Below are 72,089 nucleotides of genomic sequence, written 5' to 3'. Positions count from 1 at the left end.
CCCTGGCTGGCGTTTAAACGCCAGTCTGCCTTCTTCACTGGGCATTTTTGAATGCTCAGCTTTTTCTGTATAATTCCTCTGCAGTATGTTCTGAATCTTCAATTCTTTATATTATTGACTTGAAAAGACACAAATTAAAAATATTTTTGGATTTTTAATAATCAAAATGCAACAAGAATCAAATAACAATGCATGCAAGACACCAAACTTAGCAGTTTGTGTACTACTGACACTATATGAGACACATAAACACTCAAGCCAAAAGAATTCAAAGATCAGAGTAAGAAATCATCAAGAATTACTTGAAGACCCTTAAGACACATGAATGAATGCATGCTATTGACACCAAACTTAAAATGAGACACTAGACTTAAGCAAGAAACATCAAATATTTTTGGTTTTTATGATTTTGTAATTTTTTTTTTTGTGTTTTTCGAAAATTAAGTGGAAAAAGGTATCAAAATTCTTAATGAGAATTCCAGGAATCAGTGCAATGCTAGTCTAAGACTCCGGTCCAGGAATTAGACATGGCTTCACAGCCAGCCAAGCTTTCAAAGAAAGCTTCGGTCCAAAACACTAGACATGACCAAAGGTCAGCCAAGCCTTAGCAGATCACTGCTCCAAAAGCAAAATTGATGAAAATCAACAAGCTCTTGTGGTGATAAGTTGAAACCTCGGTCCAATCAGATTAGACATGGCTTCTCAGCCAGCCAGATTTCAACAAATCATCATGAAACTCTAGAATTCACCTTCAAGAATTTCGAAAAAAATAAATACCTAATCTAAGCAACAAGATGAACCGTCAGTTGTCCACACTAGAACAATCCCAGGCATTGTTACCAAAAGCTTGCTCAAAACTTGAACAATCCCCGGCAACGGCGCCAAAAACTTGGTGCGCGAAATTGTGATCACTACAACTTCACACAACTAACCAGCAAGTGCACTGGGTCGTCCAAGTAATACCTTACGTGAGTAAGGGTCGATCCCACGGAGATTGTTGGTATGAAGCAAGCTATGGTCACCTTGTAAATCTCAGTCAGGCAGACTCAAATGGGTATAGGTAATAAACGAAAATAACATAAAAGATAAGGATAGAGATACTTATGTATATCATTGGTGTAAGAGCTTCAGACAAGCATATGAAGATGCCTTCCCTTCCGTCTCTCTGCTTTCCTACTGTCTTCATCCAATCCTTCTTACTCCTTTCCATGGCAAGCTCGTGTAGGGTTTCACTGTTGTCAGCAGCTACCTCCCATCCTCGCAGTGAAAGCTAATGCACGCACTCTGTCACAGTACTGCCAATCACCGGTTTGGTTCCCTCCCCTACCGGAATAGAATCCCTCTTTTGCGTCTGTCACTAACGCCCAGTAGGTTACAGGTTTGAAGCACGTCACAGTCATTCAATCATTGAATCCTACTCAGAATACCACAGACAAGGTTTAGACCTTCTGGATTCTCTTGAATGCCGCCATCAGGTCCTGCCTATACCACGAAGATTCCGATTAAAGAATCCAAGAGATATTCACTAAGCCTCAGATGCGTGTAGAACAAGAGTGGTTGTCAGTCACTTTGTTCATAGTTGAGAATGGTGATGGGCGTCAATCATCACCTTCATCATGTTGAAGAACAAGTGATATCTTGGACAAAGAACAAGCAGAATTGAATAGAAGAACAATAGTAATTGCATTAATACTCGAGGTACAGCAGAGCTCCACACCTTAATCTATGGTGTGTAGAAACTCCACCGTTGAAAATACATAAGAACAAGAGTGATCATTGGTTTCGGCCCCAGAGAGGGAACCAGAAGAACCAAGATCTGATCTAAGAACTAGATGTCCAAAAGATGAAAATACAATAGTAAAAGGTTCTATATATAGAAAACTAGTAGCCTAAGGTGTACAAAGGTGAGTAAATGACATAAAAATCCACTTCCGGGCCCACTTGGTGTGTGCTTGGGCTGAGCAATGAAGCATTTTTCGTGTAGAGACTCTTCTTGGCGTTTAACTCCCATTTTGGTGCCAGTTTGGGCGTTTAACTCCCATTTAGGTGCCAGTTCCGGCGTTTAACGCTGGGATTTCTGTAGGTGACTTTGAACGCCGGTTTGGGCCATCAAATCTTGGGCAAAGTATGGACTATCATATATTGCTGGAAAGCCCAGGATGTCTACTTTCCAACGCCGTTGAGAGCGCGCCAATTGGGCTTCTGTAGCTCCAGAAAATCCACTTCGAGTGCAGGGAGGTCAGAATCCAACAGCATCTGCAGTCCTTTTGAGTCTCTGGATCAGATTTTTGCTCAGGTCCCTCAATTTCAGCCAGAAAATACCTGAAATCACAGAAAAACACACAAACTCATAGTAAAGTCCAGAAAAGTGAATTTTAACTAAAAACTAATAAAAATATACTAAAAACTCAACTCAAACTATTAAAAACATACTAAAAACAATGCCAAAAAGCGTATAAATTATCCGCTCATCACACCCCCTTATGGTCAAGACTTAGGTCATCCAAATATGAGTCAATCACACACACCCACAAACACACAACACTCCATACTTCCATAATTCTTTATATTTCAGTTTCAACCATTAGTATCGCTGCAAGATATCTCATAGGGTAAAGTATATTTGTATCTCTAACCTTTATAATTTTTTAAAAAAATATTTTAACGTTTAATTTTATTCAATTTTATGTCAAAAATTTTATTTATTTAATTTTGTTTTTAATATTTTTTATTTATGTCAAAATTATTTTTATTTTTAATTTTGGTACTAATATTTTAGATAAAGTTAATGTCTAGGAATAATTATAACACAAGTCAAAAATATTAGAAAAAAATTTAATAAAATTAAATATTATGAGTATTTTTGAAAAAAATTACAAATATTAGAGACAAAAATCATACTTTATCTTATCTCATATTAAGTTTTGATAATTAACATATTCAAATATAATTTAATAATTTTATTAAATTACAAACTAACATTTAGTTTGTTGGTATGGTTATTGTTACGATGGATAACCGGAGATTAGTGGGCTGGACTCGTTGGGTTGGCTCAATCGTCTAAAGGAGGGAGCCCTTTGACTAGGTTGGCGTCTGGGAGCCTCTGTCCGACTTGTGTGCGTGAGAGAGAATGAGGGGTGGTACCTGCAAAGACACTCCGATGCCTAAGTCAGCAGGGTCTAAGCAAGTTTGGAGAATATTGGAACTTAGGGATACCTAAGGGGTGTCAGTGTGTTTATAGTGGTAAACCAATAACCACCGTTGAAGTAGTTCCACCTTTTAAGGAGGATAACCGTCCCTTTATCATAGGGAAGTTGAGATATGGCTCCTGGAAGTGGGTTGAAAGATTTTAGGGGCAGTTACTTATTTGAATAAGTGTTATCTTGCCAGCTAGCCCTCGTTCCCGACTTCCTCAGGGGGAGCTTGTGTCGAATCCGACTTCTTGTGAGGAGGTAGATTACAGGGGGAGGCCAATCTATGGATTGGGTCTTTTTTTATCTTATTTGGTCCTGGGACTTAGTGTTGGGACAGGATATGAACAGTGCCCCTACTCGAGTCCAAGCTTTTTTATTGAGTTGGGCTCGAGTATTGAACTCGAGCTTGTAGCCGATTTGGTGAGGAATCGACGTGATTTTTTAAGAACCGACGTGATTCAAAATTCCTCAACCGTCGCGTTTAATCAAACGTCGCGACTCTTCAGAGTTTTAGCATTTACACGTGGGGAGCAGTTACACTGGTAACAGCGCATCTCTTAAATGATTACGTCGTTTTACTGTTATGCCTATAGCGTGTTTATAAATACTTTTCCTCTCTTCCTTTGTTTCGTTTCTGAAAACTTTCTCATTTTCACCCTCTATTCGAAAGAAGAACTCCTTCCCTCTTCGAGTGCTTTGACTGTTCATCGCATCTACCTTCTTCGCAAGCAAAAGGTCAGTTCCTTTTCCTTTTCCTCTTTTACAAATGCTTTTATTTGCATGTTTTTTGTTTAGAGGAGTGTTGACTGTAGGCCTAGTGACTCTGTTTGTTTTGAGGAACTTATTTTAGGCCCTTTAGAGACCCTATTTTTTATTCTTTTCTCTTTTTTTTTTCTTTTGTAGACTTCGTTCACCATTTTACTAGGAAAAGATGTCTTCTTTAGAGTTTCTTTCACTGTGGGTGGATGACACCGTTCTTAGGGAGAGCCCCTGGTAGATACCGACTACATTACCGACCTGCGTACCCATCATAGGATCTGTGCCTTTGATGAGGATGAGCCAAAATATGAACTGATTGTCCCAGGTCCAGAAGACCGAGTTTGTTTTAGGAAGGCTTTTGATACGGACCCCCATTTCTTCTTTATGTATGAGAGCCTTTTTACCCGCCTAGGTGCTTTTCTTCCTTTTTTTGAGTTTGAGATAGCTGTTTTATCTTATTGTCATGTTGCCCCTACCCAACTTCACCCCAACTCTTAGGGTTTTATGAAAATTTACCAATTTATTAGCCGCGCATTAAATTTCTCAACTTCTTTGAAGATTTTTTTCTTTCTTTTCCATATGACCAAGCCCTTTAGTGGGCAGAATAATACACAACAATGGGTATCCTTCTGGGCTATTCAAGGTCGGAGAGTTTTTACCCTTTTTGATGAATCCTTCCATGACTTCAAAAACTTCTTTTTTAAAGTTCAAGCTGTGGAGGGTCACCACCCTTTTTTCTAGATAAGAATTCTTCTCCCCGTTTTCCCCTTTACTGCTTCGAGGCCTCTCTCGTAGAGAAATATGGCCTGGATGATTTGGATGAGGTGGAAGAGGCTGTTGTGGGGTTCTTCCGAGAAGTTTGGAGAAGGGCCCCTTATCTTGATACCAAAAAGTTTCTTCAGGGGTCTCCGACTTTTGTACAAACTCAATCAGGTAGCTTTATTGTTGCTTTTCTATTATTTCCCGACTTGATTTTGCTACTTCCGACTTGATTTCTTTTCGAACTGTTATCTTCGACTTGTAGGCTGATTCTTTTGTTACTTTGTGGTTTTTGAAGAAATGGTGAAGAAGAATTCCAGCTCCTCCTATCAGAGGGTCCAATATGCCAAGATGAGATCTCGTGCCCGAGTGAGTGCTGTCAGGACTGCTGGCACTCTTCTTCCTCCCCATCTCCCTCCTTCTCCTCCTCACAACTTGGGGACCCCCTCCTGACTTATTGTGATATCCTCTTCTGCTTCTTCTCTTTCTTCTCCTCCGCCCCGATCTTCCCCTGAACCAGAAAAGAAGAAGCGCAAGACTTCAGAATCTGGCTCTTCTCTTGATGGTGAGGCTAAATTTAATGGGCCTCAATCGTTTGGAATCATGTCTATCCTCATACTCGAATAAGTATGGATGATGCTTCCGTTCGAAACCATCTTAACATTCTGGTCCAGGGAAGCGTTCGTGCGGCTGCAGTATTGATGAGCGGATAATTTATACGCTTTTTGGCATTGTTTTTAGTATGTTTTCAGTATGTTTTAATTAGTTTTTATTATATTTTTATTAGTTTTTAGTTAAAATTTACTTTTCTGGACTTTACTATGAGTTTGTGTGTTTTTCTGTGATTTCAGGTATTTTCTGGCTGAAATTGAGGGTTCTGAGCAAAAATCTGATACAGAGGCTGAAAAGGACTGCAGATGCTGTTGGATTCTGACCTCTCTGCATTCGAAGTGGATTTTCTGGAGCTACAGAAGTCCAATTGGTGCGCTCTCAACGGCGTTGAAAAGTAGACATCCTGGGCTTTCCAGCAATATATAATAGTCCATACTTTGCCCGACATTTGATGGCCCAAACTGGCGTTGCAAATCAGCTTCAGAATTCCCAGCGTTTAACGCCGGAACTGGCATAAAAATTGGAGTTAAATGCCCAAACTGGCATAAAAGCTGGCGTTTAACTCCAGAAAAAGTCTCTACACATGAAAGCTTCAATGCTCAGCCCAAGCACACACTAAGTGGACCCCGGAAGTGGATTTTTACGTCATTTACTCATTTATGTATACCCTAGGTTACTAGTTCACTATTAATAGGATCTTTGGACATTGTATCTGTACCTCATGACACATTACATGTTTCTCATTGTATCTTCTACGACATGAGTCTCTAAAGCCCATGGTTGGGGGTGAGGAGCTCTGCTGTGTCTTGATGGATTAATGAAATTACTACTGTTTTTCATTCAATCATGCTTGCTTCCATTCTAAGATATCACTTGTTCTTAAACCTGATGAATGTGATGATCCGTGACACTCATCATCATTCTCAACTATGAACGTGTGCCTGACAACCACCTCCGTTCTACCTTAGATTGAGTAGATATCTCTTGGATTCTTTAATCGGAATCTTCGTGGTATAAGCTAGAATTGATGGCGGCATTCAAGAGAATCCGGAAGGTCTAAACCTTGTCTGTGGTATTCTGAGTAGGATTCAAGGATTGAATGATTGTGACGAGCTTCAAACTCCTGAGGGCTGGGCGTTAGTGACAGACGCAAAAGAATCACTGGATTCTATTCCAACCTGATTGAGAATCGACAGATGATTAGCCGTGCTGTGACAGAGTGCGTTGAACATTTTCACTGAAAGGATGGGAGGTAGCCATTGATAATGGTGAAACCCTACATACATCTTGCCATGGAAGGAGCCTTGCGTGTTTGAAGAAGAAGACAGTAGGAAAGCAGAGGTTCAGAAGACAGAGCATCTCCAAAACTTCAACCTGTTCCCCATTACTGCAAAACAAGTACTTATTTCATGTTCTTTTGCTTTTTACAATCAACCCTGATAATTATTGATATCCTGACTAAGAGTTACAAGATAACCATGGCTTGCTTCAAGCCGACAATCTCCGTGAGATCGACCCTTACTCACGTAAGGTATTACTTGGACGACCCAGTGCACTTGCTGGTTAGTTGTGCGGGATTGCAAAAGTGTGATTGCAATTTTGTGCACCAAGTATGTACTAAATTGATTAATATTTTTGAAAAGACTCCCCTCAACTCTTTGGGTTCTTCCCAAAAGGTTGAGGAGCTGGAGGAGAGAATTTTCTTATATCAAGAAGAAGAGAAAAGGCTTAAGGAGGAGGACGCCGAGTTGAAAGAGGAGAAGGATCGTCTCCAGGAGAGGGAGAAGAGGCTGATGGGCCAGTGTGCCATGGTGGAGGGCCTCAAGGAGAAGGCAGAGCAAAACTATATTAGACTTTTTGGGGAGAACCTGGATTTAAAGAAGGAGTTGGCGGGATGTCGGGAGGCCTTCCAGGATCTGGAGGACTCGGTGGCGGAAGGCTCCGAGGAGGCGTGGCGGATCTTCAAGAAACAGGTCGCGGTTATTGCCCCAGACTTGGATCTTTCGCCACTGGACCCCGACAAGATCGTGGTTGACGGGACCACTGTTTCTCCTCCAAAACCTGAGACCGACTCCGAATTGAAGACAATGGGACAAAGGATTGTGGAGTCCCCTCCTCGCCAAGATAAAGGCATGTCGAGTTTGTCTGGGGTTCCTTCCCAGGGTCTTGAACAGTCTGCTCCATCCTCCCCTTGTGTTGCTCCGACCTCTCGTCCTGTAGATCCTCTTGGTGGTGGTGGTCTTTCTTCTGGTGGTGATCTTCCTCCCTCTAATAGATTATGGCTATATGGGGGCCCGGCCTGTGGGTCCCTGTTTTTAAACAATTTTATATTTTGTTTTATGTGATGGTTGGTACTTAACATTCTCTGGCCCTTTGTGGCCGTAAACAAAATATTTAAAAGTACCCTTTTTTGGATAAGGGTTTAAAATATCTTTCTTACGTGCATGCTTTCTGTTAAGGTTTTTGGAAAAAACCCTTTTGATCTTTTTTGATTCTTTGAAAAACCTTTTTATCTTGGCTAGTAGTGCACGAAATTGTGATCATCAACAATGGCGCCAGAAACTTGGTAGCGCTCTCAAACGTGAATCACACTTTGTCACAACTTCGCACAACTAACCAGCAAGTGCACTGGGTCGTCCAAGTAATAAACCTTACGTGAGTAAGGGTCGATCCCACGGAGATTGTTGATATGAAGCAAGCTATGGTCATCTTGTAAATCTCAATTAGATGAATTCAAATGATTATAATGGTTTTCGAAATTAATAATAAATAAAAAATAAAATAAGGATAGAAATACTTATGTAAATCATTGGTGAGAATTTCAGATAAGTGTATGGAGATGCTTGTCCCTATTGAATCTCTGCAACATACTGCTTTCTTACTTTCAATCATTTTTACTCCTTTCCATGGCAAGCTGTATGTAGGGCATCACCGTTGTCAATGGCTACTTCCCATCCTCTCAGTGAAAAAGGTCTAAATGCTCTTGTCACAGCATGGCTAATCATCTGTCCGTTCTTGATCATGTTGGAATAGAATCCATTGATTCTTTTGTGTTTGTCATCACGCCCAACAATCGCGAGTTTGAAACTCATCACAGTCATTCCATCCCTGAATCCTACTCGGAATACCACAGACAAGGTTTAGACTTTCCGGATTCTCAAGAATGCCGCCAACAATTCTAGCTTATACCACGAAGACTCTGATCTCACGGAATGGAAGGCTCAGTTGTCAGGCGAGGGCAACCATGCGTCGTGCATCAGGAATCCAAGAGATACTCGCTCTTTCTAAGGTAGAACGGAAGTGGTTGTCAGTCACGCGTTCATAGGTGAGAATGATGATGAGTGTCACGGATCATCACATTCATCATATTAAAGTGCAACGAATATCTTAGAACAGGAATAAACTGAATTGAATAGAAAATAGTAGAAATTGCATTAATACTCGAGGAACAGCAGAGCTCCACACCCTTAATCTATGGTGTGTAGAAACTCCACCGTTGAAAATACATAAGTGATGGTGGTCCAGGCATGGCCGAATAGCCAGCCCCCATAAACGTGATCAAAGGATCATAAGGTATTCCAAAAATAATCCAAAGATGTCTAATACAATAGTAAAAGGTCCTATTTATACTAGACTAACTACTAGGGTTTACAGAAATAAGTAATTGATGCAGAAATCCACTTCCGGGACCCACTTGGTGTATGCTTGGGCTGAGCTTGAGCTTTACATGTGCATAGGCTTCTTTTGGAGTTAAACGCCAAGTTGTAACGTGTTTTTGGCCTTTAACTCTGGTTCGTGACGTATTTCTGGCGTTCAACTCCAGAATGCAGCATGGAACTGGCGTTGAACGCCAGTTTGCGTCATCTAATCTCAAATAAAGTATGGACTATTATATATTGATGGAAAGCTATGGATGTCTACTTTCCAACTCCGTTGAGAGCGCGCCATTTGAAGTTCTGTAGCTCTAGAAAATCTATTTCGAATATAGGGAGGTCAGAATCCAACAGCATTAGCAGTCCTTTGTCAGCCTTCTATCAGAGTTTTGTTCAGGTCCCTCAATTTCAGTCAGAAAATACCTGAAATCACAGAAAAATACACAAACTCATAGTAAAGTCCAGAAATATAAATTTTACATAAAAACTAATAAAAACATCCTTAAAAGTAGCTAGATCCTACTAAAAACTATCTAAAAATAATGCCAAAAAGCGTATAAATTATTCACTCATAAGCTAGCTACCTTTTGTCTAAGTTATTTTGAATTTTTTTGAAGACTTGGGACAGCCTATGCCTTTGATTTCTAATATATTTTTTTTATCTCTTTTTGGTATTCCTCGTACTCAATTTCCGTTTTATTGAGTTTCTGTAACTTAGATTATTTTTGCGATGCATTTCCTTTCTTTCTTGGTTTTCTGATTTGTAGGTCGGCTAATTTTCCAAGTTATTTCACGATCTACTTTTATAACCTCTTTACACCGACTTGTACCTCGTCGTTTTATCCTAACGACCATCTAGGTCAGTTCATGGGATTTTCACGTTTTGTCGAGCTTAAGTTGGCGCGTTTCATAGAAAGAGTGATAATAACGTAAAAAGGAATTTTATAAAGAGATATGGAAAAAGATCTTTATTTACTCGCAAAGGTAATTTTCGCTACTAAGGGTTTTGATAATTTGTTGCCCCTTAGTCCCCACTTTGATGCCTCGTTAAAAACCCCCCTTCAGGAAAACCCTTTCTTTGGGAAAAAATCATGAAGTTGGGAAAAGAGTATATCAGGGAGTGGAGTTCACTTTTAACTATAGTACCTTTTCATATTACAAGCATGCCACGACCTAGGTAGCTCGGTGCCGTTTAAGTCGGTCTCCTTATAGTAGCCTTTTCCTAAGACCTCACTAATTTTGTATGGTCGTTTCCAATTGGCAGCAAGCTTCCCATCCCCAGATTTATTGACTCCAATGTCGTTTCTAATCAAAATCAGGTCTTCCAGGGTGAAACTTCTTCGAATGACCTTTTTATTATATCTGTTTGTCATCCTCTGTTTCAACGCTATTTCTCTTATCTAGGCTTGTTCTCGGATTTCAGGGAGTAGTTCAAGCTCTTCTTTGTGCCCCTGTATGTTTCCCACCTCGTCCTAGATGTTCACCCTTGGACTTTGCTCGTTGATTTCAACTGGTATCATGGCTTCTATGCCATAAGCAAGTCGGAAGGGTGTTTCCCCTGTGGCAGACTGAGGGGTAGTCTGATAAGCCCATAGTACTTGTGGGAGTTCTTCAGCCCAGACTCCTTTTGTATCTTGCAACCTTTTCTTCAACCCTGCTAGTATGACTTTGTTGGCTGCCTCGACTTGTCCATTTGCTTGTGGATGTTCTACCGAGGTGAACTGATGCTTGATCTTCATACTAGCTACTAGGTTTCTGAAGGTTGAGTCGGTGAACTAAGTGCCATTATCAGTGGTAATGGAGTGAAGTACTTCATACCTTGTGATTATGTTTTTGTAGAGAAACTTTCGGCTTCTCTGGGCGGTGATGGTGGCCAATGGTTCTGCCTCGATCCACTTCGTGAAGTAATCTACCCCTACTATTAGGTATTTTACTTGTCCAGGCGCCTGAGGAAAGGGTCCTAATAAGTCCAATCCCTATTTCACAAAAGGCCATGGAGAAGTTATACTAATGAGCTCCTCGGGGGGAGCGACGTGGAAGTTTGCATGCATTTGGCATGGCTGACACTTTTTCACGAATTTTGTGGTATCTTTCTGTAAGGTCGGCCAGTAGGACCCGGCTCGGATAACCTTCTTGGCTGATGACCTGGCTCCGAGATAGTTTTCGCAGATACCATTGTGGACCTCCTTTAAGACTTCTATTGTCTTTGAGGTTGGGACACACTTTAACAATGGTGTTGATACTCCCCTTTTATAGAGGATGCTTTTTTACCAAAGTGTAGTTTTGTGCTTCCCTCCGGATCTTCTTGGCCTCTTTTTCCTCCTTAGGTAGGATGTCGAACTTTAGGTATTCGACTAAAGGGTTCATCCATCCGAGGTCTAATCTAGAGATTTCAAGGACATCTTGCTTGGCCCCTGTTTTTACCACAAAGAGTTTTTGGAGAGTTTCTTGGATTAAACTTCTATTATTTTCCCTAGCTTGGTACTCGCTAACTTGGAAAGGGCATCTGCTCTGCTGTTGAGATCCCAAGTTATGTGTTTGACCTCGGTTTCTGTGAAGCGCCCAAGATACTCCAGTGTGTTGTCTAAGTACCTCTTCATATTGGGGTCTTTGGTCTGATACTCTCCATTTATTTGGGAGGTCACCACCTGAGAGTCGATGAATATCACTACTTTTGTTGCACCGACTTCTTCTGCCAGCTTTAATCCTGCAATTAAGGCTTCATATTCTGCCTGATTATTGAAAGCCAAAAATTCAAATTTGAGGGAGACTTCTATTTGTGTTCCCCATTTGTTGACTAGTATTATACCTGCGCCACTTCCTGTTTTGTTTGAAGATCCATCTACATATAGCTCCCATGTAGTGGATTCTTCCTCTTGGACTCCTGCATATTCTGCCACAGGTGAGGCATTGGACTTTTATTGCCGTCCGAGTTTTGTACCTTACGTCGAATTCAGAGAGCTCTATTGCCCATTGAACCATTCTTCCCGCAATATCGGTCTTCTGTAGAATTTGCTTCATGGGCTGGTTCATTCGTACCCTTATTGTGTGTGCTTGAAAATAAGACCGTAGCCTTTGTGAGGCTACTACTAAGGAGTATGCAAACTTCTCCAGTTTTTTATACCTTAGTTCAGGGCCTTGTAGGACTTTGCTGGTGAAGTATACAGGATGCTGCCCGACCTCGTCTTCCTGTATTAGAGCTGATGCTACAGCTTTGTCTGCTACGGACAAATACAAGATGAGTTCTTCCCCGACTATAGGTCGGGTAAAAACCTTTTGAACTCCTAGAATGCTTCTTCGCAATCAAGAGTCCATTCGAACTGGCATCCTTTCCTTAGTAGAGAGAAGAGTGGTAGGAATCTTAGTGCAGATCCTGCCAAGAACTTAGAGAGAGCAGCAAGTCGGCCATTCAACTGTTGGACCTCCCTTAAGCAAGTCGGACTTTTCATTTCTAGGATTGCTTTGCACTTGTCAGGATTTGCTTCAATCCCCCTTTGTGTCAGCATAAATCCCCAAAATTTTACAGCCTCTACCGCGAAGGTGCATTTTGCGGGATTCAACCTCATCCCATGCAACCTTATGGTGTTGAAGACTTGCGAGAGGTCTGTCAAGAGGTCAGTCTCCTCCTTGGTTTTTACCAGTATGTCGTCCACGTAGACTTCCATTAAATTCCCAAGGTGAGGAGCAAACACCTTATTCATCAGCCTTTAGTATGTGGCTTCAGCATTTTTTAATCCAAAAGGCATGACCACGTAGCAATAGTTTGCTCTGGACGTAATGAAGGATGTTTTTTCTTGATCCGGTTTGTACATCGGGATTTGATTATATCTCGAGTATGCATCCATAAACGACAAGTACTGGTACCCTGAGCTAGAGTCTACTAGGGTATCAATATTGGGAAGTGGGTATGGGTCTTTAGGACACGCCTTGTTCAGGTCAGTGTAGTCAACGCACATCCTCCACTTGCCGTTTTATTTCTTGACCAGCACTACATTTGCCAGCCATGCCGAATACTTGACCTCTTTGATGAAGCTGGCTTCTAAGAAGGCTTGTACTTGCTCTTCCACCACTTGAGCCCGTTCTTGTCCGAGCTTCCGTCTTCGTTGCTACACAAGTTGCGATCCGGGGTATACTGAAAGCTTGTGGGACATGGGTTCGGGATCTATTTCTGGCATGTCGGAGGCTTTCCAGGCGAAGAGGTCGGAATTTTCTTGAAGGAGCTTTATAAGATTTTTCTTCAAATCTTATTTCAGGTTGGCTCTTATGTTGGTATTTTTTCCTTCCTCTTCTCTGACCTGTACCTCCTCAGTTTTTCCCCTGGGTTATTGTCGCAACTCTTCTTTGGCTCGGACTCCTCCGAGCTCAATGGTGTGCACCTCCTTGCCTTTTTCCCTCAGGTTCAGACTTTTATTGTAGCATTTTTTTTCCAATTTCTGGTCTCTCCAGATGGTTGTTATTCCCTCTGGTGTTGAGAATTTCATGCAAAGATGAGGGGTGGACACCACTGCCCCGAGCCGATTTAGGGTAGTTCTTCCGATTAAGGCATTGTAGGCTGATCCTACATCGAAGACTATGAAATCGATGCTAAGAGTTTTGGATTTCCCCCATTTTCTAAAAGTTGTGTGGAGGGGTATGAATCCTAGTGGTTTTATTGGTGTATCCCCTAGTCCATACAAGGTGTTAGGGTAAGCTCTTAACTCCTTTTCTTCCAACCCCAGCTTATCGAACGCTGGCTTGAAAAGGATGTCGGCCTAGCTCCTCTAATCTACCAGGATTCTGTGAAGATGGGCGTTGGCAAGAACCATAGTTATCACTACTGGATCGTCGTGTCCAGGAATGATTCCTTGCCCATCCTCTTTGGTGAATGAGATGGTGGAAAGGTTGGGAGCCTCACCCCCGATTTGGTAGACTTTCTTTAAGTGCCTCTTGCAAGATGACTTTGTGAGGCCGCCTCTCCCGAATCCTCCCGAGATCATATGTATATGTCTTTCCGGGGTCTGGGATGGTGGGTCCCTTCGGTCGTTGTCATCTCGCTTTCTTTTTCCATGATTGTCCGACCTTTTCACGGGATATCTATCAAGCCGACCTTCCCTAGCCAGCTTTTCTATCACATTTTTAAGGTCGTAACAATCATTCGTTAAGTGACCATATATCTTATGATACTCACAATAGTCGCCATGACTCCCCTCCTTTTTTATTTTTGACGGGTCTAGGGGTGGTAACCTTTCGGTATAGCAAATTTCTCTGTATACATCAACTAGGGAAACACTTATGGGAGTATAGGAGTGATATCTCCTAGGCCTTTCAGGGCTGACTTTCTCTTTTTTCTTGGGCTCTCTTTCTTTCTCCTTCGATGAGTGAGAGTGCCCAGGTCGCCAGTTTGGCTCTCATAGTCTGGCATTTTTCTCCATGTTGATGTACTTCTCAACTCTTTCCTGTACATCACTCAAGGAGATCGGGTGCCTTTTCGGTATGGACTGGGAGAAGGGACCTTCCCTGAGTCCATTCACTAGGCCCATGATTACTGCCTCTGTGGGCAGGTCTTGAATCTCCAAGAACGCCTTGTTGAACCTTTCTATATAGTCCCTCAAAGGTTCTTCGACCTCTTGTTTTATTACCAGGAGGTTCGATGCGTGCTTTACCTTGTCCTTCTGGATTGAGAATCGCATCAAGAACTTTCGCAAGAGGTCGTCGAAGCTAGTGACCGACCTTGGTGGAAGACTGTCGAACCACTTCATCGCTACTTTCGTCAAGGTAGTCGGGAAAGCTTTACAGCAAGTAGCATCAGAAGTGTCGGCCAGGTACATCCGACTTTTAAAGTTGCTTAAATGATGCTTTGGATCTGTAGTCCCGTCATAGAGGTCCATATCAGGGCTTTTAAAGTTTCTCAAAACTTTTACCCTCATTATGTTCTCACTGAATGTGTCTTCTCCTCCCAAGGGAGAATCTTCTCGGTCGCTACGGGAGCTTCGAATTTTGAGAGCGGACTCCAGTCTTAAGAGCTTTTTTTCTAGCTCTTTTCGTCGCTCTATCTCATTTCTCAAGTTCCTCTCTGCTTCTCACTATCGTTCTAACTCCTGCGCCAGCTACTCCAGGCATCCTTGGTGGCCGTAGAACAATCCCATGAAGTCGGTTGCATGGGGCTGTCCTTCTTTTCCTGATTTGCGCCCTTCAGAAGAGTTTGCCTTTGGGTCCTTTAACCCAGAGGTACCTTCTCTATGCTGGTTGTTCACCCCTTGATGAGGGGCTATGTCCGAATCGTTGTTTCCAATGCCTAAATTCTCGTGCTCAGAATCGGACGCTGTGTGACCATCTTTGGATGAATTGTCCGCCATTACTGGTTGATCTCTTGGGTCCCCGGCAATGGCGCCAATGTTACGATGGGTAACCGGAGATTAGTGGGCTAGACTCGTTGGGTTGGCCCAATCGTCTAAAGGAGGGAGCCCTTTGACTAGGTTGGCGTCTGGGAGCCTCCGTCTGACTTGTGTGTGTGAGAGAGAATGGATGGTAGTACCTGCAAAGACACTCTGATGCCTAAGTCAGCAAGGGTCTAAGCAAGTTTGGAGAATATTGGAACTTAGGAATACCTGAGGGGCGTCAGTGTATTTATAGTGGTGAACCAATAACCACCGTTGGAGTAGTTCTACCTTTTAAGGAGGATAACCGTCTCTTTATCATAGGAAAGTTGAGATATGGCTCCTGGAAGTAGGTTGAGAGATTTTAGGGACAGTTACTTATTTGAATAAGTGTTATCTTGCCAGCTAGCTCTCGTTCCCGACTTCCTCAGGGGGAGCTTGTGTTGAATCCAACCTCTTGTGAGGAGGTCGATTACGGGGGAGACCAATCTATGGATTGGGCTTTTTTTTATCTTATTTGGTCCTGGGCCTTAGTGTTGGGTCATTGTATGAACATTTATTATATTTTTTCATATTATTTTGTGAGTTTAACATTTTGTTAGGGTTAAATTGTTAAATCAATTGTTAAATTTGTTTAATGAAGTATGTTATTAGGAGTTATTGTGTTAATTTAATGTAAATAAAAATTAAATTTGTCATGCCTCTCATTAGTTTGGTTGAATTAAGAATTAACTTTTAATTAATTGGAATAATGAGTTTTACCTATTCTTTTAAATTTGTTTTCGAATTAGTTTCAACTACTGAATTTAATAAGTAATCATTTTTATTAGGATAGTGTTATTTCCTTTGAGCTCAATTGTAGTTTTCTTCTCTTGTTGTCTGTACAATAATATTTCAGGTTGGTTTTCTATCTTTGAATATAATTAATTATTTAAATTTTATGTTGGACTTACATTTCCTATAATACAGTTTTAGGACGAAAGTGGGAGAAGGTTTCGTAGTGACGCTTTCTTAAAACTCTTATTTGCTAGAAAATTGTGGAGTTATTATAAAGGGTTGCGCACTAAAACGGTTAGGATTTGATGTTTTATTGAATGCCTTATGTTATTGATTTATGCTTGCAGTTGTTTCTTATGTGAAAATCGTTGTATTTATTTGATGTATGTTGTTGAATTAAGGAGAAGTTCTGCCGAATTATTGTTTAAATTGTTTAAAACATGTTTGGTTTATCAGAAAATTATAATTGTATTCGGTGGGAGATTCTAATTATAGGGGACACTCTACCGAATTTTCTAAAAAATTAATAATTTCTGTTGAGCCAATAACCCTTAGGTTTGCTGTTATGGATGATGACATCATTGACCTTGGACTAGATGCCGATGTACTTCCACCAGAGGACGACGATCTTCAAGAAGAAGTGGGGTCGATGGCGATGAAGAAGAGGAAGACGAGTTCGATGATAATCAGGAAACTACGTCGAAAGAGGAGGATGATGAACCACAGAAAGAAGATGATAAATATGATTAGGGTTAATGTAAACATAGTTTCTATGATATGTATTTCTTTAAGAAACTTTTTGTATTTGTACTACATATTTCAGTGAATGTAAACATAGTTCTGTGAATGTAATATAGTTAGCATTGCTTCAGATATTTCAGCTACCATCATTCTATATTTGTAATTTATATTTTTCGTACTTCACATCAGGTTTAAAGTACTATTTCAATTGTTAATTATCAGAGTACATTAGAGATAGACAAAAAAAGATAATTAAAAAAAATGCTACCGTCAGAATATTTCGACGATAACAACCAAGTCAAATCTTTCTTTAATAAAAAACTTAAAAACATTTCCGTCGGCTTAATCTGCCAATAATATGGCAGGGGAGACGAATGATGTGGCGCTGGTGCACGAAATTGCAATAACACTTTTGCAATCCCGCACAACTAACCAGCAAGTGCACTGGGTCGTCCAAGTAATACCTTGTGTGAGCAAGGGTCGATCCCACGGAGATTGTCGGCTTGAAGCAAGCTATGGTTATCTTGTAAATCTTAGTCAGGAGATCAGAAATTATCAGGATTGATTGTAAAAAGTAAAAGAACATGAAATGGTTACTTGTTTTGCAGTAATGGAGAATAGGTTGGGGTTTTGGAGATGCTCCATCTTCTGAATCTCTGCTTTCCTACTGTCTTCTTCATCAAACACGCAAGTCTCCTTCCATGGCAAGCTCATGTAGGGTTTCACCGTTGTCAATGGCTACCTCCCATCCTCGCAGTGAAAGCTAATGCACGCACTCTGTCACAGTACTGCCAATCACCGGTTTGGTTCCCTCCCCTACCGGAATAGAATCCCTCTTTTGCGTCTGTCACTAACGCCCAGTAGGTTACAGGTTTGAAGCACGTCACAGTCATTCAATCATTGAATCCTACTCAGAATACCACAGACAAGGTTTAGACCTTCCGGATTCTCTTGAATGCTGCCATCAGGTCCTGCCTATACCACGAAGATTCCGATTAAAGAACCCAAGAGATAACTACTCAATCTAAGATAGAACAGAGGTGGTTGTCAGGCACGTGTTCATAGTTGAGAATGATGATGATTGTCACGGATCATCACATTCATCCGGATTAAGAACAAGTGTTATCTTAGAATCGAAGCAAGCATGATTGAATAAGAAACAGTAGTAATTGCATTAATCCATCAAGACACAGCAGAGCTCCTCACCCCCAACCATGGGGTTTAGAGGCTCATACTGTGGAAAGAAACGTGTACAAAATGTTATGGGGTCATAAGGTACGGATACAATGTCAAAAGATCCTATATGTAGTAAACTAGTGTCCTAAGGTTTACAGAAATGAGTAAATGACAGAAAAATCCACTTCCGGGCCCACTTGGTGTGTGCTTGGGCTGAGCAATGAAGGAATTTCGTGTAGAGACCTTTTCTGGAGTTAAACGCCTGCTTTCATGCCAGTTTGGGCGTTTAACTCCAAATTTTATGCCAGTTCCGGCGTTTAACGCTGGAATTTCTGTAGGTGACTTTGAGCGCCGGTTTGGGCCATCAAATCTTGGGCAAAGAATGGACTATTATATATTGCTGGAAAGCCCAGGATGTCTACTTTCCAATGCCGTTGAGAGCGCGCCAATTGGGCTTCTGTAGCTCCAGAAAATCCACTTCGAGTGCAGGGAGGTCAGAATCCAACAGCATCTGCAGTCCTTTTCAGTCTCTGGATCAGATTTTTGCTCAGGACCCTCAATTTCAGTCAGAAAATACCTGAAATCACAGAAAAACACACAAACTCATAGTAAAGTCCAGAAAAGTAAATTTTAATTAAAATTTAATTATCTTAGAATCGAAGCAAGCATGATTGAATAAGAAACAGTAGTAATTGCATTAATCCATCAAGACACAGCAGAGCTCCTCACCCCCAACCATGGGGTTTAGAGGCTCATACTGTGGAAATATACTAAAAATATACTAAAAACTAACTAAAAGATACCAGAAACATATTAAAAACAATGCCAAAAAGCATACAAATTATCCGCTCATCACAACACCAAACTTAAATTGTTGCTTGTCCCCAAGCAACTGAAAATCAAAATAGGATAAAAAGAAGAGAATATACTATAGACTCCAAAATATCAAAGAAACATAGCTCCAATTAGATGAGCGGGACTAGTAACTTTTTGCCTCCGAACAGTTTTGGCATCTCACTCTATCCTTTGAAGTTCAGAATGATTAGCATCTATAAGAACTCAGAACTCAGATAGTGTTATTGATTCTCCTAGTTAAGTATATTGATTCTTGAACATAGCCTGTGTATGAGTCTTGGCTGTGGCCCAAAGCACTCTGTCTTCCAGTATTACCACCGGATACATACATGCCACAGACACATAATTGGGTGAACCTTTTTAGATTGTGACTCAGCTTTGCTAAAGTCCCCAATTAGAGGTGTCCAGGGTTCTTAAGCACACTCTTTTTGCTTTGGATCACCACTTTATTTCTTTCTTTTTCTTTCTTTTTCTTTTTCTTCTTCTTTCTCTTTTTTTTCGAATTTTTTTTTTTTTGAATTCACTGCTTTTTCTTGCTTCAAGAATCAATTTGATGATTTTTCAGATCCTCAATAACAGTTCTCTTTCCCCTCATTCTTTCAAGAGCCAACAATTTTAACATTCTTAAAACAACAAATTCAAAAGACATATGCACTGTTCAAGCATTCATTCAGAAAACAAAAAGTATTGTCACCACATCAAACTAATTCAACTAGTTTCAGAGATAAATTTCGAAACCCTGTACTTCTTGTTCTTTTGTGATTAAAGCATTTTTCTTTTAAGAGAGGTGATGGATTCATAGGACATTCATAGCTTTAAGGCATAAACTTAAATTTTATTAATTATGAACTAAGAACAAGACTCAAATATAGATATAAGATGAAACTAAAAAAGAAATAAATAGAAAATAAAACAAAAAAAAAACGCAAACATAGGCTCCTAATGATAGAGGTTTTCACAGAGTTAGGACTCAACAACCTTGATTTTGAGAAGTGGATGCTCCCTCAGCTTGAGAGGAGAACTTTTGGCGTTTCATCTCTTGAATTTCACGCCCCTGCTTCTCTTGTTCCTTCAGCAATTTGCAGAGCATGCAGTTCTGATTCTGCTGTTCTTCCTTCAGTTGCTCCATAGTCTCTTGCAACTTGTTAATAGATGCTTCTAGGCTGGACCAGTAGTCAATTCTTGGAAATTCAGGGAGGAATTCCTGCGCCCTCCTCTTGATGGAGTTGTCTTGCACTTGTCCTTCCATTGATTTCTTGGTGATTGGGAGTTCAATGGGTATGAACTCATCTACCCCCATCTTCACCCCAGCCTCTTTACAGAGCAAGGAAATCAAGCTTGGATAAGCCAATTTGGCTTCAGTGGAATTCTTATTTGCAATTGTGTAGATCTCACAAGCAATCACATGATGCACCTCCACTTCTTTTCCAAGCATGATGCAATGAATCATTACTGCTCTCTTGATGGTGACCTCAGAACGGTTGCTAGTGGGCAATATGGAGCGCCCAATAAAGTCTAGCCAACCTCTTGCAATTGGTTTGAGGTCTCCCCTCTTGAGTTGGTTTGGGACACCCTTAGAATTGGTTATCCACTTAGTTCCAGGGAGGCATATGTCCTCTAGAACTTGATCCAACCCCTTATCTACTCTCACCATCCTCCTATTAAAGGAATCAGGATCATCTTGTAGTTGAGGCAACTTGAAGATTTCTCTTATTTTGTCCAGATGAAAGTATATAACTTTCCCTCTGACCATGGTTCTGTAGGTATGGTAAGCGGTTCCAGTCATTCTCTGCTTATCTGTTAGCCACAGATTTGAGTAGAATTCCTGAACCATGTTCCTTCCAACCTTTGTTTCAGGATTGGTTAGAACTTCCCATCCTCTGTTTCGAATTTGCTCTTGGATCCCCGGATATTCATCTTCTTTTAAATCAAATTTAACTTCCGGGATCACTGACCCCAGACCCATTATTTTATGATAATGGTCTTCATGTTCTTTGGTTAAGAACTTCTCTTCATTCCAAAGATTCTTTGGATTATTCTCTTTCTTGCCTCTTAAATTGGTTTGTTTTCCCTTAGGAGCCATGATATTGATGAATCTTGGCTTAGTGATCACGGAAAAGCACACCAAACTTAGAGGTTTGCTTGTCCTCAAGCAAAAGAGAAGAGAGAAGAGAGGGGGAGGAAGAGAAAATTCGAATGGTGTGGTTGGAAGAGGGGAACAAACGTGTATTTATAAGGTGGGGAGGGGAGTATTTGAAAAAAAGAGGAATTTGAAAAGAGATTTGAGAAGATATGAGAAGAAATTGAGAAAAGGGTGAAATTTTTGAACAATGTTTGTAATTGATTTGAAATAAATTTGAAAAATGGTTTTGATTTTTGAAGATTTGAAAGTGAATGATGAATGATTGAAGTGTGATTTTGTAGAAAAGTATGGGTGAGAAAAGGAAAGTTTGAAAAAATTTGATTTGAAAACAAAATTGTGGTCCCCCCACCAAGCTGGCGTTAAACGCCCAGAATGGCACCCATTCTGGCGTTTAACGCCCATTTGTTGCCCCATTTGGGCGTTTAACGCCCAGCCAGGTACCCTGGCTGGCGTTAAACGCCAGAAATTCTTCCTCACTGGGCATTTTTTCAAAACGCCCAGGATGCTGCACACCTGGCGTTAAACGCCCAGAATGGTGCCCATTCTGGCGTTTAACGCCCAAAATGGCACCATTCCTGGCGTTAAACGCCCAGAATGGTACCCATTCTGGCGTTTAACGCCCAAAATGCCCCTTACTGGCGTTTTTTCGCCAGTAAGCTCATTTTCTCTGCTTTTTGAGCTGAATCCTTCTGTAACTCTGTGAATTCCTTCATTTTTGATACTTGCCTCTGTAAGAACAATTCATACAACTTCCTAATGACTGGGTTGCCTCCCAGCAAGCGCTTCTTTACTGTCTTTAGCTGGACTTTCACTGAGAATCACTCAAGTCTCAGTTTTGAGCATTCCTGCTCAAAATTTCCTTCAAGATAGTGCTTGATTCTCTGTCCATTAACAATGAACTTCTTGTCAGAATCAATATCCTGAAGCTCAACATATCCATATGGTGATACTCCTGTAATCACATACGGACCCCTCCACCGGGATTTGAGTTTTCCTGGAAACAATTTGAGCCTGGAGTTGAAGAGCAGAACTTTTTGTCCTGGCTCAAAGACTCTGGTTGACAATCTCTTGTCATGCCACTTCTTTGCCTTTTCCTTATAAATTTTTGCATTTTCAAAGGCATTGAGTCTGAACTCCTCTAGCTCATTTAGCTGGAGCAGTCTTTTCTCACCAGCTAACTGTGCATCCATGTTTAGGAATCTGGTTGCCCAGTAGGCTTTGTGTTCCAGTTCCACAGGCAAATGACAGGCCTTCCCATACACCAATTGGTATGGAGAGGTTCCTATAGGAGTCTTGAATGCTGTTCTGTATGCCCACAGAGCATCATCCAAGCTCTTTGCCCAATCCTTTCTTCGGGCTATCACAGTCCGTTCTAGGATTCTTTTTAGCTCTCTGTTAGAGACTTCAGCTTGCCCATTTGTCTGTGGATGATACGGAGTTGCCACTTTATGGCTGATTCCATATCTAACCATAGCAGAGTATAGCTGTTTATTGCAGAAATGAGTGCCCCCATCACTGATTAGTACTCTGGGAACACCAAATCTGCTGAAAATGTTCTTCTGGAGGAATTTCAGTACAGTCTTGGTATCATTAGTGGGTGTAGCAATTGCTTCTACCCACTTAGATACATAGTCTACTGCCACCAGAATGTAAGTGTTTGAGTATGATGGTGGGAATGGTCCCATGAAATCAATTCCCCATACATCAAACAATTCTATCTCTAATATTCCTTGTTGAGGCATGGCATATCCGTGAGGCAGGTTACTAGCTCTTTGGCAACTGTCACAGTTACGCACAAACTCTCGGGAATCTTTATAGAGAGTAGGCCAGTAGAAGCCGCACTGGAGAACTTTAGTGGCTGTTCGCTCACTTCCAAAATGCCCTCCATACTGTGATCCATGGCAGTGCCATAGGATCCTTCGTGCTTCCTCTCTGGGTACACACCTGCGGATCACTCCGTCAGCACATCTCTTAAAGAGATATGGTTCATCCCAAAGGTAGTACTTGGCATCTGAAATTAGTTTCTTTCTCTGCACATAACTGTACTCTTTGGGTATGAACCTCACAGCTTTATAGTTTGTAATATCTGCAAACCATGGAGCTTCCTGAATGGCAAAGAGTTGCTCATCTGGGAAAGTCTCAGAGATCTCAGTAGAAGGGAGGGACGTCCCAGCTACTGGTTCTATCCGGGACAGATGATCAGCCACTGGTTCTCTGTCCCTTTTCTGTCTCTTATTTCTATATCAAACTCTTGCAGAAGCAACACCCATCTTATAAGCCTGGGTTTTGAATCCTGCTTTGTGAGTAAGTATTTAAGAGCAGCATGGTCAGTGTACACAATCACCTTTGATCCCACTAAGTAGGATCTAAACTTGTCAATGGCATAGACCACTGCAAGTAATTCTTTTTCTGTGGTTGTGTAATTCTTCTGTGCATCATTTAGAACACGGCTAGCATAATAAATGACATGCAGAAGTTTGTTATGCCTCTGTCCCAACACTGCACCAATGGCATGATCACTGGCATCACACATTAATTCAAATGGTAATGCCCAATCTGGTGCAGAGATGACTGGTGCTGTGACCAGTTTAGCTTTCAGGGTCTCAAATGCCTGCAAACACTGTGTGTCAAACACAAATGGCGTGTCAGCAGCTAACAGGTTACTCAAAGGTTTAGCAATTTTCGAAAAATCCTTGATAAACCTTCTATAGAATCCTGCATGCCCCAGAAAGCTTCTGATTGCCTTAACATTGGCAGGTGGTGGTAATTTTTCAATTACCTCTACCTTTGCCTTATCCACCTCTATTCCCTTGCTTGAAATTTTGTGCCCAAGGACAATTCCTTCAGTCACCATAAAGTGACATTTCTCCCAGTTTAAAACCAGGTTAGTCTCTTGGCATCTTTTCAGGACAAGTGATAGGTGGTTAAGACAGGAGCTAAATGAGTCTCCATATACTGAAAAGTCATCCATGAAGACTTCCAGAAATTTCTCTACCATATCTGAGAAGATAGAGAGCATGCACCTTTGAAAGGTTGCAGGTGCATTGCACAGACCAAAAGGCATCCTTCTGTAGGCAAACACGCCAGAAGGGCAAGTAAATGCTGTTTTCTCTTGGTCTTGAGGATCTACTGCAATTTGGTTGTAACCTGAATAGCCATCCAAAAAGCAGTAGTAGTCGTGACCAGCTAGTCTTTCTAGCATTTGGTCTATGAATGGTAAAGGAAAATGATCCTTTCTGGTGGCTGTATTGAGTCTTCTGTAGTCAATACACATGCGCCATCCTGTGACTGTTCTTGTAGGAACCAGTTCATTTTTTTCATTATGAACCACTGTCATGCCTCCCTTTTTGGGAACAACTTGGACAGGGCTCACCCAGGGGCTATCAGAAATAGGATAAATAATCCCAGCCTCTAGTAATTTAGTGACCTCTTTCTGCACCACTTCCTTCATGGCAGGATTTAGCCTCCTCTGTGGTTGAACCACTGGTTTGGCATTATCCTCCAATAGGATCTTGTGCATGCATCTAGCTGGGCTAATGCCCTTGAGATCACTGATGGACCACCCAAGAGCTGTCTTGTGTGTCCTTAGCACTTTAATCAGTGCTTCCTCTTCCTGTGGATTTAAAGCTGAGCTTATAATCACTGGAAAGTGTCACCCTCTCCCAGAAATGCATATTTCAGGGATGATGGTAGTGGTTTGAGTTCAGGCTTAGGAGGCTTATCCTCCTCCTGAGGAATTTTCGAAAATTCCTTTGCCTCCTCTGGCTCTTCCTGATCAGTTTGAGCATCTTTGAAGATGTCCTCAAGCTCTGATTCTAGGCTTTCAGCCATATTGATCTCTTCTACCAGAGAGTCAATAATGTCAGCGTCCATACGGTCCTCTGGTGTGTCTGGATGCTGCATAGCTTTTACAGCATTCAACTTGAACTCATCCTCATTGACTCTCAGGGTTACTTCCCCTTTTTGTACATCAATGAGAGTTCGTCCAGTTGCTAGGAAGGGTCTTCCTAGAATGAGAGTTGCACTCTTGTGCTCCTCCATTTCCAGCACCACAAAGTCAGTTGGAAAGGCAAATGGCCCAACCTTTACAATCATGTCCTCTATTATGCCTGATGGGTGTTTAATGGAGCCATCAGCAAGTTGGAGGCATATCCTGGTTGGTTTGACTTCTCCAATCAACCCAAGCTTTCTGATAGTGGATGCAGGTATTAGATTGATGCTTGCTCCAAGATCACATAAAGCTGTCTTGGTGCAAGTGCCTTCTAATGTGCATGGTATCAGAAAGCTTCCAGGATCTTGAAGCTTTTCTGGTAAGCTTTTTAGAATGACTGCACTGCATTCTTCAGTGAGAAACACTTTTTCAGTTTCTCTCCAATCCTTCTTATGACTTAAGATTTCCTTCATGAACTTAGCATAAGAAGGTATTTGCTCAAGTGCCTCTGCAAAAGGAATCTTTATTTCAAGAGTCCTTAAATAATCTGCAAAGCGGGCAAATTGCTTATCCTGTTCCGCCTTGCGGAGTTTCTGAGGATAAGGCATCTTGGCTTGATATTCTTCAACCTTAGATGCTGCAGGTTTATTCCTTACAGAAGTGGTTGAAGAAGCCTTGTTAGGGGGATTACTGTCAGCACTCTCAGGTGTCTGATTCACCCTTGGCGTTTGGACGCCAGGAATGGGTGGAAATTGGGCGTTTAACGCCAACTTTTCCCCCTTTTCTGGCGTTTGAACGCCAGAACTGGGCAAGGAATGGGCGTTTAACGCCAGCTTTCCTTCCCTTTCTGGCGTTTGAACGCCAATATTCCTCTCTGGGCTCTTACTGTCCTCAGAGGGATTTTGAACAGTGGGTTGGTTGTCCTCTGTCAATTGTTCCTTGTTTAGCTTTTTGCTCTTTTGAGCAGTGTTATTCAAGGTCTTCCCACTCCTCAATTGAACTGCTTGACATTCCTCTGTTATCTGTTTAGATATTTGCTGTTTTGCTTGATTCAACTGTAGTTCTATGCTTTATTAGCAACTTTAGTTTCATGAGCATCTCTTTAAATTCTGCTAACTGTTCTGTCATCAGGAGTAGTTGTTGATTAAGCTCCATTATCTGTTCTTGAGGATTAGAGTCAGTGACTACTGTCATGACTTCCTCTTCTGGAGAGAACTCATTGCTAGAGTACAGATATGGTTTCTAGCAACAGTGTCTATAAGCTCTTGAGCTTCTTCAATTGTCTTCCTCATGTGTATAGATCCACCAGCTGAGTGGTCTAAAGACATCTGAGCTTTTTCTGTAAGCCCATAGTAGAAAATGTCTAACTGTACCCACTCTGAAAACATTTCAGAGGGACATTTTCTTAGCATACCTCTATACCTCTCCCAGGCATTATAAAGGGATTCATTATCCTCTTGTTTAAAGCCTTGGATGTCCAGCCTTAGCTGTGTCATCCTTTTTGGAGGGTAAAAATGATTCAGGAACTTGTCTGATAACTGTTTCCATGTTTTTATGCTTGCTGTAGGTTGATTATTTAACCACCTTTTAGCTTGATCTTTTACAGCAAATGGAAACAGTAATAATCTGTAGACATCCTGATCTACCTCTTTATCATGTACTGTGTCAGCAATTTGTAAGAACTGTGCCAGAAACTCAGTAGGTTCTTCCTGTGGAAGACCGGAATACTGGCAATTTTGCTGCACTATGATAATGAGTTGAGGATTTAGCTCAAAGCTGCTTGCTTTGATGGGAGGTATACAGATGCTACTCCCATATGCAGCTGTAATGGGGTTAGCATAAGACCCTAGAGTCCTCTTGGACTGATTAATTCCACTTAAGTCCATAATGGACAAAAGGGAAATGAGAATGATTGCAAAGAGATAAATTTTGTTTATTTTTATTTTTTTTTTGAAATAACCGAAAAAAAATAAAGTAAAAAGAAATTTAAATAAAAAAAATTCGAAAATCAAAAGGGAAAATGAGATCAAAGCAAATTGAGAACTGAATCAATTAAAAAAAAGATTTTGAAAACAGCAATTAAGAAGATATGATTGAAAAATTTTTATGAAAAAGATTTGATTCTTAAAAAGAGGAAAGAGAGAAACACAAAAAGACACCAAACTTAAAATTTTAGAAAATCAAACACTAATTTTTCGAAAATTTTAAGAGAAAAACACAAAGAGGACACCAAACTTAGAATTTTTATGAATCAAAAAGGGACTAAGATTATAAAAAAAACGAAAATTTTAAAAGAAAAACAAAAGCATGCAATTGACACCAAACTTAGAATATAAAACTAGACTCAACTAAAAGACTCTAAACCAACAAAAATAAAACAGTCCTAATCTAAGCAACAAGATAGGCCGTCAGTTGTCCAAACTCGAACAATCCCCGGCAACGGCGCCAAAAACTTGGTGCACGAAATTGCAATAACACTTTTGCAATCCCGCACAACTAACCAGCAAGTGCACTGGGTCGTCCAAGTAATACCTTGTGTGAGCAAGGGTCGATCCCACGGAGATTGTCGGCTTGAAGCAAGCTATGGTTATCTTGTAAATCTTAGTCAGGAGATCAGAAATTATCAGGATTGATTGTAAAAGTAAAAGAACATGAAATGGTTACTTGTTTTGCAGTAATGGAGAATAGGTTGGGGTTTTGGAGATGCTCCATCTTCTGAATCTCTGCTTTCCTACTGTCTTCTTCATCAACACGCAAGTCTCCTTCCATGGCAAGCTCATGTAGGGTTTCACCGTTGTCAATGGCTACCTCCCATCCTCGCAGTGAAAGCTAATGCACGCACTCTGTCACAGTACTGCCAATCACCGGTTTGGTTCCCTCCCCTACCGGAATAGAATCCCTCTTTTGCGTCTGTCACTAACGCCCAGTAGGTTACAGGTTTGAAGCACGTCACAGTCATTCAATCATTGAATCCTACTCAGAATACCACAGACAAGGTTTAGACCTTCCGGATTCTCTTGAATGCTGCCATCAGGTCCTGCCTATACCACGAAGATTCCGATTAAAGAACCCAAGAGATAACTACTCAATCTAAGATAGAACAGAGGTGGTTGTCAGGCACGTGTTCATAGTTGAGAATGATGATGATTGTCACGGATCATCACATTCATCCGGATTAAGAACAAGTGTTATCTTAGAATCGAAGCAAGCATGATTGAATAAGAAACAGTAGTAATTGCATTAATCCATCAAGACACAGCAGAGCTCCTCACCCCAACCATGGGGTTTAGAGGCTCATACTGTGGAAAGAAACGTGTACAAAATGTTATGGGGTCATAAGGTACGGATACAATGTCAAAAGATCCTATATGTAGTAAACTAGTGTCCTAAGGTTTACAGAAATGAGTAAATGACAGAAAAATCCACTTCCGGGCCCACTTGGTGTGTGCTTGGGCTGAGCAATGAAGGAATTTCGTGTAGAGACCTTTTCTGGAGTTAAACGCCTGCTTTCATGCCAGTTTGGGCGTTTAACTCCAAATTTTATGCCAGTTCCGGCGTTTAACGCTGGAATTTCTGTAGGTGACTTTGAGCGCCGGTTTGGGCCATCAAATCTTGGGCAAAGAATGGACTATTATATATTGCTGGAAAGCCCAGGATGTCTACTTTCCAATGCCGTTGAGAGCGCGCCAATTGGGCTTCTGTAGCTCCAGAAAATCCACTTCGAGTGCAGGGAGGTCAGAATCCAACAGCATCTGCAGTCCTTTTCAGTCTCTGGATCAGATTTTTGCTCAGGACCCTCAATTTCAGTCAGAAAATACCTGAAATCACAGAAAAACACACAAACTCATAGTAAAGTCCAGAAAAGTAAATTTTAATTAAAAACTAATAAAAATATACTAAAAACTAACTAAAAGATACCAGAAACATATTAAAAACAATGCCAAAAAGCATACAAATTATCCGCTAATCAGGCGCCAATATTACCATCGAAAAATTTTCGACGATACTACTCAACATATTCTATTTTCATACTAATTATATTTCGTCACTAAATTTGACAGTAATTATCGTCTGATTGCTTTCGATGGTAAATCCAGTGGTATTCACCATTTTTGTTGTAGTGAGTGGCGGTACTTATTACAAAGTGACTAACATCAAAGTCAAAAGAATCTAGAATGAGATAAGAAATTTCTTAATGTAAGGGTGTGAAAAATTATACATGGGGAGCTGACTGCTCCCCTTTATATGTTGGGCTACTTAATGGAAAAACTAGTGATGTTAGGTTCCATTTAAAAGAGAGACTTAAATTGAGAGACAGAGATTGAGAGATAGAGATTAAAAAACACATATTAAATAGATTGAGAGATAGAGATTAAAAAACACATATTAAATTAAATTTTTTGTATTATGTTTGATGTAAAGTGTATAAGATTAAATTATATCCCAATATCCTACTTGATTCAAGATAAATATAGAGACTAAAACAAATAAAATTACTAAAATATTCTTATTAATTAAAACAAAATCCTAATTTCAAACACAACCTAATTGATTTTAGTTACAAACCTAAGATATATTCTAGTGCTCTAGTAATCCATATACCAATTATAAACATAACATAAATCGATGTTTTTGGTGGTATAAAAAAATTATAAATGTGTTTATCCAAAAAGAGGAAAGAAGATCTCACCAATCTTTTTTATAACATCATAGCAAAAAAGATAGAGAAGAGAAAAAAAATGAAAGAAAGAAAGAAGAGAAGAAGGAAAAGACAACATCGGTAGAAGTCACTAATACCACCGCCACCATTGTTGGGTGAAGACAGAAAAGCAGGAGAGAGGACTCGAACAAAATCAAAGAGAGAGAGAGAGAGAAAGAAATGCTCGCCAAAAGAAGAGACAGGCACTGAGAATGCCGGAAATGGAAGTTGTTGTCCCCTCCTCTTTCTATTTTTTTCTCTTTCTTCTTCCTCTGTTTGTGCTGATGCTTTTTACTTTTTTTTTTCATTCTGACGAGAGAGATAAAAATGAAGGATATGTTAAGACTGATTATAGTAGAGGTGTGGCGGTGGATCGATAATAATAAAAATGTAGTGATAAGTAAGAATTGAGCTGAGAGACTGTAAATAAGAGATGTGATTGAAATATAAAATTTTGAATGAGTGCATTTAAAAAAAAAGATTAGTAATTTTAATTTTCATCTTTAAAAATTTTAGTCTCTTATATTTTTATTTTTTAAAAGTATTAGAAAGATTAAAATTTTGTATTTTAAATTTTAATCTCTAATTACTAAATATAATATTAAATTTTAATTTTTTAATATCAGTCTCAATACTTTAAAATAAATAGAAAAAATTATTCTAAAGAACTGTTAGGAGGATTTAATTATTAAAAAGAATTTTTAATACTAAAGTTATTAAGAAGGACCAAATTTCTTTTATAATATTTAAGAAGACGAACCAAATTTTTTTATAAGGAAATAAATATATCTTTAATTATTTATTTATTTATTTATTTATTTTTTATAATCTTTATATTGATAAATTTTATTTTTCTTAAAATTTTAGTGATTTTTATTAATTAATTATTTATTTTTATTTATTTTTGTGATCTTTACCTAACGAAAAAAAGATAAAAGATTATAAAGTAATAAATAAATAAATAATAAAAATTACTAAAATTTTAGAAAAAATAAATAAAAAATAGTTAAAAATTAATATTTTAATAATTAAATCTTCTTAACGATTTTTTAGAGTAATTTTTTTAAATTAATTAACTAATTAATCCCAAATAAATATTCATAGGTATCTATATATAGAGTTGAGAATCAAAATTATATATTAAAGATTATAAAAAATAAATAAAAAAATAGTTAAGAATATATTTATCTCCTTATAAAAAGATTTGATTCTTTTTCTTAAATATTATAAAAAAATTTAATTTTTTTTAATAATTTTGATATTAAAATTTTTTTTAATAATTAAATCTTTTTAATGAACCTTTAAAATAATTTTTCCAAATAAATACAACCTTTTAAATATAATCTCATCTTTTTCTCAAAATTTTAGGAGAGTTTGGATATGTGACAATTTTAATTGTTAAATAGCCTTTAAAATTTACTACTGAGTGACTTATTATAACCGATTTGGAGTTTAGTGTCTAGACCTAAGATGTACACTCTCTCGACTAGTTCTTTTTTTTTTTTTTGTTGAGTCTCCGAATTTTGACTTGGATTAAGTACAAAAAGTAACGTAATTGATTGAAAGGCAAAAGAACAATTAATTAATAAATTTATTTTCGATGAATTATTTTTGAAATATTTTTATACATGCAGTTAATGACATAATTTTATATTAATAAAAATACTTTCTTTTATATTGAATAAATATAATTAAACAATTGTATAAAATATTTAATATTATTAATATATTAAAATTAAAATTTTAATTAATAGTTAATTTTGAGATATTATTTATACAATTTTATTCTTTTACTACTTCGATAATAATTCAAATTATTACTTTTACATTTCAATTCATCAATTGATTGAGTATAAAGTAATTTTGCATGACTAATTAATACGATAGTTAAAATCATAATTATTGTCTAAGTATGTAACTTTGATTAAGCTCAGTCCATGTCTCCCATTCATTTATTGATGGTGTGTTTGATTTATGTCTTAAAATTATGAAGATATAGACATAAATACATAAGAGTAAATTATAAATAATTATAGGATTTCTTTTAGAGACAGAAAATTTGATTTATATAAGAGTATATAGACATAAGAAGACATTAATTTTACATTCTGTTTAATAATTAAGATATAGACAGAATACACAATTCACAATTTTACTAAAAAGTCAATTTTACCCAATTTATTTCTATATTACCATCACTTTTTGGACTCGTTTGGAAAATTTTAGAAGTAATTTTTTTTATTTTTGACTTATAAAAAGTAGTAGTATTAATATTTGGTACAATTTTCAAAACCAAATTGCAACTTTCTAAAAAGCTATTTAGGAGCTTATAGAGAAGTTAAAAAAATGACTTCTCTCATAATACTTTTATTTTTCATTACATTTCTATAAAATAAACACTTTTAGAGTTAAAAATTTAAACACAAAATAACTTATTTATAAATTATTTTTAACAAAGTCATTTATTATTTAAGTTATTTTATCAAAAAAAATTTAATTAAGTTGGTTATCCAACCTATACTTTATACCTTTTCATATTCCTTCAAAATCATCATAATTTATCATGGCATCACCATCTTTTATCATGGCATCACCATCTTCAAAACCAACACATATTTTTTTTAATTTTTAGTAATTCTTTATTCAAAACAAAATCAACTCTATAAACATAAAAAGTTTACCTAAAATTGCTAAAAGTTAGCATAACAAACACAAATCTCCATTAATTCAAATACAGAATAATTACCTCATCCACAACAAAGAACACCACAAATAAAATTTAATCCAAAATTTAATATTTATAAAATAAACAAAAGTACTTCAATAACATTCTAATTAAATAATAAAAACATTCAAATTTTTATTAAAAAAAATTAAAACAAATACAAATTAAATCTGAAGTAAAACAAGACAACAGAATAAATGACACAAAAAAGAAGTAGAGAAAAATAAAAAAAAGATGAAAATGAGTAAAGGTGAAAGAAGGATAAGACCGACAACAGTCGTTGTTGATGTTGATTGAAGGATAAGGCAGAAAGACTTTTTTTTTTGCTGTGAGGCTACCTACAAGGAGAAGACAAAAGACAAATAGCACTGTCAGAGAAAGAATAAAAGCAATGCTATTGAAGCACAAATCAAGCAACAACAATGAACAGAGAGAGTATGGAGGCTGAGAGAGGAAATAAAGAATGGTTGAAGAAAAAAATTAGGTTGAAGAAATAAAATAGTAAAAATTTTTCATATCTCAACTTAAAAATTAGTGTCTCAGCTAATTGAAAAGACACAAAATAAATATTTTTTTATGAGTATTTATATATTACTATATTTTTCTTAATTTGTGTCTCACTTACCAAATAAAAGAATATGTCCTATTGTGTCTTTGTTTTTGTCTCTTTACTATATACATATAACCATTAATATTACTCTTTTTTATTAATATAAATCTTTAGAATAAGTGGTATCATGACTCATTATACCAAACAGTAGCAAAACCAAGTTTAAACCCAAACTTTCTTCTCCCACGTACTAACCGCACTTCACTGTATATTTTTTTTTGGTGACTCGCACTTCACTGTATATGGATATTGACCTAGATTTTCTCCAAAGAAAAATCTAAATCCTCTATTCCCTAGGCTCACACATTTCTAAATTAAGCTTATTCTAATTGCACTTTTTATTTTTTATTTTTACTATTTTTCTCGTCAAATTGAATGGCTTAGAAAGATTCCCATTTCCCCACCTGCATAACGTGACACTTCTTTAAAGCAAGAGGCAGTTTCAGTAGCCGCGTGTTAAGTTAACAAATCCTGTGTCTTCAAATCCCAACCGTCCATCTCATACGTTACCGTCCTCCATCAACAGTCCAGATCCTCTCAGAATCGCAGTGCGAAAATAGCGAAAAGCATCACATAAATCCCCGGGCCCCACAAGTTACGTGTAATCTTGATCCAAAAGCAGCACAACACCATTAAAAAAACCGCACCCCTAAAAGCGACACATAGCAAGATTAAACCAATCAGGTTTCGCCACGTGTCGTTCAGGAAAAAAACTACCGACTTTCCCCGTCCTCCTAAGGCAAAATAGCTTCTACGCTTTGCTTCGGTTTCTTTCTTGAAGAAAGATTCTGGTTTTTGGGAAGGGAAAAAAAAAAAGATCAACTGAACCTCCATTTCCAATTTCTGCTTAGTTTCTTTTTGGTTTTCGGGTTGATTTGGTTTCTGGGCTTCAATATTTCTTGATCCCAACAAACTTTTACCGTAGATTTTGGATTTGGTGAGGTTTTGAAGAAGGTTAAAAAAAAAAAAACAAGAAGGCGACGAAATTTGAGCTATCCCATCATGCAAAGATTGGTTGATCATGCTCTTGCCGTTACTAAAGAGTAAGAAAAATGTTATTTTTCTATTATTTGGGGTGAGGAATATTTTGTCATAAATGAAATGGGGGTGTTTATATTTTGTTTCAATGTTGTGATTTTGTATGTAGTTAAGTTATTTTATTTATTAGGGTTCTTGAGGAAATGGCTGTATGATTGTCATTTGACTATTTGTTGTGTTCGAATATTGGTTTTTAGCCTGATCACTATGGCTATGATTTTTTTAGTTGCTGTATATTTTTCTGATTTTGCAAAATGGGTTGTAATTTTTCTGATTCCACTTGGTCCTGCAAAATGGATTTTGTTTTTAGCTATTTTTGGATTGCATCATTGGTACCATTTGTTTGTTGCATAGAATTTCGCCCTTTCGTTTCTGTTTTGACTTAATAGTCAATGCAATCGGAACAATGCTGAGCCATACTTTTCTTCCTATGTTAATAAACAAGTTTATCATTTTTGGGTGTTATTTTGTTGCTGTTGTTCAAAAGCCTGGTGTTTTTTTGTTTTTTTTACAACTTAAATATATTGAATGTTGATCAATTTAAAAGACTTTAATCTCCAATATATATTAGAACCGGTAGTCTGGTGCGATTTATTTAATGGCCTATCATATTTCAATATCTTCAGCAATTGCACATATGTCAGGCTCAGTGGTTTGCATTTGCATAATCTGAATTTTCTTTCAGGTCAGTGAAGGCAGTTACATACGAGTCTGTGAACAATGTTGTGAGGATAATCAATGGAGTCTCAGCCCTTTTGTTGGCGTTACTACCCGGGAAAGCTAATATGCTTGAAGGCATTCAAGGTTGGGAACTCAGGCCAACTTTCCGCGGACCACGGTTACCGCGTTGGATGGAGAAGTATGTTTTCATGATTACCTTGACATTTTCTGTGAATCTTCTTTGTTTTATTGCCTTTAGTTGCTTAATAAATATGATTGTATACTGGTTCATAGCGTTATCGAGAATTGATAATGTCGCTATCAAGCTGGAATTAGGGAGTTTTGCCATTCACTAGCTCGCCAATGAAAATCCTTAGCCTTTAGGTAAAAACTTGGGAGGTTTCTATTTTCATTTAACAAGTGCCCTTAGCCTTTGGGGAACTCGTTTGCTAAACCCTTTCTATAAATAAGCTATTCTCAGTGTAGCACATATGAAGGTGCATCTCTGCATGTACTTAGGTATAACCCCTGCACCCAAGGTACGATGCTACCTTTTAGATCGTAGACTTCATGTTCTCTGATGCTTATGATTAGTGAAAGGAAATAGGTAAGAATGCTAGATGTGAGGATCTAAGAATCGAGGAAGTCAAATTGGGTAAGGATTTACAGCAAATTGTTGATTGATGCAATCGTTTTATTCCTTGTTGCCACATAGAAACATCTAGTAGTTTTTATTGGTTATATATATTAAACAGCTAGATATTCTATTCTACAGAAGTTATTATAATTTGATAAATATGAAAAGTATTGTAAATCTTCTGGATTGGGTATATTATACCTTTTTACCTTTTGACCATTTGTTAACCTTTTCTGATTTGTTATCCCTTTTCTTTTGAATTTGTGGTTTTTCTAATTCTTCGCAACTTCGGAGTTTGTGTTGTATTCCTCAGATTTTTGTCCTGGATGCATATCTTTCAAGTCTATTCATGACACTATTGTTCTTAACTAAAACTTGTGTTCTTTTTATTCATTTTTAGTGGCGTGTCCTCTTTCAACCATTTCATTCATGAACTTTCTGTGGATTCTGATACGAGTCCTGATTACTCATCTGAAGAAGAAGATAGTGATAGATACGAGTACCCTCCATCTCCTGCATCTCACTGTTCTCGAGCCTCTGAAGCATACAATAGGCATCAGATGGATTGGTTCCAGTATATTTTACTGTGGATTTTATTACCTTTCAAGTTATTACTAGCGATTCCAGTTCGGCTTTTCCAGTTATTTTATTATGCGGTGTTAAAAGTCCTACATATCCCTAGCAATCACCGTCCCTCCCGTTTACATGCACATAGGAGGATGCAAAGCCTCAAGGAACAAATCATCCACCGCGCTACGGATAGGAGACGTGGAGTTGTAGAGGTAATACTAAGATCTCTTTTCATACCAATTTGTATTGCATTTAATCATAATTTATAGATAGATAAATTTCAGGTGAAGGTAACCTTTGTGTAGCTAAGAACTTTTCTTTGTGGTCAATCAGGATGTTCATCTAGCTATAGAGATATGTATAGAAGCTGTCTTCGACTTTTTTCACAAGGCAGCACATCTTCTTCTGTCCCCATCAGAAGCCTTCGAGGCATTAGTGAGCTTGTTTTCATCTCATGGAAGTGGTATTGAACAAGATCATGATCCTTTTACGGATGCTGCTATTTCTACAGCAACAAGAGGTGGGGATGGCCCGGCACCAGCAGAGAGGAGTACCAACCTCCATCAGTCTCTGAATACAGATGCCCGAACTTGTCAGGATGTCATAACAGAGCTTGGGTAAAGACTACTACATAGTTGCCATCACATTTGTTCTTTTCAAATGAAATTTTGGTCATATACTTAATGATTTCTTCTTTTAACATCTACAGATATCCATATGAAGCTATTCATGTGATCACTTCTGATGGATATATTATTCTCTTGGAAAGAATACCCAGGTAAAGTAAATATTTTCTATTGATTTCAAGGCTCAGTGACCTTTCCCCTTTTTTTTCCAATTATTTTGATTTGCTGAGTTTAAATTAAATATGCCGTATATGAGTACTTATTAGGAATCATTGCATAAATTGAAACAAATGGTTCATGCATGAATTTTGATATAAATTGGCATATGTTTTGGTATCTGAACTGTTTTTTACCACCATCAGGAATGAATTTTCTGTGTTCGAAATAAAATTATAAACAAGAGAGTGTGCCTCTTCTGGTCAACATATTTCTTTACAAACTTTAGTTTGTAGTCAATTACTGAAGAAATATTGTGATTATGTGATTAGAGCATCAGGCCACGATATAGTCGTATACTTGATTTTCATAAATGCGTAATAATGTGCGAAAGATGTTTATATGGAAAAAGGAGATTAATAAGGATGCTATTAAGATGGGTGTTCTGCATTGTGGCGTATCTGATGCTTGTTATCTGACTTCACAGGAGAGATTCACGGAAAGCTGTTTTTCTTCAGCATGGGGTTTTGGATTCATCAATGGGGTGAGTTATCTTGTCATCTCTACATTGCTGACTTGATTATGCAATTCCGTGTACTTGGGAGTTGAAAGAGTTATATAGTACATTTGTGCGGGAAAAGCTCATGAAGAAATTCTGTTTACGAGTGTTTGATGGAGGGGTGTGACAAAAACCTGTAGGTCAGCAAATTTTTTGCTGCAATATGATCTTATTTAACTCGGTTAGGTGATAAAGTTGGCTGTGATTGAAATTAAATTCACTGTTCATCTAATCGAATATCAGAACTTTTCTTTAGTTTATAATTTCTTCCGCTAATTTTTAATCTGGTGTGTTCAAGATATTGTGGTTTTCTAAAATCTTTTCCCATTTGTGAGACAGTTGGGTATCAAATGGTGTTGTTGGCTCTCCAGCTTTTGCAGCCTATGATCAAGGTTTGTTATATACATCATTAGACAATACCTATGCCTCAGAACATTTCCTTTTTAGGAACTCTTACATGTAGAGTTTGGTTTTATGTGCAGGGTATGATGTATTTCTCGGTAATTTTCGTGGTTTGGTTTCAAGGGAGCATGTCAACAAGAACATCTCATCGCGCGAGTAAGTTTGCAAAGCTAATCTCTTGGACTATAATATATGTAAAAAGAACTTAGAGAGAAGGTATAATAGGTAGCGTTTGTTTTGAGGTACCGAGACAGAGACTGGGAGACTGAGACTCAGTATCATGTTTGTTGGTTCAAAGACTGGTACTAAATTTTCTGTCACTGTCCCTAAAATTTCAGTATTTCAGTACCTCCAGAAAGTAGGGACACAGGAGACTAAATTTTTAGAGATGGAGACTGAAACTTTAATAACATTTTATACCTAAAATATCCTCATTTTAATTAATTAATTAATTCCAATTTTACTCTTTGTACAAATTAAATTAGAGTTTTATTCTTGTTTTAATTTTTGTCTCGCACTTTGCACCAAACAGAATACTGAGATCTATTTCAATCTCTGTCTCTTAGTCTTTGTCTCTCTGTCTCAGTCTTTCCGTCTCTATCTCTCCACCAAACGCTACCGAACAACGATTATTAGCCAACAAATTGTACGAAGTGTAATGGCAAACAATGGAGGGCAATAAGTGAAAATGTTTCTAAAATAGAATATTCCCCGTTATTGTCACCCAATTTGGAGTTGAACAAAGAAAGAGTGAATCCTTGCCCATCATGTACCCTTTGCAACTGTCCGATTATCTCTCATTAAATAAACAGATTCCACCTTAAATAATCTGGTTGTGACTTACTAATCTGTTCGATGCAGATACTGGCGGTATTCCATCAATGAGCATGGCACTGAAGATGTTCCTGCTATGATAGAGAAAATCCATGAAGTAAAATGTGCTGAATTGAAGCTTAGTAAACCAGATAGTGAGGAGGAAATAGATGATTATCAGCCTTACAAGCTTTGCGCAATTAGCCATAGTTTGGGAGGAGCTGCTATGATAATGTATGTTGTTACACAAAAGATACAAGAGAAGCCTCATAGACTTTCAAGATTGATTCTACTATCGCCGGCTGGTTTCCATGATGACTCAAACATCGTATTTTCCACAGTGGAGTTCATGTTGGTTCTGGTGGCTCCTATTTTATCCCTTTTTGTGCCTGCCTTCTATATACCAACCAGATTCTTCCGCATGCTTGTTAACAAGCTTGCTCGGGATCTCCATAACCTACCTGCCGTCGGAGGGCTAGTTCAAACTTTAATGGGTTATGTCGTTGGTGGCGACAGCTCAAACTGGGTCGGAGTTCTAGGGTTACCACACTACAACATGAACGATATGCCCGGAGTGTCTTTCCGGGTCGCCCTCCATCTCGCGCAGATAAAACGAACCAGAAGGTTTAGAATGTTTGACTATGGCGCATCCACCAACATTGAAGTGTATGGTTCGCCGGAGCCATTAGACTTGGCGGAGTGCTATGGGACCATCGACATTCCTGTCGATCTTGTTGCCGGACAGAAAGATAAAGTGATAAGGCCTACAATGGTGAGAAGACACTACAAATTGATGAAAGGTGCTGGCGTAAATGTATCATACAATGAGTTTGAATATGCACATTTGGATTTCACATTCTCCCACCGTGAAGAACTCTTGTCTTATGTCATGTCAAGGTTGTTGCTTGTGGATCCAAATCACAAGCCTCAAAGGGTTGCAAGGTCAAAGAAAAAAGAACAAATAGCAGCAGCTAGCAGAGACTAGAATAGTAATTTTTTCTTACTAGACTACTTGCCAATTTCTTGCATGTGTGAATATATAGAGCTGTTTTGTAGTAGGTAATCTTTTTCCTTCAAATGTGGAGGGAAAATGGACTTTTTTTTTCGAAAATTTATTTTGTTGTATAGTAGTTTGCGTGTGTATAACAGTGGAACAGATGCAATAGAGAGAATCTAGGTTAATGTTGTAATTTGGTAGTTTTTTGGGACAATTTGATGTTACCTGATTCCACTGATTCCACTGATTCCAGTAACACTTCAGATTTAGTATTTTCTGAGTATCTCATTGGTTGAATGATTGGATGGTTGAACTAAGGTGGTATGTGAGAATACTGTATCAAACTAAAATTTCTTTCTAATTTATCAATAAAGTTTATTGGGTTTCGTTCTGTATTGGGATCGAATCATGCTTTTATTTAATCATCTGCTGATATCCTTAATATTTCGACTATCTGATTGCTATGTACTGTATTTGTATAATTTGAAATTTTAAGCATCAAATATTCGCATGAATCCTTTTGTTTTTTCAACTCATTGGTTGATACCGAGTTTTAGTTGTGTTTTTGGTAATTCATTTTACAAATGTGCCAAATGAAACTTACAATTTTGGTTTCTCATGGTATCTTCTAATTTGGCATAGAGACTAATTCGTTGTGGATTAACGTATTTATCGGTGGAAACCCAGAGACTATAATAAATTTGGGCTGGTACGTATGTCAACTTGGCCGAAAAGAATGATGTATTATAGTTTATCGAATCGTTTGAATCTTATCTTGTCGATTAAGTGTCTCCATTGTGCATTTACAGCTCTCTATTATATGTTTAAATATCTGATTCGTTCAAACCATTTGTAAAATTAAATCTTATTATTTGGCTATATTATGACAGTATGACAATTGCGTTTTTCTGAAAATAAAGTATTAAAGTTGGAATAACAACAAAATTTAAGGTATAAAACGAATGTTAACATAAAATAACATGACCCTATATATATAGTCAAAAAATGCGGGCATATGTTTCTAACCTATTATAATACTTTCCATATATATATGGTGTGAAGATAATCTGCAAAATCATAAACTCAAAAAATGTTACCAATAATCCCAGCATGGTTCCTTCTTGTAGGGTTCATAGTATTCATCCTCTCCACCACCATATTATTTCGGAAACAGAAACAACAACCACCACCACCACCAGGTCCACCGGCTGTGCCGGTAGTAGGTCACCTCCACATATTAGGTGAACTTCCCCACCGCACCCTTGAAACTTTGTCCAAAAAACATGGTCCCATAATGTCTCTACGACTGGGACAAGTCCCAACCATCGTGATCTCTTCCCCGGAAGTGGCTGAGCTCTTCCTCAAGAAACACGACACCGTTTTCGCCAGCCGGCCTCTCCTCGAAGCTTCCAAGTACTTCTCCTATGGCTACAAGGGCATGATATTCGCCGAGTACGGTCCCTATTGGCGAAACATGAGGAAAGTGTGCACCTTGCAACTTCTGAGTGCATCCAAAGTGGAGTCCTTCGCACCTTTGAGGAAGTTGGAGCTCGGAAAAGCGGTTAAAACTGTTGCCAAAGCCGCGGAGGATGGCAAGGTTGTGAACCTCAGTGAGGTGGTTCATAGCGTTATGGAGGATGTGGTGTATAAAATGGTTTTGGGGTGTAACAAAGATGACAAGTTTGATTTGAAGGGACTTATTCATGAAATGTTGATCTTGGCTGGAAAATTTAATGTTACAGATTTTGTGCCTTGGCTTGGACCATTGGATTTACAGGTTTGAAACTAGACTTCATCCATTTGCTTTCTTTGTTTAATTAGTTAATTAACTTATTCAATTAGATCTACACAATTTAGTTTAATTTGTCGAAAAAGTATAGAAAACCAACTATATTATGAGCCAACTTAAGTCAATTCTTTATATTTTTAATTTTAAAATTTTAAAAATTAGGAGTAATGGAAGATTATTTTTTTTATAACAGATTTTTTATTTTAAAACTAATTGGCTCTAAGTTATACCTCTAATTAGTTCTCTAACCAATTTTGTTTAGAATGGTATTTGCACTATTTATTTAAGGTATATACTTTTCAATTTTAATATTAAAATAATTAATAATAAGTTAGGAAAGAGACTATAAAACATGAACGTATAAGTTTAATTGTATATACGAAGAGTGTGGAAAGAGACTATTATTATGACACTCAATATAAATATTGTCACACCCTTTTATTTAATTTTTATATGTTTTTCCTAATTCTCCCTTCTTACGTAAATAATGACCCATTCAAATTAAAGAAGAAATTATTTAATATAGTTTTGTATTTTTCGATTATAACATTTTTATTGTTGTAAAGTCGATAATACTAAAATTCATATTCAAGCTAAGTAATATAGTGCAAATAAATTTTCTTATCAACGATTTTAATGCCAAAAAAATTTAAAAAATATATACTTTATTAAGTGTACATATTAGATATTGCATATAATAACATTTGAACATTTTTTTTTAACTTACCAACTAAGGTAGGTACATACTTTCTAAATTTTACACTTATTCACAAGCTTTACTAAGAAGAAAATAAAACTTTTTAGGATTTTATTAACATCTTAACATTCTATAAAAGGGAATCTTACAGTATCTAAAAGGTAATGCTTATTTACTAAAAAAATTAAAAGTTATTATTTAATTTAAAAGATATAAAAATTAATTTTAAAAAAATTAAAATTTATTATAAAAAATAAATTAGACAAAATTTAGACAAAAATTTATAAACACTATAAAATTGGCCAACTATAAATTGCTCCTATTTTATATTATAGTTCTCCTAAATTAAGGATTTTAATGAAACTATAATTGTTATATATTTTATCCGGTGTCTTCTAGTGTGATTATGTTTTGTGTGACTATATGTCTATAAAAGAATAGCCAATAAAAAAGCAAAATGTGGCATCCTTTTGACTTGGGAAACAACATCTGACTTATTTGATGCTGATTACATGCTATGATGCTAATCAACAATTTTATTGGATCTTTTACTGCAGTTACTTTTTAGCGTTTTAAACTATTTCAGAAAATAAAAATTAATTTAAAAAATATGCTTTATTATTTATTTATTTATTTTGGTCAAGTTACACTCTCACTCACACATACCTCTTCGTATAAGTTCTATATAATATTTTTTAGTCATAACTAGGATTCAAATTTGATGTAATTTCCAGGCATACAAAGATGTCACTAAACAAGCCTTGTAGAGTTGCAGTGCAATTATTTATTTAATTATTTATTTATTTCAATCACTATATCAAACAAATTGGGCCCAATAAAAAATTAGCCTACACCACCGTAAAATATAAGTTGTCTGATTAAATTATTAATAGGCGTCACACAGCCTGGACGCCAATCTGGGTCAACCATTTTGTTTTAGGCAACCCCAAGTCTATAAAAAAATACGGTCCAAAGTTGAACGCATTAAACATTATTTCGATTTCTATCGTTTGAAATTTTAAATTACATATATATTCAGTTGTATATGTTCTACACTTAGGACTGGAAATGAGTTGAGGTGCTCATTAGCCAACTCCTCGTTAATAATTTGATAAACTAAATTTGTGAGTTGGTGAGTCAAATTTGAGCTTGAAATTGAATTCATAAATTATATGAGTCAAATTTAAATTTGGATAAGTTCAACTCATTAATTCGTAAACTGACTCGATTATATATATATATATATATATATATATATATATATATATATATGTATTTAATCTATATTTTTAATATTATATATATACATATGAAATAATAATATATAATTATATATATATATATATATATATATATATATATATATTAATGATTTTAATTATTTAAAATTTTATATTTATTTTTATATCTAATTTTGATAAGGACATAAATAAAAAAATTATAATTTATTAATAAATAAATAATATATAAAATTAATTTTTTAAAAATAAATAAGTTATAATTTATTGATATAAAATTATAGATTATGTTTCTATTATTTTTAGTTTGAGCTCAAAAACTAGATTCGATTGTTAATGATAAATCATGAGTCAAACTCAATTTTCGAGCTTGAGACTCAGTCCTCACTTCCAGCACTATCTACACTACATACTGTTATAAGGATTTGATGACCAATACTTTATATATTAAATTTTTGTTTTGCCCATTGCAATGATCATCTTCATTTTCTATAGCAATGTCTAGTATTTTCAAAATAGAGTATCTATTATTCTATTACGTAGTCAATAGTCTTATAGTCTAGTCAATAGAAGAAGAGAAGAAATTAAAAAATCATTAGTCAAATATGGTTATTGTAAGGTATCAAGAGTCGTAAGGTTGAAGAAAACGAGAGTGACGAAAGTGTGTGGAAGCAGAGCAGAGAGAACAATAGGGATAAAGAATGATTATTGATTGTAGTTGATTTAATTTGATACAAAGACACTTAGCCTTATAAACTACACCAGGCTAGAGAGCTAATACATATCATCATGGCTGTCACACGACAAATTCTGTTATGTAATAATCTGTTATGGAATCAGTTATTACTTGTGACTCAAGCACCTGCACTAACTAACTCTAATGTGGCTCTATCTCCTTCAGTAATTAATTCTCTTCTATGTATGTTGACTAAATTGTTGCTACCTAAAGTTTTCCAGTTAAACAATTGATCCATTTTGATTCTTATACGTTTTCAGGGACTTAGACGAAACTTCAAGAAACTCAGTAAACAAGTTGACGAAGTGCTTGAGAAAATAATCAAGGATCATGAACATGCTTCTTCAAACGCTCACAACAACAATGAGAAACATGGCAACAAGGACTTTGTGGACATATTACTCTCACAGATGCACCAACCAATTGACCCTTACGACGAACAAAATCATGTCATTGATCGCACCAACATAAAGGCTATTGTCTTAGACATGATCGCTGCGGCATTTGACACTTCCGCGACAGTTATTTTGTGGGCTTTATCCGAACTCTTAAGGAATCCAAGGGTGATGAAGAAGCTTCAAGAAGAGCTAAGAAATGTGGTTGGAATGAACAAGCTAGTGGAAGAGGTTGATTTACCAAAGTTGAGTTACTTAGACATGGTGATTAAAGAGGCGCTAAGATTACACCCTGCAGGAACGTTTATTACCCGGAAATCAATGAAAGACATTGTGATTCATAATTATTACATCAAGAAATCTTCAGAGATACTTGTGAATTTATGGGCAATAGGGCGAGATCCTAAGGTATGGTCGAATAATGCGCTTGAGTTTTATCCTGAGAGATTCTTGAATAAGAACGTGGATCTTCGTGGTTATGACTTTGAGTTAATACCATTTGGTTCTGGTCGTAGAGGGTGTCCTGGGATTCAATTGGGTCTTGTTACGGTTAAACTTGTCGTGTCTCAGTTTGTGCATTGCTTTGATTGGGAACTTCCATGGGGTATGAGTCCTAATGAATTAGACATGAGTGAGAAATATGGCATAACAGTCCCAAGAGTCAAGGATTTGCTTGCTGTGCCAGCGTTCCGTCTTCTTAGAATATTGGCACAAGATGAACCAAGTAAATAATATATTCACAATATTTGAGACACAATAAAAAATCAACTCAAACAACTTAAAAAAATTGTTTTACTTAGTATTTAGTAATTGTCGTTAGAATAATTATGCAATTAGATGTAATAACTAATAAATATATAATTACGAATGTATGTATTTGTATGCAAGGATTATTTTACAGTTTAATCACGAGACCTAGTAACAAACAACCAAACCTCAGTAGTAATCATACTAGTTTATCAAATTTTACTAGTGCCTTAATCTAGTTTTCAAAATTTTAATTTTTGTGAATTTTATCGATGGTTCAGACGATGACTGAACTATCCTTAATGATCCAACTAAATTAGGGATGTCAAAAATCTCCAAAAGGCAAAAATTTCTATAGGAACCACTTTAAATGGAGCTTTGATGGTGAGAAATTTTTTCTGCGGAAATGAGGATGGAAATAAAATTCCCTCGAAGCAGATACGGGAATCCGAACGGGGATTTCCGTCCCCGTCTCCGTATTCCTCACAATCCCTGAATATATTAAATTACTTAAATACTTTTAATAATTTAGTTTTTACTTTGATTTTTTAGTCATTTCACCTTCCATATATATATATATATATATATATATATATATATATATAGAAAAGTTAAAAATCCTAACTCCTCTTCTTAGTTCCCACACAGAGCATCGCCTTCCAATCCCTAAACACCCTCACCTTGCTCCTCGCGAAACCCCTCCCCTTCCGCATTCTCTTCCTCTGCTTTGCACCCAGCGTCCCAGCCAGCCACCTCCGACCACCACCGTTGCGGCCTTGCCACTGTCCGTTTTAGCCGGCCCACTCATTGCATCATCACCGCACTGCGCCGTTCGCCCTCTTTTGCGTCGTTCGCCGCTCTTCTCTTCACCAGTGTCTTTGACTTCTTCGGCCATTTCTTCTTTATCCCTGGTAAGATTCACTGCTCTCTCCTTTTCTTCTTGTATTTTGGCATTTCACTTCATTAATTTGAATGCATGCTATTTAATAATTAGTTTTTGATAATTTAAATTTTCATACTTTAGGTTTCTGTTTTTTTTTTCATGAATTTGATGGTGATTTTGATTTTTTGATGTTGGAGGCTGTTATTTTTGTTAATGAATGCTTTGTTCTATGAATTTTCTGATGATTGGTTGTTGTTTTTTTATTTTTTCATACTTTAGGTTTTTCTGATTTTCCATTAATTCTAAATTCTGATTTTGTTGACTGTTTATGACTTTATGCTATGTTGTTCTATTTATGCTATGCTGTTCTGCTTATGATCTTGGCTATTCTGTTTATGATTTTATGTTAATGCTATGCTGTGTTCTATTTATAAAGATGTTTTTTTTTAATTTTTAAACGTAAGACACTATTGGAAGCAATTTATGCTATGCTGTCTGTGTAGATTGTGATACGGCCGTTACAAATCCGATGTCATAATTCGGCATTATATACAATAACTCGGCATTATGCACCATAACTCGGCACTTTACGTTATAACTCGGCATTATACGTTACAATCAGACATTATCACTTGTTAAAACCTATTAATTGCTCTTCAATTCAGATGATCAATAGAAACGTAACCGACCTATTTTATCTCACCTATAAAGGTATGATATTTTATCTTCAAAGGGGACATTGAATTCTCAATACTGACTTAATCTTTGGAGTGCCTTTGCAGGTACACTCCCCCCTTGTTCCTTGCTCACGCTCTGCGCAATTGGACATCTCCTTGGAGAAAAGCTCGGACTTCCACAAAAGCTCAAAGGTCGGCACCGAAGATAACAACTCGGCATCGACTCCCAGGGACCGAGCTCTCCCTTCAGGTATCCATACAAGAACAATTGGCGCCCACCGTGGGGCCTCGAAATAAACACCCTTCTTTCTATAGATCCCATTTCCTTCCAATGGCTTCAAACTTACTTGCACCTTTGTAAACAAAGATCATATAGTAAATCATTAAGGCCTGAAAAAGGCTGATCTATATCTGTTTTTCTGATCATTATCTGTCATCTCTCTATTTCTCAATTCATCTCTGGTATATCTATTTGTTGATCTATATCTATTTTTCCGATCAATATCTGTCATCTTTATTTTTCAATTCATCTATGGTATATCTATTTGCCGATCTATATCTATTTTTCTGATCTATATCTGTTTTTCTGATCAATATCTGTCATCTTTGTAAAACCCGGTTAATTAACGGCTAATTAACCCATAAATGAGAATTTATTCTAGAAAGCCTAAAATGTAATTTTTATGGCTAAATGTGATAGAGGAGACTGAGACGAGAATTTTGGTACTAATTTTATAGAATTCGGACCAAGATTGGACCGAACGGGCCAAACCGGGCCAACCGGACCCAAAGTGGGCCCTTGGCCCAACATAACTTAACCAAAACCCTAGTTTTCAGCACTCTCTCTCCTCACAACACACTCAAACACGCTGAAATGGTGGAGAGGAAGGGAAGAACACTCTCTCAAGTTCTTTCTCTCACTTGATCTTCAAACCACCATAACTTTTGATCTAGAGCTCCGATTGCCGCTCCGTTTGCGGCCACGCGTTCACCGCGGAGAGCTCTACAAAACCCATACAATCAATCTTGAGGTAAGCCACAAGTTTCTGTTCGAAATTCCAGCCCTTATTTTCGAGTTTCATGGGTGAAATGTTGAGATTTTGGGTTCTTTGATGTTATAGGACCCAACTCTCTTGAAGGAGAAGGTTAATCTTGTCTCCTTGGACCTTGGGTGTGGTAAGATTCTCAACCCTAGTGTGATTTGTGGTTTTATGATGTTTGGGTATTGAGATGTTGTGTATGGGTATGATGATTGTGGCTTAGGTTGTATATATGTGAATATTGGAGCTTGATTGGTGATTTTGAAAAGCTTGAAAAGGGTTTGGTGGTGAAAAATCTGTTCTTGGAGGTTTTGAGGCCTTGAGAGCTTGTGGATAAGTGGTTTAGAAGTGCTCCGGTTGAGCTTGGGAAAATCGGCTAAGGTATGGTTTCGGTTTTCCGTATCTAATATGTAATGTGGTAGGAAATACTTAGGCTAGAGGCCCTAAGATAGGCATTGAATTGTTGATGTTGTTGAATGATTGAGATATATATGATGTGGTCATATATGTGATGATGATTATTGATGCCTTGGTGGTATGATGTATGAGAAATATGCATGTTGTGATATATGCTTGATGATTGGTTATGGTTGAATTGTGGGTTGAACCATGTTGATGGTGAGTATGATGTTGATTGTGTACAATAATGATTTATTGGAATTGGTGTTGTTGAGAATTGGCATGAGGAATAGTATATGATATGTCAATGTGTTTGAGTTTGAGCCACTTGGGTGAAGTGGTTAAAATGATGAAATAGTGATTTTGGTAAATTGTGGTAATGTGTCAATGTGTGAGTTGAGGAGACTTGATGTTGAATTTGATACATTTTGATTGATTTCAAAGAAAAGGGATGAAATTGGCATGTTTTGATTGATTTTGAAAAGAGTTGAAAATGGTTTGTTTTGAAAATGGCATATTGTGGTTTTGTATGAGAATATGGTTTTTGGGCATACTTTGACGGGACATAACTTGGACTACGAATCTCCGTTTTGTACCAAATCTGTTTAGAAATGAAATTGGATCCGGGATGTCCATACCGTTCGAAGAACGGGTGAAAAACGATTTAAAATGAGGAAGTTATGTCCGTTGGAAGATTGGGGTGTAAATCTGTGAAATTCTGCAGCTTTTAACTTAGAAAATTTTTAGCAGAATGACCCCTTGCGCGTGGGCGCACCTGGCGCGTACGCGCCGATCTTCCGAAAAGTGCCATCCACGCGTACGCGTGATGTGCGCGGGCGCGCCGATGGTGCTGCACCCAATGCCCAGCCATTTTCCAGAGAGTTATGCCAGAATTGTGCCAGTGTTGTGCCTCGGGCACGAGAACACCCGCGCGTACGCGTGGTTGACGCGTGCGCGTCGATTGGCAAATTTGTAATCCACGCGTTAGCGTGCATGACGCTTGCGCGTCGATGAGTTTTTGAGGCCATCCACGCGTGCGCGTGGAGTGCGTGTACGCGTGGCCCTGTTTTCATCCCAAAGTTGATTTTTAAGTTTTAAAAGCCAAATCTCATACTTCTAAGCCTCCGATCTCACCATTTATGTCTTAAATCATTATGGCATGCCTAGCTATTAAAAAGGGGCTAGTGAATGAGGTAACTTGCGAGTGAAGCAAGGGAAATATGAATGATCAATGAGGATCAAGGATGATTATGTGAGATGTGGAGGATGGTGGTGGAAGTGCTTGTTATGCCATTGGCCAAAGGGCCGTAATTATTTGTGAATTGGCTGGTTCTGGATTGAACCGTGAGCTGGAATAGCTGTGTATGCTATGAATATTGGCTGGTTATGGACTTAACCGTGAGCCGGAATGGCTGATATGGACGTTGATCCATGGATGAGAATTCATGCATGTTTATGCTGGATTATTGTTAATTGTGAATTGCACTTCCACTATCTGAGATACGAGTTTCCCTGGGTAGTAGCAGTGGCTAGCCACCACGTGCTCCAGGTTGAGACTCGAAGCTCTGTTAACCCTATGTCGTAAGTGTGGCCGGGCACTGTGAAAGGCCCGGATGAGCTCGCCCCCAAAATATTCACCAGTGAGGGTGATGGATATGGATCATGTTTATGATCAAGTTTATAACGAGTATAACTCGAGTTGGGGATACGCGACAGAGGGACAGTCCAATGGTTAGCGACCAGGACTTGTCGGGTTGGCTCTATAACCGACAAGATGATATCATCGGCCACTAGGGACAGGCATTCATCATATGCATACTATGTGAATTGTTTGAGATTGCCTATTTGACTGCATATTATTTGCTAATTGTCTAAATGTCTTAACTGCTCCTATTTGTATATTCTTTGTCTGATATAATTGTGTTTGCTATAATATACTCCTGCTGGTGGTTGGGAGGTTTGAAGGAATTGGAAAGGGAAGTATTAGTTAGACTGAAGAATCTTTAGTCAGATGCCCTTATACGGTTTAGCTTGTTTATAAGCTTGATATTATCTGGAGGAAGTTCTAGGATTGCCTTTGGCTTTCCTCTATTATTATGTATTATATATGTGGAAGCTGTTACCATGCTGGGGACCTCTGGTTCTCACCCATGCGGATTTTGTGGTTTTCAGATGCAGGACGTGAGGTTTCCCGCTGAAGCATGCTGGAGACTTCTAGATTCGCGAAGAATCCTTGTTCTTGGGGACTCTGTTGAGTTTATATGTTTTGCTTAGATACTTTTATCTCCATTAAATAATACATACTGTGATGACTCCTCTTATGGGAGATTTTTGGAGAATAGGTTTTATGTATTTGTGTCCCTTTGGGTTTCCTTTGGGGTTTTCCTTATTTTATCATATGTATATATTGCTATGCTCGGACCGGTTATCTTCGCAGCCGGATTTTGAGTCTTGATATTCCTGTTTTTGACACTCCATTGTATATATATACAATCTCGCGTTGGTTTATCCTTGTTCGTTACGTTATCGATCGGAGTGATGCGCTTTTGAGTTGCGGTTTTTGTTTACCCCTTTTTCTACAAAGGCTCCTAGTTATAATCAATCATTCATACTACTATACGTACTAAATTTTTATTTTAGAGGTCGTAATACCTTGCCATCTCTGAATTATGACTTAAGCATAAGACTCTATATGGTAGGGTGTTACATTATGGTATCAGAGCAGTTCGTTCCTGTAGATCCTGAGGGATGGACTGATTATGCTTCTGTGCATTCTCTGTGTGTGTGTTATGTGCTATTAGTATATCTGCTTGATATAATTGGCATAAACGTTCATGAGCATGCATTTGGGACTTTGAAGCACTGGACTTCCGATATTGAGACTGATCAACTGAATATCGATTGTTGGGTGTGTATAGGAACCAGATGGCGCCTCGTGGACGCGATAGAGGTAGTGTGAGAGGTCGTACGAATGCTCGTGCGCCAGAGAATAACTCGAATAACCCGGTAGACCTTATGGCGGTATTGGGGAACATGGCTGCGGCTATGTGGGCCACTGCAGAGGCTCTTGGACAACAGATGAGCAACCATGGCAACGACGGAAATGGAGCTCAGGGACCAATAGAGATCAGAACTTCCGTTGTGTTGGTGAACAAGTGTGGGGTTGCTGAAGAGTGTGTGAAGAGGGCAGCCGCCAAGAAGGGAAGTCACAAAGGATCATTCCCACAGAACCGAGGGAAGAGCATTGCACCTAGAGGTCCGCCTTTCAAGAGGAAAGGTTCCTTTAGGAGGCCCAACAACAACAACTTCCAAGGGAAAAGGTTTGGGAAGCAACCTCAGAATGATCAAGTTTGTACTAGGTGTGGAAGTCACCATCCGAGAGCACCATGCAAGGCTGGATGGGGTTTGTGCTACTTTTGTGGGAAGGCAGGACATAAGCTCCCATGGTGTCCGGAGCGGCAGAAGCAAGGTGCTGGGAAAGCACAACAAACTGGTCGGGTGTTCACCACCTCAGCTGTGGGTACAGAGGGATCCGAGACACTCATTCGAGGTAACTGTGAAACGGCTGGTCAAACTTTAAATGCTTTATTTGATTCGGGAGCATCACATTCATTCATTGCATTTGAGAAAGCCCATGAGTTAGGGTTGAAAATTGTAACTTTAGGTTATGATCTAAGAGTGTACAATGCTACCCATGAAGCCACGGTGACTAGGCTAGGATGCCCGGAAGTTTCCTTTAGGTTCAAGCAGCGTGATTTTGTTCATAATTTAATCTGCTTACCGATGGTCGGTCTTGATCTTATCTTGGGATTGGACTGGTTATCTAAGAACCATGTTCTGCTTGATTGTTCTACAAAGTCGGTGTACTTTATGCCGAAAGATACAGAAGGGCCGGTCGTGGTGGATAATTATTACTCGAATTCGATGATGGTGAACTGTTCTGGAACCGAATGTCAGGGTATCCTGTTGTTAACCGCGGGCGTCCCGGGAGATGATCAAAGGTTGGAACAGATTCCGGTTGTGTGTGAGTTTCCGGAAGTGTTTCCCGATGATATTGATGAGTTTCCACCTAACCGAGAGGTTGAGTTTGCTATTGAGTTGGTGCCCGGGGCGGGACCAATCTCAAGTGCTCCTTATAGGATGTCACCGTTAGAGATGAACGAGTTAAAGTCTCAGTTAGAGGATTTGTTGGGAAAGAATTTCATACGACCAAGTGTCTCTCCGTGGGGTGCTCCAGTGTTACTGGTGAAGAAGAAGGATGGGAGTATGCGGCTCTGTGTGGATTACTGGCAGTTGAACAAGGTTACAATAAAGGATAAGTACCCATCGCCGAGAATTGATGATCTCATGGGTCAGTTACAAGGAGCTGGAGTTTTCTCCAAGATTGATTTGCGATCCGGTTATCACCAGATAAGGGTGAGGGGTGAGGATATCCCTAAGACCGCTTTCAGGACTCGTTATGGTCATTACGAGTACACTGTGATGTCCTTTGGGTTGACGAACGCTCCTACGGTATTCATGGATTACATGAATAGAGTCTTCCGTCCGTTTCTGGATAAATTCGTTGTTGTCTTCATTGATGACATACTGATTTATTCCAAGACTGAAGAAGAGCATGCGGAACACTTGAGGACCGTGTTGCAGATTCTAAAGGAGAAGAAACTTTATGCAAAACTGTCTAAGTGTGAGTTTTGGAAGAGTGAGGTGAAGTTTTTGGGTCACGTGGTGAGTAAGAAGGGAATAGCCGTAGACCCAACTAAGGTGGAGGCTGTGATGGATTGGAAACAACCAACCACCATAACAGAGATAAGGAGTTTTCTGGGTTTAGCTGGCTATTACAGAAGGTTTATCAAGGGCTTTTCACAGATAGCGTTACCAATGACAAAGTTAACCCGCAAAGACACTCCGTTTGTTTGGACTCCTGAATGCGAGGAGAGCTTTCAGACATTAAAGAAAAAGTTGACTACTGTACCTGTGTTAGTGTTACCCGAGCCGAATGAGCCATTTGAGGTGTATTGTGATGCCTCATTAAAGGGTTTAGGGTGCGTGCTGATGCAGCATCGTAATGTGGTGGCGTATGCCTCACGACAGTTGAGACCTCATGAAGTTAGTTACCCTACGCACGATTTGGAACTCGCTGCGGTTGTGTTTGCCTTGAAGGTGTGGAGGCATTATCTCTATGGGGTTAAGTTCCAAGTCTTCTCTGATCATAAGAGCTTGAAGTATCTCTTTGATTAGAAAGAGCTTAATATGAGGCAGAGAAGGTGGATGGAATTGTTGAAGGACTACGACTTTGAGTTGCATTACCATCCGGGAAAGGCAAATGTAGTGGCAGATGCGTTAAGTCGGAAGTCATTATATGCGGCTTGGATGATGCTTCAAGAGGAGAAGTTGCTCAAGGGATTCGAGAGTCTTAAAATTGGTGCTCGAGAAGTATCCAGAACTTTATGTTTGAGCCGATTAGAAATCTCAAGTGACTTTAAGTCCGAACTCCTAAAGGCTCATCAAAATGATGAAGCATTATGGAAAGTGTTACCGGCCATTGAGCAAGGAAAACAGTGGAGAGTGTCGGAAGAAAAAGATGGGTTATGGAGATTCAAGGGTAGAATCATTGTGCCGGATGTTGGCACTTTGAGGCAGGATATCTTAAAGGAGGCACACAAAAGCGGATTCTCCATTCACCCGGGAAGTACTAAGATGTACCATGATTTAAAGGCGATGTTTTGGTGGCCGGGTATGAAGAATGATGTGGCGGAATATGTTTCAAAGTGCTTAACTTGTCAAAAGGTAAAGATTGAACATCAAAAGCCCGCCGGTATGTTGCAACCTTTAGAGATTCCACAATGGAAGTGGGAAGGCATTGCAATGGACTTTGTGTTAGGATTGCCAAGGACTAGGGCTGGTTTTGATGCTATTTGGGTGATTGTGAACCGATTGACGAAGTCAGCTCACTTCTTGCCCATTCGTATGACTTACACCCTTGAAGAGCTAGCACGGTTATACATAAAGGAGATTGTGAGACTTCATGGTGTACCTGCTACTATAATCTCTGATAGAGATCCTCGTTTCACTTCAAGGTTTTGGGGTGCATTTCAGAAGGCTTTTGGAACCCGATTAAGCTTGAGCACGGCTTACCATCCTCAAACAGATGGTCAATCTGAGAGGACGATCCAAACACTGGAGGATATGTTGAGAGCTTGTGTTTTGGACCAACCGGCGAGTTGGGATCGGTATATGCCATTGGTGGAGTTTGCATACAATAATAGTTATCATGCGAGCATCGGAATGGCTCCGTATGAGGCCTTGTATGGGAGAAAATGCCAATCTCCGCTATGTTGGTATGAAGCTGGAGAGAAAGGCTTGTTGGGACCGGAAATGATAGCTGAGACTACTGAACAAGTCAAGAAAATCCGAGATAGGATGCTTACGGCGCAGAGTCGTCAAAAGAGTTACGCCGATCAGAGGCGAAAGCCCTTAGAATTTGAGGAAGGAGACCATGTTTTCCTTAAGGTTACTCCGACCACGGGAGTAGGTAGGGCGATTAAAGCAAAGAAGTTGAATCCTCGATACATTGGTCCATTTCAAATCCTGGAGAGGATTGGACCGGTGGCGTATCGGATGGCTCTACCACCTCATCTTTCAAACCTGCACGACGTGTTTCACGTGTCGCAGCTTCGGAAGTACACTCCTGATGCTAGCCATGTGTTAGAACCTGAGTCGGTTCAGTTAAGGGAAGATTTGACGCTTCCAGTGGCTCCGGTCAAAATTGATGATACTAGTATCAAACGGTTGCGTGGAAAAGAGGTTTCTTTAGTGAAAGTGGCTTGGAGTCGAGGCGGTGTTGAGGAACACACTTGGGAACTTGAGTCGGAGATGCGAATGGATTATCCGCATTTATTCTCAGGTAATTGCATTTGAATTTTGTGGGCAAAATTCCCAATTAGGTGGGTAGAATGTAAAACCCGGTTAATTAACGGCTAATTAACCCATAAATGAGAATTTATTCTAGAAAGCCTAAAATGTGATTTTTATGGCTAAATGTGATAGAGGAGACTGAGACGATAATTTTGGTACCAATTTTATAGAATTCGGACCAAGATTGGACCGAACGGGCCAAACCGGGCCAACCGGACCCAAAGTGGGCCCTTGGCCCAACATAACTTAACCAAAACCCTAGTTTTCAGCACTCTCTCTCCTCACAACACACTCAAACACGCTGAAATGGTGGAGAGGAAGGGAAGAACACTCTCTCAAGTTCTTTCTCTCACTTGATCTTCAAACCACCATAACTTTTGATCTAGAGCTCCGATTGCCGCTCCGTTTGCGGCCACGCGTTCACCGCGGAGAGCTCTACAAAACCCATACAATCAATCTTGAGGTAAGCCACAAGTTTCTGTTCGAAATTCCAGCCCTTATTTTCGAGTTTCATGGGTGAAATGTTGAGATTTTGGGTTCTTTGATGTTATAGGACCCAACTCTCTTGAAGGAGAAGGTTAATCTTGTCTCCTTGGACCTTGGGTGTGGTAAGATTCTCAACCCTAGTGTGATTTGTGGTTTTATGATGTTTGGGTATTGAGATGTTGTGTATGGGTATGATGATTGTGGCTTAGGTTGTATATATGTGAATATTGGAGCTTGATTGGTGATTTTGAAAAGCTTGAAAAGGGTTTGGTGGTGAAAAATCTGTTCTTGGAGGTTTTGAGGCCTTGAGAGCTTGTGGATAAGTGGTTTGGAAGTGCTCCGGTTGAGCTTGGGAAAATCGGCTAAGGTATGGTTTCGGTTTCCCGTATCTAATATGTAATGTGGTAGGAAATACTTAGGCTAGAGGCCCTAAGATAGGCATTGAATTGTTGATGTTGTTGAATGATTGAGATATATATGATGTGGTCATATATGTGATGATGATTATTGATGCCTTGGTGGTATGATGTATGAGAAATATGCATGTTATGATATATGCTTGATGATTGGTTATGGTTGAATTGTGGGTTGAACCATGTTGATGGTGAGTATGATGTTGATTGTGTACAATAATGATTTATTGGAATTGGTGTTGTTGAGAATTGGCATGAGGAATAGTATATGATATGTCAATGTGTTTGAGTTTGAGCCACTTGGGTGAAGTGGGTTAAAATGATGAAATAGTGATTTTGGTAAATTGTGGTAATGTGTCAATGTGTGAGTTGAGGAGGCTTGATGTTGAATTTGATACAATTTGATTGATTTCAAAGAAAAGGGATGAAATTGGCATGTTTTGATTGATTTTGAAAAGAGTTGAAAATGGTTTGTTTTGAAAATGGCATATTGTGGTTTTGTATGAGAATATGGTTTTTGGGCATACTTTGACGGGACATAACTTGGACTACGGATCTCCGTTTTGTACTAAATCTGTTTAGAAATGAAATTGGATCCGGGATGTCCATACCGTTCGAAGAACGGGTGAAAAACGATTTAAAATGAGGAAGTTATGTCCGTTGGAAGATTGGGGTGTAAATCTGTGAAATTCTGCAGCTTTTAACTTAGAAAATTTTTAGCAGAATGACCCCTTGCGCGTGGGCGCACCTGGCGCGTACGCGCCGATCTTCCGAAAAGTGCCATCCACGCGTACGCGTGATGTGCTCGGGCGCGCCGATGGTGCTGCACCCAATGCCCAGCCATTTTCCAGAGAGTTATGCCAGAATTATGCCAGTGTTGTGCCTCGGGCACGAGAACACCCGCGCGTACGCGTGGTTGACGCGTGCGCGTCGATTGGCAAATTTGTAATCCACGCGTTAGCGTGCATGACGCTTGCGCGTCGATGAGTTTTTGAGGCCATCCACGCGTGCGCGTGGAGTGCGCGTACGCGTGGCCCTGTTTTCATCCCAAAGTTGATTTTTAAGTTTTAAAAGCCAAATCTCATACTTCTAAGCCTCCGATCTCACCATTTATGTCTTAAATCATTATGGCATGCCTAGCTATTAAAAAGGGGCTAGTGAATGAGGTAACTTGCGAGTGAAGCATGGGAAATATGAATGATCAATGAGGATCAAGGATGATTATGTGAGATGTGGAGGATGGTGGTGGAAGTGCTTGTTATGCCATTGGCCGAAGGGCCGTAATTATTTGTGAGTTGGCTGGTTCTGGATTGAACTGTGAGCTGGAATAGCTGTGTATGCTATGAATATTGGCTGGTTATGGACTTAACCGTGAGCCGGAATGGCTGATATGGACGTTGGTCCATGGATGAGAATTCATGCATGTTTATGCTGGATTATTGTTAATTGTGAATTGCACTTCCACTATCTGAGATACGAGTTTCCCTGGGTAGTAGCAGTGGCTAGCCACCACGTGCTCCAGGTTGAGACTCGAAGCTCTGTTAACCCTATGTCGTAAGTGTGGCCGGGCACTGTGAAAGGCCCGGATGAGCTCGCCCCCGAAATATTCACCAGTGAGGGTGATGGATATGGATCATGTTTATGATCAAGTTTATAACGAGTATAACTCGAGTTGGGGATGCGCGACAGAGGGACAGTCCAATGGTTAGCGACCAGGACTTGTCGGGTTGGCTCTATAACCGACAAGATGATATCATCGGCCACTAGGGACAGACATTCATCATATGCATACTATGTGAATTGTTTGAGATTGCCTATTTGACTGCATATTATTTGCTAATTGTCTAAATGTCTTAACTGCTCCTATTTGTATATTCTTTGTCTGATATAATTGTGTTTGCTATAATATACTCCTGCTGGTGGTTGGGAGGTTTGAAGGAATTGGAAAGGGAAGTATTAGTTAGACTGAAGAATCTTTAGTCAGATGCCCTTATACGGTTTAGCTTGTTTATAAGCTTGATATTATCTGGAGGAAGTTCTAGGATTGCCTTTGGCTTTCCTCTATTATTATGTATTATATATGTGGAAGCTGTTACCATGCTGGGGACCTCTGGTTCTCACCCATGCGGATTTTGTGGTTTTCAGATGCAGGACGTGAGGTTTCCCGCTGAAGCATGCTGGAGACTTCTAGATTCGCGAAGAATCCTTGTTCTTGGGGACTCTGTTGAGTTTATATGTTTTGCTTAGATACTTTTATCTCCATTAAATAATACATACTGTGATGACTCCTCTTATGGGAGATTTTTGGAGAATAGGTTTTATGTATTTGTGTCCCTTTGGGTTTCCTTTGGGGTTTTCCTTATTTTATCATATGTATATATTGCTATGCTCGGACCGGTTATCTTCGCAGCCGGATTTTGAGTCTTGATATTCCTGTTTTTGACACTCCATTGTATATATATACAATCTCGCGTTGGTTTATCCTTGTTCGTTACGTTATCGATCGGAGTGATGCGCTTTTGAGTTGCGGTTTTTGTTTACCCCTTTTTCTACAAAGGCTCCTAGTTATAATCAATCATTCATACTACTATACGTACTAAATTTTTATTTTAGAGGTCGTAATACCTTGCCATCTCTGAATTATGACTTAAGCATAAGACTCTGTTTGGTAGGGCGTTACAATCTTTATTTTTCAATTCATCTATGGTATATCTATTTGCCGATCTATATCTGTTTTTCCGATCATTATCTGTCATCTCTCTATTTTACAATTCATCTCTGGTATATCTATTTGCCGATCTATATCTGTTTTTCCGATCATTATCTGTCATCTCTCTATTTTTCAATTCATCTCTGGTTGATCTATTTGCCGATCTATATCTATTTTGCCGATCTATATCTGTTTTTGATCTATATCTGCTTTTTTGATCATTATCTATCATCTCTGTATTTTCCAAATCATCTGATATATTTATTTGCCGATCTATATCTGCTTTTTCGATCAATATCTGTCATCTTTATTTTTCAATTCATCTATGGTATATCTATTTGCCGATCTATATCTGTTTTTTCGATCTATATCTATTTTTCCGATCAATATCTGTCATCTTTATTTTTCAATTCATCTATGGTATATCTATTTGCCGATCTATATCTATTTTTCCGATCATTATCTGTCATCTCTCTAATTTTCAATTTATCTCTGGTATATCTATTTGCCGATCTATATCTGTTTTTTCGATCTATATCTGTTTTTCCGATCATTATGTCATCTCTCTATTTTTTAATTCATCTCTGGTTTATCTATTTGCCGATCTATATCTGTTTTGCCGATCTATATTTGTTTTTTTTATCTATATCTGCTTTTTCGATCATTATTTGTCATCTCTGTATTTTCCAATTTATCTGATATATTTATTTGCCGATCTATATCTGCTTTTTCGATCAATATCTGTCATCTTTATTTTTCAATTCATCTATGGTATATCTATTTGCCGATCTATATCTGTTTTTCTGATCTATATCTATTTTTCTGATCAATGTCTGTCATCTTTATTTTTCAATTCATCTATGGTATATTTATTTGCTGATCTATATCTGTTTTTTTGATCTATATCTGTTTTTCCGATCATTATCTGTCATCTCTCTATTTTTCAATTCATCTCTGGTATATCTATTTGCCGATCTATATCTATTTTTCCGATCTATATCTATTTTTTCGATCAATATCGGTCATCTCTCTATTTTTCAATTCATCTATGGTTTATCTATTTGCCGATCCATATCTGCTTTTTCGATCATTATCTATCATCTCTGTATTTTTCAAATCATCTGATATATTTATTTGCCGATCTATATCTACTTTTCCGATCAATATCTATCATCTTTATTTTTTGATTCATCTATGGTATATCTATTTGCCGATCTATATCTGTTTTTTCGATCTATATCTATTTTTCCGATCATTATATGTCATCTCTCTATTTTTCAATTCATCTCTGGTTTATCTATTTGCCGATCTATATCTGTTTTGCCGATCTATATCTGTGTTTCCGATCTATATCTGTTTTCTAATCTATATCTGTCATCTCTATTTTCTAATTTATATCAGTCATCTCTATTTTCAATTTATATATCAGTCATCTCTATTTGGCGATCTATATCTATTGTCTGATTTATATCAATCATCTTTATTTGCCAATTTATATCAAAAATCTCTATTTGCCTATCTATAACAGTCATCTCTATTATCTGATTTATATCAGTCATTTCTATTTTCCGATTTATATCAATCATCTCTATATTCTGATTTATACCTGTTATCCCTATTTGCCAACTTATATCTGTTATATCTATTGTCCGATTTATATCAATCATCTTTAATTCCCGATTTATATCAAAAATCTCTATTTGCGATCTATAACAGTCACTCTATTTTCCGATTTATATCAATCATCTCTATATTCCGATTTATATCTGTTATCCCTATTTGCCAACTTATATCTGTTATATCTATTATTCGATTTATACCAATCATCTCTAATTGCCGATTTATATCAAAAATCTCTATTTGCCGATCTATAACAATCACTCTATTATCCGATTTACATCAGTCATCTCTATTTTCCGATTTATATCAATCATCTCTACTTTCCGATTTATATGTTATCTGTATTTGCCGATCTTTATCAGCTATCTCTAGTTGCCAATTTATATATGATATCTCTATTTGCCAATTCATATCTGATCTCTCTATTTGCCGATCTATATCTGATTTTCCGATCTACATCTCTTATATCTATTTGCCAATTTATATCTGATCTCTTTATTTGCCAATCTATATCTGATTTTTTGATCTACATCTGTTATATCTATTTGCCGATCTATTTATGTCATCTCTACTTTTCGATTTATATGTTATCTCTATTTGCCGATCTTTATCAGTTATCTCTAGTTGTCAATTTATATCTGATATCTCTATTTGCCAAATTATATCTGATATCTCTATTTGCCGATCTAAATCTGATTTTCCGATCTATATCTGTTATATCTATTTGTCGATCTATATCTGTCATCTCTATTTGCCGATTTATATCTGTTATCTCTATTTGCCAATCTATATCTGTTATATCTATTTTTCGATCCATATCTATCATCTCTATTTGCAGATCTATATCTGTTATCTTTATTTGTCGATCTACATGTTATCTCTATTTGCCGATCTATATCTGTCATCTCTATTTGCCGACCTATATCTGTTATCCCTATTCGCTGACCTATATTTGTTTTTCTATTTTCAAATCTATATCCATTATCTTTGTTTTCAGATTTATATCAATAATTATCCGAGCTATATCAATCATTATCATTTCTATATCAATCATTATCACTCTTTGTCAAATCTATATCAACTATCATCAGATCTATATCAACTATCTTCCGAACTATGACTATCAACGATCTTCAATCAATTATCCATTCGCGATAAATCTTCAATTCAAAGTCGCATCGTTTACACATGCGCAATCAAACACAATCTTCAATCAATTATCCATTCGCGATAATTCTTCAATTCAAAGTCGCATCATTTACACATGCGCAATCAAACTCAGTCTTCAATTCCAAACTATGACTATAAACAGTCAACAAACTCAATCACATATCATACAAGTACAAACACTTATCCATTCGCGACAACTCTTCAATTCAAAGTCGCATCGTTTACACATGCGCAATCAAACTCAATCAAATCACCAAACAACGGTGAACTAACTCAATATTCTCGCCCAACCAATTCACTTTTATCAACATCGTCTCAGCAACTATTCAAATTAACTACTCGATTCCATGAAAAAACCTAACTGTTGCATCTATTAAATCAACGGTTCAAAATTTCATTGGAAAAATCAAAGGCACAATCAATGACAAAGACTACTACACTTTCCAATACACGTTAACTTCAAATTACATCTGAAAATTCAAATTATTCATTATTTTAATAAAGTAAGTTGATCTAGGGGCTCCATACCTATAACTCAAATCACCGAGTTATAACTAAAAAAAAGCTCAACCTGCTTTATCAAAATATAGCCAGGCTAAGCTTGGGGGCTATGATACGGCCGTTACAAATCCGATGTCATAATTTGGCATTATATACAATAACTCGGCATTATGCACCATAACTCGGCACTTTACGTTATAACTCAGCGTTATACGTACAATCAGACATTATCACTTGTTAAAACCTATTAATTGCTCTTCAATTCAGATGATCAATAGAAACGTAACCGACCTATTTTATCTCACCTATAAAGGTATGATATTTTATCTTCAAATTAAAGGAGACATTGAATTATCAATACTGACTTAATCTTCGGAGTGCCTTTGCAGGTACACTCCCCCCCTTGTTTCTTGCTCACACTCTACGCAATTGGACATCTCCTTGGAGAAAAGCTCGGATTTCTACAAAAGCTCAAAAGTCGGCATCGAAGATAACAACTCGGCGTCGACTCCCAGAAACCGAGCTCTCCCTTCAGTTATCCATACAAAAACAGATTGCATTGTATTCCTTCTCCAATTTGGCTGACATGATCCATTATGAAATTAAATTGGAACCAATTGATGACTAAACATTAAAGAAAGCATAGTGAGGTGTAAAGTCTGTGCCTGCTACATAATATTGTCAATATAATGTAAGTGATGATTTCCTTGTTGATCATAAGGCGAGCTTAGCTTAGCTTATATATAAGGAGTTGGATGAAAGCAAGATTGAAGCAATCTCGTTAGAAAAAGTTTGAATAGGTAAAGAAATACTATACAAGTTATATAAGAACTTTAATTTTACCGTCCTTCCATGATAGTTAACTTATATTAAGAATTTTAATTGAAGTATATACTTTAATTTTACTTTAATTGAAGCATATGCTTGAAGTATATACTATTTTATTATGTCAAATTTTTATTTAATGTATAAAATTTTTGTTTATGATGTATATTAACATATTTATGTTTGTGTTGTTTTAACAGAAAATATAGAAGAGAACATGAAGATGTTTGTTGGAAGTTGTATATTGACAATGAAAGAATATTTGATGTTAAAGACTTTATTTTATTACTTTTTTAGAATGAAAGTTGTATTTCAAGATTTTATTTTATAGCTTATAATTTTCTATGTTATATTTCTGAACTTGTAATCTTGAATAAGATATGTAGTTGTATGTTTGTAATAATATTTTGTAGTTTATTTTTTGGTTTTGTTAATATTTTTTATTATAATTTCCATATAAATGTTAAATATAGGGAGATGGAGAATGGGGCCCCCCAAAAAATGCGAATAATAGGAATAGGGACAATTATCTCTCCGTGATGGAGACAATGATTAATTCTGGGGGCAGAGACGGGGAGCAGAGAGGCATCTCTTGCCCCCGTCCCGTCCCATTGACATCCCTAAACCAAACAAACGCGTCATTGGTACGACCAGTGGTGGAGCTTAGTTCAGACAAGGGGGGGCCATGGTCCCCCCAAACTTTTTATAAAAAAATTAGTAATACTTTACTATGACTTAAAGTAATCAATAAGTTCAATAAGCAACACTTTCTCTACCTTTAAGTTCAAATATAAAAAATTAGATATTTTTATTTATTTAATTTAATATTATTTTATATTTTACTATTTATTTAATTTAATTTTTTATATGATAAAAAATAATAGAATATTCAATAAGTATTAATATTATTGTATTTGTATAAATTGATAAAAAAATTCAATAAATATTATAAATTTTAATATTTGTCCTTCTAACTTCTTCTTTACATATTTTATAGGATATATATTCCAATTTTTATATAAAATAATAATAAAAATTCAAAGAATTGATGATTTTTTAAGAGGAAGGCTAATATTTAAGAAGGAGAACATATAACTTTTACAATATCAACACATGTAGATAGTTCTTCTACTTTAATGAATCACGAAGAAAGTAAGATACAACCTTCAAAAGTTTAAAAGTTACATCTGATGAGTTTGACCTTAATTTTTTGGAACGAGACATTGAAAAACGGCTTTAAATTTGGCAATATTATCCAAATCAGAGAAATGAAATTAGACGAGTTTATCTTAAATGGGGTTTATATCAAAAGCTTTTTAACAATTATTTTCTATCATGGCCCCCCCAAAATTTTGTTTCAAGTTCCGCTACTGGGTACGACTATTGGAAATTAGCCAATGTGTAATAGTGTTAAACCCCTAATATTTAAGTACATATATGATTTTGAAAATTATATATAACAACTAAAAAAATATTACACATAAAAAAGGTAATAGATATTACGTAATAATTATAGAAAAATAAATGATTTTATGATAAAAATGACATTATGTTATCAAAAATACTAATTAAAATATGACAGACTAACTTTTTTGAAGAATTACCATGTGTTCATAACACATGCAGCGGAAGAAAATAAAGTAATCCTTAAAGATCTATTTTGTCACTACAACATTTTTGAGTTATTGCAACATGTACTATAAATAATACTTAAAAAGTGTTGTCTAAACTGATTAAAAGTAACACTTAAAATTTATTGCCAAAAAATAAGACTAATACAACACTTTGTTAATAAGTGTTGTTTTTTATAAATTTAAAAAACATATAAAAAACGTTGCTTTAATAAATTAAACCAACAACATTTATAATATTCATATATTACACTTTATAAGAGTTGCTTTTAAATATATAATAAACTTCTCTTGATAAGCGTTGCTTGAATCTTTTTCATCCAAATATTAATTCCCTCCAAATATTTTAATTCCCTCCGAAACCAAAAACAGAAAAGGAAATACGAGCTAATAATTGATTCATCACCTCCTCAGTCCTCACTACTATTAGTCTATTACTTAGAAACAAAACTCAAGTCCTATTATTTTAGAATCAAAATCCTAACCCCAACTCTAGCTCAATTTCGGAATTTCCCTAATTTGACGACATTGACTCGCGTTCTGCGTTCCTTTCTCTGCCATCATGGTGTTCTTCACTGCTCTGCTCGCGTCGTGTTCTGCTCGTGTCATGTGCTTCTTCTTGCATCGTGTGTTCTGCTCTGCTCCGCCATGTTCGATCTTCCGCTCATGCCATTCTGAAATATTCGTTTTGCTCCGCCGTGGTGTCGTTCACATCTTCCTCTCAAGTCTTTCAGGCATGACAAAAATTTCTCTCAAATTTTACTTACTAGTGATTTAATTTGGTTGAATTGTTGAAATAACAAAATTACTCTAACCGTGTTCAATTAGAAACCCTAACCCCAACCATTGTGAATTTTGATTGATGTGCGATTTACTCTTTTCTCTTCCCGTTCCTTGTCACTGCTTGTGATTTACTCTTCTCTATTCGATTTCCTCGTCATTGCCTGTGTTCTTCATTGCTGGCATCGCTGTTGACGTCTTCGTTGTGTTCGTCGTTGCTCGCCTCGCATCGTCTCGCCGTTGGCTTCATCCCTGCTCGCGTCGCCATCTGTTCATCGCTGCTCGTATTTGAAGCTTCTGATTTTTGGTATTCTCGCTTCAAATTTTCTCGTCGCCTTCTGCTCTCGGCGTCTTCTTGGCTTCTGGCTGGGTGCTGATCTGCTCTGTTCCACCGTGGTGCATCACAGGTAGTCTTCTTGAGAAATTTTGGTTCTGCAATTTTTTTCTTCTTTGATGAGAAATTGCTACTTAATTAATTCTGGTCCTGTGAAATCACTACAATGTTTCATTGTTATGATATATTTATCTTCCTCTGCTTAATCACTAAATGATGGCAATTTTAGGGTTTGGAATTTAATTATTGTTGGTGGAATCTCAATTTGGGAATTTAACAGTGGATTCATTGTTATTGTAGGTGTTGGAGTTGGCTGGAAATTCTTTCAGTTCAACTGAGTTAGCGCTAAGTTTTTCGCCATATGCTTTCAATTACGTTCACTTCTTTTTTTCTACTTCTCTCTTTGCAAATTTTGTAGGTTTGCTTTCATAGCTACAATATTTGGGGAATTCTTAGAAGCTTTGTTTTGGCTACAGCTGCCTCAAGCGCTTAAACATTTGATGGATTTTGTGTGCAATAGCTATTTCAATGGTTTTATCTTGTAAAGTTGTAAACAATGGTTTGGCTGCTTGATGAATTTTGTGTGCAATAGCTATTTCAATGACAAACTTGTTTTATTTTGATCTGCTTAAGTATGCATTACAAGTAGAAATCCACTCTATAACCTAGTTTTCACATTGAATTTCTGTATACTCTGTTTCTCCATGCTCGGTGTTTCAGTTTATCGGTGTTTCTCCGTGCTCATTTCATCCTAGGCATGCATTCATTCAATGCCTTTCTTTTTGTTGTCTCTTATCAAACTTCATAATTCTAGTTAATTAATTAATTATTGTTTTTTCACTTCTCAATGTTCAGGAAGTATGAAGAAATTAACCTTAAATGTGCAGGAATTCTGCTACATCACTGAAGATACATACACGAAATCATAGGTGAACTTAAAAAAATAAATGTGTTTTGTTACTTCTCATTGCTTCAATTTCATGGATCTTGTTTTGTGATTTCATAATCTGTAATACAGTATTGAACAAAATAGTATTTTTTAAAACAAAATAATTAAAGAAAATAAATAGTTCATTCGAGAGGCGGTGGTGGTGGTGGTGGTGGCGGAGTCAAAGACAACATTAGATTGTTTGACCCTAGACTATCCATGGTGGGTGAATCTTCCATCTTAGTCGCCAAAGATGGAGAAAGCACACTCAATTACAAAAGCTATGGGTTCCTCTACAGCATGCATCATCGCACTTACTGACCAGGTTACCTTCATGTTCATGCTATATTTTTTGAATTTGGAACAATACAAGTGCTTCAGTTCTGTTTCGTTGACTTATATTGCTCTAAACATCAGAAAATGCTAATAGATTATTAATGGTGTTACATTTGATCATTATTAAAGACTAGATCTTCCTAACAATTAAGAAAAGTTTAAAAGATAGGTTCTAATTTAATTTTCTAAATATAATTTGTTTGGCATTAGACTCTGCATAGCATGAGATGATGTATATGAAGCTTAATTAACAAAGATGGTGCTAACTTGTTTGAACTTTTGATTTTGAACTCTCAAAAAGGAAGTTTCTGATAATTATTTTGGGACTTTGCCATCCCTTCTGCTTTACTTGGTATTTTATCCTTCATTCTTTCATCGCCATATATTCATGTGTTACATTTGTGTCACAGGGTCTTAATGCTATTAATTTGGGAGATAGCGGGTTTATGGTGATCCGTGATGGGTGCACTGTAAACATTAGGTACTAAGGTGGTGTGATAAAGGGATAAAAAATGTTTGAACCGGATTTATGAAGTTGGAAAGTATGTGGAGAGCCTAAAGTTCAAGTATCCTTATTGGGTTCTGATAACTTTTTTGTGACTTGCCATGCTGATTAATGACTATAAGAAAATTAGACCTCTTGATCACTAGTGGTGTAAGATTTAAATTACATAAATTTATTTTATTTTTTTCAATCTGATAATTTAAATGTGTTGAAATTCATGTCTTTCTCCATTTGCAGTTAAATGGATATGTACTATGCCAAGAATATGCCACTGGAGATTTTGCCCAGGTTTATTTTCGTTACTATGTTATATGCCAAAGTCAATATTATGTGCTCGTTTTTTGTCCAAATAATTTCCTTCTGATATTAATTTTTCTATAATGATTGGAAGAATCAAAATTTACTTCTTTTTCTTGTTCATAAATGCTCCTCTCTTGATGTTTTTCTATATTGTTACATTTTTTTCTACAATTTCTGCAACTGAGCCTTTTTATTTCTTCATGTTTCTGTTATTGGTTTTGGTACTTTTATTTGATGTCACTACTTGTGATTTGTTTCAAGTTATTAGAAAATACTTTTTTGTTGTATATATGTGATAGATAGTCTATTCTTACTATATTTGAAAATTTCTTACCATTGTTTTGCAGATATAATTATCATGGTATGTACAAGGAACAAGCTACTAGGATTTGGAAAAAAATATATCCAAGTCAATTGATAAAACTTGAAACAAATATATTTAGCTTTTTTATTTTGAGTCCATGTATTTCGTTTAGAGGTTTAGCGGTCTTATTTAATTATCTTTCCATGTTTTGATGTTTTCATATTGAATTAGAGATTATTAGAGATTGTTACATAATAATGTATTTGAAATATTTTAACTTGATAATATATATCCAAGTAGAATAAGTTGAGATTGTCTCTTTTTTCATATCTTTAATTTTATTGTACCTAAATTATAATGAAATGCTCAAATTATCATAGCTATAGGTAGTAGATACTGTAGTATGAGAAGAATGTTGAAATTTAATAATAATATTAGAGGCAACGCTTTTAGATTGATGCCATACTAATAGTAGAAGAGGTAACACTTCTAAAGTGATGCCATATTTGGTCAAATATGTAACACTTCAAAGGGTTGCTATATCAATAGAATAGGCAATGCTTTTCATTAGTTGCAAAATGGGTAGAAAAGACAACACCTAATAAACATTGCATTAAAGTTTACTCACAAGCGTTGTCTTTGTTTCAGAATACCCAACGCTTCTAAAGAGTTACTTTCAAAAGCGTTGCTTTTGAAGAAAAAAAGCGTTGCCTTGATCTAAGGCAACGGCCGCATATGCAACGCCCCTTAAAAACGTTGCCTTAGGTCCAAAAGCGTTGTTATAGATCAAAGACAACTCTTTTTCAATCTTTAGGTAACACTTTTTAAATGTTGTCTCAGACGAAAAATGTTGTAGTGTGTGCTCAAACTTTATTCCAATAATATATATAGTAGATCAGATCTAAATACTTGAGTACGCTAGTAAAAATCTTTTTCTCCTTCGATGGTACAAAGGCGCTATGCGTATCCACACCGAGACCAACTTTTGCTGTCAACTCTTTGACCAATGGATATCTGATCTAAATTGAGAACCTCTTTGCAACTTTTGCATGCCATAAAATTCTTCTCCAAGAATTATGCTCACATACCTTTATGTGTGTAGAGGTAAAGGAATAAAACCCTTATGTTTTATTCTCTTATCTTTCCTGTACTCTTGACGTACATATATATAGTATGAGATTTGTTATTGATTTTAAATTTGAATCTCAATTCAAATTTGAATCATATCTTACTATTTTAATTTGAATCTTTTAAATTTATGAATCATATCATAACTCAATTTGAAACAGAATCAGTTAGGATCTCATCCAACTTTATAATTCAAATTTAGAAATAGAATAACTAATTATTCTCAAATCTCATTTAATATTCTCAATTATCATACTATTATTATATTTTTGGTGCTAGCAAAAAATATAATAATATTCCATTTGAATTAATATAATTATTTATTTGATCAAAATAATAATTAAATAATTCTATAGCAAAGATTAGAACACTCGTTAGTGTGTGACCCCATAGGTTCAATACTAAGCGGGTAGTAAATTAGTCATACTAAATTTACTAATCAAGGTTGGCGTCTAGCAACACTCTTCAATGACCCGATAGTATGAAGTAATATATTTTTACTAAGAACCTCAGAAGAACAAAGTATAATTCCTTCCATCTTTCCAACTCTTGGTTAACCCTTAGAGTATGGCTTAATTGTCAAACTCTAACTTGTTACCATTATTATAATGAACTGTGAATGACTTAAAAAACTCATTTCTTCATTCATTCAATCCCCTTGGCCAAGGTTTTATTCATCTCAATCATTATAATCATAGAGCTCAAACTCTTTACTGAGAGTTGATGGATTTCTTATTGTCTAATCATTAATTCTACAAGTATTTAAATCATACCCAATGTCCATTCAACTAACACCCTACGGTATTAGGTGTCCGGAATCAAAGTATAATAAATCCATTGTTAATTACTATGACAATCGCAGGTCAAAGGAAACTCTATTACTATATTCATCTTGAGAATATCCTATTGACAAATATGCGGTAATTATAACCATTAGGAATTCTCATAGTGAGTCAGTTCAATGGTCATATCTCTATATGCACCATCTATATATATAATTTAATAAATGAGATCTATTAATCTTCATCCAATGAAGACCATTATATATATATATTGATCTTTCCGGATTATTAATGTCCTTTTTAATAATCCTATGACCAAGAACAATTTAGATTAAATTATAAAAGATTTATCTCTCAATATTATGATCACTATCACAATGATAAATCTCTAAATTTAATCAAGGACCTTATTATATTAACATTTTAATATAATAAATATTAAAATAATGAGAGAGAGCGAGAGAGAAACTGCGAGCGAGCGAGGGTGGGAAACACTTGGGGGGCGGTAGAAGGATAGGTCAGGTTAAAGATCCTCGAGTTTGGAACCGAGAAGAGTATCGACGTTTAGAGCACGATTCATACTCAATATTTGTGGATAATCTTCTAGAAGACAGTTCTAAGAGGGAGCTGTTCGAACTGTTCAATTGGACTGGTCGCATAAACGACATATACTTATCAAGGAAACAAAAACATGGTGGCTTATACATTTTTGCATTCATACGGTATACTACGAAAGGAGGAGCCTTGAAAGCTATAGCAAACATGAATCGGATGCGGTTGAGAGGGAAAGTAGTATTCGTAGGGGAGGCTAAATATCGGAGAACGTCTGATGTGAAGGAAATGAACAGTGTGCAGCCACGAGGTCAGCAACCACCAGAAGGAGAAGAGAAGCAGAAAGTTTCAGTGGCCGCTGCTACAAATCTAACTAAGGAGAAAACACTCCATGATCCGCACAAGAATGGGTGGACAAAAAAGGTGGAAGTGGGGGTGGCGACAGAAAACTTGGTCTGGTTGCAGAGAAGCCTAGTAGGTGGAACGACGAAAGCCATTGACTATAGATCTTTGAAGGAATTAGTTGCGAAGAACTTTCCTCAAGTCATTCAGGTGCGAGAAATGGGAGCATATAAAGTGCTGTTGACCTTTGACAGTTTACTGAATGCGGAGGAGGCTTACACATTCAAAATGAATAGTCTGCTACAGTTGTTTCATAGGGTATGGAGATGGGATGAGTCGGAGAAGAGTGAGACTCAAAGAGTTTGGTTGGAATGCTTTGGGGTTCCGTTGCATGCGTGGTCCGTGGATACATTTAGTATAATAGGAAACCAATGGGGTGAGGTGGTTGGATGCGATGAAGTAACGGAATCGTGCCAGTCCTTTAGTGTTGGCTGAATCCAAATTGATACCTGTGTGTTAGACGTGATCAATGAATGGGTCCATATCACGATTGGCACCAGTGGCTTTGACGTGTTGGTAAAAGAAGTGGGACGTGAAACTTTTGGGATGAATTGTCAGGCAGGAACTGTGGAAGGCGAAGCAGTCAGTTGTGAACAACAGGAGAATATATGTGCAAGAGCTTGTGGTGACGCAGTTAGGTGGTCGGAAAACTCAATAAATTCGACGAACTGTACAGATCAGGCTGCAGAAGTGATAATGGAGAGACATCATGAGGAGGTTGAAGACAAGGACAGATTGGTAATTTCAGAAAAAATTTTAAACGAATGGAATTATGAATATTTAAGTCCCGATCAAATGAAATTAGTAACATATTATCCTCATAATTCTGGCATTCATGGTTCAGCTGATTTACTGGGATATGAGGAGAGTACAAAAGGGGATTCAGAAGTAACGATATCATGGAATTATTGCTGCAAGACTATTGGGCTAGCAAAGGAATGTACAAGGCCTGCTAGCCAAAAATCCAGCCATGGGCCCAGCGAAGATACAATCAGCAGCAGGCCCTTGTTGGGCCACGAACCAAAATTCAATTCATTGCAATATGATGGAGGCACGGGAACTACTACTGGGCCGGGTTGCATGGGAACGGGTCAGGTTGGAATTGCTTCGCAGCGTGGAGACGCGTTGTGCCCTGCTGCAGCCGCGCACGAGGTGCTCCCTATTGTGGGAGGCATGGAACCCGGGCTACGGCCATGCCCTGAAGTTGGAGGTTGCGACATGTCGGCGGGTAGGGCAGGTCCGAGGCAGCGGCGAGGAACCGGGATGGAAGGCGGCGGTGATGGGCTGATGACGATTCCGACGCTCCCCATGGAAGCCGAACCATGTGAATCAGCTGGGGACTCCGACTTGGCTTCTGATGATAGGCGAAGAAAGCTTAGGAGCAGAGGAGATCTGGTAATGGAGGTAGGATGCAGTAA

At 37.5% G+C, this 72,089-nt stretch overlaps 4 protein-coding genes across 5 annotated transcripts; 3 read left to right on the top strand and 1 right to left on the bottom strand.

Moving 5' to 3' along the window:
- Positions 1-14,364: 14,364 nt before the first annotated feature.
- On the bottom strand, positions 14,365-14,883 carry LOC130949059 (uncharacterized). Its single transcript, XM_057877888.1, has one exon. It carries the CDS (start codon positions 14,881-14,883, stop codon positions 14,365-14,367), a length of 519 nt encoding a protein of 172 aa, XP_057733871.1.
- An 18,876-nt stretch (positions 14,884-33,759) lies between these two features.
- On the top strand, positions 33,760-39,839 carry LOC130950565 (uncharacterized). 2 transcript variants are annotated; one of them, XM_057879097.1, is made up of 10 exons: positions 33,760-34,033; positions 34,714-34,887; positions 35,726-35,899; positions 36,041-36,107; positions 36,229-36,512; positions 36,605-36,673; positions 37,165-37,221; positions 37,576-37,628; positions 37,719-37,794; positions 38,500-39,839. In XM_057879097.1, the coding sequence occupies exons 1-10, from the start codon at positions 33,993-33,995 to the stop codon at positions 39,434-39,436; spliced, it is 1,932 nt and encodes a 643-aa protein (XP_057735080.1). In that variant the 5' UTR covers positions 33,760-33,992; the 3' UTR covers positions 39,437-39,839. The 2 variants fall into 2 exon arrangements, with proteins under 2 accessions (XP_057735080.1, XP_057735079.1); XM_057879096.1 differs by having other exon boundaries at positions 35,726-36,107.
- Positions 39,840-40,482: 643 nt separating this feature from the next.
- LOC130951905 (cytochrome P450 CYP736A12-like) lies at positions 40,483-45,196 on the top strand. Its single transcript, XM_057880652.1, has 2 exons — positions 40,483-41,225; positions 44,169-45,196. The coding sequence occupies exons 1-2, from the start codon at positions 40,539-40,541 to the stop codon at positions 45,033-45,035; spliced, it is 1,554 nt and encodes a 517-aa protein (XP_057736635.1). The 5' UTR covers positions 40,483-40,538; the 3' UTR covers positions 45,036-45,196.
- Positions 45,197-45,456: 260 nt separating this feature from the next.
- On the top strand, positions 45,457-46,967 carry LOC130949057 (uncharacterized). The gene is made up of 3 exons (XM_057877886.1): positions 45,457-45,526; positions 45,699-45,961; positions 46,716-46,967. Exons 1-3 carry the CDS (start codon positions 45,457-45,459, stop codon positions 46,905-46,907), a joined length of 525 nt encoding a protein of 174 aa, XP_057733869.1. The 3' UTR covers positions 46,908-46,967.
- Positions 46,968-72,089: the final 25,122 nt, after the last annotated feature.

The sequence above is a fragment of the Arachis stenosperma genome, chromosome 9 (assembly GCF_014773155.1).
Source record: "Arachis stenosperma cultivar V10309 chromosome 9, arast.V10309.gnm1.PFL2, whole genome shotgun sequence".
Lineage (NCBI taxonomy): Eukaryota > Viridiplantae > Streptophyta > Magnoliopsida > Fabales > Fabaceae > Arachis > Arachis stenosperma.
Note: the sequence above shows the minus strand (reverse complement) of the source record. Positions and strands in the feature narration are given on the sequence as shown.

Excerpts from the sequence above, each read along its gene's own strand:
- LOC130950565 (XM_057879096.1), top strand. The coding sequence starts at position 33,993 with ATGCAAAGATTGGTTGATCATGCTCTTGCCGTTACTAAAGA. Across the intron at positions 34,888-35,725 it reads TTACCGCGTTGGATGGAGAA|TGGCGTGTCCTCTTTCAACC; the intron begins GTATGTTTTCAT and ends ATTCATTTTTAG. Across the intron at positions 36,674-37,164 it reads CTCTTGGAAAGAATACCCAG|GAGAGATTCACGGAAAGCTG; the intron begins GTAAAGTAAATA and ends CTGACTTCACAG.
- LOC130949059 (XM_057877888.1), bottom strand. The coding sequence starts at position 14,883 with ATGAGGGTAAAAGTTTTGAGAAACTTTAAAAGCCCTGATATGGACCTC.
- LOC130951905 (XM_057880652.1), top strand. The coding sequence starts at position 40,539 with ATGTTACCAATAATCCCAGCATGGTTCCTTCTTGTAGGGTTCATAGTA. Across the intron at positions 41,226-44,168 it reads TTGGACCATTGGATTTACAG|GGACTTAGACGAAACTTCAA; the intron begins GTTTGAAACTAG and ends ATACGTTTTCAG.
- LOC130949057 (XM_057877886.1), top strand. The coding sequence starts at position 45,457 with ATGAGGATGGAAATAAAATTCCCTCGAAGCAGATACGGGAATCCGAAC. Across the intron at positions 45,527-45,698 it reads GGATTTCCGTCCCCGTCTCC|AGCATCGCCTTCCAATCCCT; the intron begins GTATTCCTCACA and ends GTTCCCACACAG. Across the intron at positions 45,962-46,715 it reads CCATTTCTTCTTTATCCCTG|GTACACTCCCCCCTTGTTCC; the intron begins GTAAGATTCACT and ends GTGCCTTTGCAG.